Here is a 67,323-nt window from a genome sequence, read left to right on the forward strand (position 1 = left end):
CTAACTATAGTTTCGCATTTCCCTGCAATAACAGTGCCAAGTTTTGATCCGGCAACAACACCAAGTTTTTGGTGCCGTTGCCGGGGATTGTTTGAGTTTGGACAACTGACGGTTCATCTTGTTGCTTAGCTTAGGTATTTTTCTTCAGAGTTCTTAAGAATGAATTCTAGTGTTTCAAGGTGATGTTTTCATCATCACCAAAGCTGATTGATTCTCATCAATTTAGCTCTTGAATGTAATGTCCTGCTGAAGCTTGGCTATCCATGTCTAATTTCTTTAGACTGAAGCTTTAGACTAACATTGCATGATTCCTGGAATTCTCATTAAGAATTTCGATATCCTTATTTTCTTTTTCACTCAATTTTCAAAAAAAAAAAACTCAAAAAAATTAAAAAATCTTAAAACCAAAAATATTTTTATGTTTCTTATTTGAGTCTAGTGTCTCATTTTAAGTTTGGTGTCAATTGCATGTTTCTTTTCTTCTTGCATTTTTCGAATTCACTCATGTGTCTTCATTAATCTTCAAGTTGTTCTTGATGATTTCCTTGCTCTAATCTTTAAATTCTCTTGTCTTGAGTGTTTTGTTGTTCCTCATATGCATTCTCAATTTGTTAGTGTCAGTAGTATACAAACTTTTAAGTTTGGTGTCTTGCATGCATTATGTATTTGATCTTAATTTTCCATGTTTAATTGCATTTAGATTGTTTTTCATCATTAAAAATCCAAAAAAAAAATTTCAAAATTGTGTTTTTCAAGTCAATAATACAGAGAATTAAAGATTCAGAACATTCAGCAGAGGAATCAAACAGAAAAAGCTGGGCGTTCAAAACGCCCAGTGAAGAAGGAAAACTGGCGTTTAAACGCCAGCCAAGGTACCTGGCTGGGCGTTTAACGCCCAAAACGGTAGCATTTTGGGCGTTAAACGCCAGAATGTATACCATTCTGGGCGTTTAACGCCAGGATGACACAAGAGGGAAGATTTTGTTTCTAATTCAAAATTTTTTTTCAAGTTTCCATAATTTTTCAAAATCAAATCTTTTTCAAATCATATCCTTTCAAAATCAATTTCTTTCCATTTTCAAAAATACTTGCTAACAATTAATGATTTGATTCAACATTTCAATTATGTTGCCTTTTCTGTTGAGAAAGGTTTAATGTCTGAATCATATCTTTTAAATTTCTTGTTAGCCAAGTCATTAATTTTCAAAATCAAATCTTTTTAAATTATTTTTCAAATCATATCTTCTCAATCATATCTTTTTAAAACTATGTCTTTTCAATCATATCTTTTTATCACATTTTTTTCAAAATTAATTTTTCAATCATATCTTTTTGATTTCTAATTTCAAAATCTTTTTCAATTTCACTTTATTTCTTTCCCAATCTTAGTTTTCGAAAATCAATTACTTTTTTTTTCAAAAATTCTTTTAATTAATTCATTTTAATTTTCGAAAATTTCTTTCCCTCTTCTCACATCCTTCTATTTATGGACTAACACTCCTCCTCAATGCACAATTCGAACTCCATCTCTCTTGATAAGTTCGAGTTCTTCTACCTCTCCTTCTATTCTCCTCAAGGAATCTCTATACTGTGACATAGAGGATTCCATATTTTCTTGTTCTCTTCTCTTTCATATGAGAAGGAGCAAAGACAAAAGCATTCTTGTTGAGGCTGACCCTGAACCTGAAAGGACCTTGAAGCGAAAGCTAAGAGAAGCTAAAGCACTACTCTCTGTAGAGGACCTAACAGAAATCTTCAAAGAAGAAGACATGACAGCCGAAAACAACAACAATGCCAACAATGCAAGGAAGGTGTTGGGTGACTTTACTGTACCTACTCCCGACTTCTATGGGAGAAGCATCTCTATCCCTGCCATTAGAGCAAACAACTTTGAGCTTAAGCCTCAATTAGTTTCTCTAATGCAACAGAATTGCAAGTTCCATGGACTTCCATTGGAAGATCCTCATCAGTTTTTAGCTGAGTTCTTGCAAATCTGTGACACTATCAAGACTAATGGGGTTGACCCTGAGGTCTACAGACTTATGCTATTCCCTTTTGCTGTAAGAGACAGAGCTAGAATATGGTTGGACTTACAACCTAAAGACAGCTTGAACTCTTGGGAAAAGCTAGTCAATGTCTTCTTGGCAAAGTTCTTTCCACCTCAAAAATTGAGTAAGCTTAGAGTGGAAGTCCAAACCTTCAGACAGAAGGAAGGAGAATCCCTCTATGAAGCTTGGGAAAGATACAAACAATTAATCAGAAAGTGTCCCTCTGACATGCTTTCTGAATGGAGCATCATAGGTATTTTCTATGATGGTCTGTCTGAACTGTCCAAGATGTCTTTGGATAGCTCTGCTGGAGGATCTCCTCATCTGAAGAAGATGCCTGCAGAAGCTCAAGAGCTCATTGAAATGGTTGCAAATAACCAATTCATGTACACTTCTGAAAGGAATCCTGTGAACAATGGGACAAATCAGAAGAAAGGAGTTCTTGAGATTGATACTCTGAATGCCATATTGGCTCAGAACAAAAAATTGACTCAGCAAGTCAATTTGATTTCTCAAAGTCTGTCCAGAATGCAAAATGCACCAGGCAGTACTAAGGATGCTTCATCTGAAGAAGAAGCTTATGATCCTGAGAACCCTTCAATGGAAGAGGTGAATTACATGGGAGAACCCTATGGAAACACCTATAATCCTTCATGGAGAAATCATCCAAATCTCTCATGGAAGGATCAACAGAGACCTCAACAAGGTTTCAACAACAATAATGGTGGAAGAAACAGGTTTGGCAATGGCAAGCCTTTTTCATCATCTTCTCAGCAACAGACAGAGAATTCTAAGCAGAGCCACTCTAACTTAGCAACCATGGTCTTGATCTAATCAAAACCACTCAGAGTTTCATGACTGAAACAAGGTCCTCCATTAGAAACTTGGAGGCACAAGTGGGCCAGCTGAGTAAGAAAGTTACTGAACTCCCTCCTAGTACTCTTCCAAGCAATACAAAAGAGAATCCAAAAGGAGAGTGCAAGGCCATCAACATGGCCAAATTTGGAGAGGAGAAAGAGGCAGTGAGCGCTGACGTTAGGATTTTTGCCAGTAAAGAATGTCATAAAGATAGTCGCGTTGTAGATATAGTCTCTAAACCGACAAAAATCCCTTCGTACAAACGTTTTGGTTGTCACAAGTAACAAACCCCTTTAAAATTGATAACCGAGTATTTAAACCTCGGGTCGTCTTCTCAAGGAATTACAGGGAAGTATGTTCTTATTATTGGTTATGAAAAAAGTGCGTTTGGAGTTTTTGGATCAAGGTAAAAGGTTAGTTGGGCAGTATGTTGCACAAAAAATAATAAGAAAAATAAATAAATGACTATAAAATAAACTCTTGGCAAGGTATGGGAACTGGAGATCCTATCCTAGTTATCCTTATCAATTATGAAGAGAATTGGATTCTTCTCCCACCTTGTTAACCTCTAGCTATGAAGGTAAGTTAAATGGGTGAATTAATTCGAATCCTCAAGTCCTAGTCTTTCCTTGGGAAAGGCTAGAGTTATTGGAATATGAATTAATGAAATGAAGAAATCCAATTTTCAATCAATAATGAGTTTGATAACTCTAGAGTTACCAATTATTTAACCAAGACCAAAAGGAAAGAAAATTGTAGCTGCTGGAATAAAAATGCTTTTAGATGGGAAGCAATAATCATGTAAATAAAAGAAAGCAATATTAAATTGAAATACCTCAAATAATATTAATTCAAAGAAAATCGTAACATGAAGAGTTCATAAATTTAATTAGAAAAATAAATAAAAATAAAGAACCTAGGATTGAAAGTCACTCCTAAAACTAAGAGAAGTCCTAAATCCTAATCCTAAGAGAGAGGAGAGAACCTCTCTCACTAAAAACTACATCTAAAACATGAAAAGTGAATTATGAAAAAGCCCTCTTATGAATGGATGCATTCCTCCACTTTATAGCCTCTAATCTGTGCCTTCTGGACTTGGATTTGGGCCAAAAAGGGCCTCAGAACTCGTTATGAGTGTTTTCTGCAATTTCTGGTGCGTGGCCTCTGTCACGCGTCCACGTGGGTCACGCAGTCACGTCATTCGAAGCTTTTTCTTGCCACACGGTCGCGTCAGTCATGCGGCCGCGTTGCTGCTGATTCGTGCTTGGCACGCGATCGCGTCGTCCATGCGATCGCGTGGATACTAGTTTCCTTAAAGCTCTGTTTTGCTTTCTCCTTTCCTTTTAATATGTTTCCTTTTTCATTCTTTAAGTCATTCTGCCTTAGAAAATCTGAAACTACTCAACACACTAATCACGGCATCGAATGGAAATAAGAGAGGATTAATAATAAGCAAATATAAGTCCAAAGAAACATGTTTTCAATCAAAGCACATAATTAGGAAGGCAAATGTAAAACATGCAAATAGTATGAATAAGTGGGTAAAGAGTTGATAAAATCCACTCAATTGAGCACAAGATAAACCATAAAATAGTGGTTTATCAACCTCCCCACACTTAAACATTAGCATGTCCTCATGCTAAGCTCAAGAGAAACTATAAAGATGAAGAGGGATGGTAGAAAGTATGAAATGCAATCCTATCTATATGAATGCAACTAAATGTGAAATGCTTCTACCTACTTGGTTAAAAATAAATAAGTTCTCCAAGACAAACATAAATAAAATTCTATTAATTCAAATTATACAATAAAAGACAAGTAAACTTGTAAGAAGATAGCTCATGAAAGCAAGGAACATAGAATCAAGCATTGAACCCTTACTGGTAGTGTATATCACTCTAATTCTCAAGTGTCTAGGGTCAATCACTCTATTCTTCTCTAGTCATGCTTTCTAAACTTTGTTCTTCATCTAACCAATCAACAATATTTAATATACCAATGCAAACATCATGAGGTCTTTTCAGGGTTGTAATGGGGCTGAGGTAAAGGTAAGGATATATGTATATGGCTAAGTGAGCTTTATAAATTGAATCTTTAATTAACCTAAACTCTCACCTAATATACATATACTCTATATACTTTTAAATTCATGCCTAGCTGCCCATAATTCCCACTTTTGTATAATTTCCATACTCATGTATCAACTTTTTCTTTTTAATTTATTACATGTGCATTGATTTTTTTCATTAACTTAACATTGGGGTAATTTTGTCCCCTTTATTTATTTATTTATTTATATATATTTTATTTATTTATTTATTTATTTTATTATTTTTTATTATTTTTTTCTTTTTCTCTTTTTTTTGTAGAGAAATAAACATAACTTATCAATGCACATGGATTTTCTATTATTTTTCTATTTTGGTTTTTCATGAGTAGGTTTCCAAATTCCTAATATTCAAATAAATTAGAAACATGTTACATTCCCTTATCAACCCATGTTCCCAAAATTTCCCCACACTTATTTGCTACACAATCTCTATCTTAAGCTAACCAAAGATTCAATTGGGATAATTAATTTTTTTTCCGCTTAAGGCTAGTGATGTGGTTATAGAACAGAAGGGGATTGAAAGCTCAAGGGGCTAACAAAGGTGATTTAAAAGGTAGGCTTATTTGGGGTAAGTGAGTTGATAATCAAATATGGCCTCAATCATACGCAAGCATGTAAATATACTAAACAAAGGACATATAGACTGGAACAAAATACAGATTACAGTCATGGAGAAGGAAACACACAGGAATAAAATATTTATGGTTAAATAATATAACCATGTAAATAAGCTCAAAGTCTCACAGGTTGTGTGTTCTTTAGCTCAAAAATCATGTTCTAAATACAACTTCAAACAAATTTAACAAAAAAAAATTTTCAATTTAAATTAGTAAAATTTTTCAAAAAAATAGGATCTTAAGAAGAAACTTATTATTTTAACCAAGCAGTAACTAAATGCAAAAATCAAATAAACATGAAATTAAATATGCAAATGCAACAATTAACAAAGAAAATAAAATATTGGTGTTTGAGACAGGAAAGTACTAACCCATGGAGATCGGTATCGACCTCCCCACACTTAAAGATTGCACCGTCCTCGATGCATGCTGAGATGTACAGGTGGACGGGTTGCTCCAACTGATGCTTTTCTCATCAAGGAATGTGCGTAGGAACTTGTTTGTCTCTCCCATGTAAACGTCTTCCGGTCTCTTCCTGGTGGCCATCCTAAAAGAAAAAGGAAAGGAAAGTAACCCAAATCAAAGATAGAAAACAAATAAAACAGGGGTTGGTTAATGCCAAAAATAAGGATCTCAATTACATGGTAGCTACAACATGCAAGTGAGAAAATAATAGAAGGACATGGCAAATCAAGAGTGCAAAAAGTTACAACAATAGGGAAGAGAGTGTGGGTAAGGAGAGATAATATAAATTCATGTCAATGCAAAAGTAATATAGGTATAAAAGATTGGCATTGATTTAAATAATATTACTCAATCAGAATTAAACAAGTCATGAAGCACCAAGAAAATACCAGAAAAGATGTAACAGTTGAATAAGAATATTTGAACACCAATAATAACTTTTAGAAAAATAAAATATGCAATGAATGAAAGTATGCAAATAAATTAAATAAAATAAAATGAAAGTGAAAAAGAATGAGAAGTAGAAAAAGAAAGTGAGAAAGGAGAAAGAAGGAAGAAATTAGGATTAGAAGAGAAAAGATAAGAAAATTGGCACTAATCTGGATAGGTTGTGCGACGCTGGCGACGCGGTCGTGTGGGTGACGCGGTCGCGTGGTGCGCGATAAGGTTGGGCGACGCGGACGCGTGGGGCACGCGATCGCGTGACTCGATTTGTGCTAGTGACGCGAGTGCAGCCTCGCGGTCGCACAACTCTCTGTTCGAAACTTGGTATTGCCAAAATCCAGGGTGATGCGGTCGCGTGGTCGACGTGATCGCGCGGGTGGCCTTATTTCCAATATGACGCGGTCGCGTGGGAGGCTATTTTTCAAAATGACGCGGACGCGTCATCGACGCGTTCGCGTGGAGTCAATTTGTGCTGATAGCGCGCCTCCAGCCCTGCTCCTGCGTAACTCTCTGTTCAATTTATTATTATCTTATCTCCTTGCGAGGCGGACGCGTCGCTGATGCAGTCGCGTCGCGTGCTCGCTTTTTTTTTAATCTGAAAAGATGCAGAATGCAGTGTTAATATGAATGTGATGCAAAACTCCAGGTTCAATATAATAAAATAAAATAAAATAAAAACAAACAAAACGAAATAAAATTGAAAAAGAAACGATCATACCATGGTGGGTTGTCTCCCACCTAGCACTTTTAGTTAAAGTCCTTAAGTTGGACATTTGGTGAGCTCCTTGTTATGGTGGCTTGTGCTTGAACTCATCCAGGAATCTCCACCAATGTTTGTATCTCCAGTAACCTCCGGGGTCCCAAACTAGGCGCAGAAAGCCTTCAAGTAAGTTAAAGCAAGTTACAAGGCCCCAAGAGTGTTGATTGTTGGAATGAATTCCGGGGTCCCAAACCTTGCTTTTGTACCCGTCTTCAAGTTGATTATCATGATTCCATCCGGGTGGTTCAGTTTTAGAATTCTCACTGAAGTGTCCAAACAACTTCCTAGACCCATTCAGTTGAGCTCTATACCAACCTTTACGTTTAAGCTTAAAGCTTCCAACCATGATGAACCTTGCAGGACAATTCTTACCACTGACCATCTTCCTTTTACTCTTAATGCCACAAAGAGCTCTAAGTTGACCATTTGTCTCCAGTAGCCCATATTCAAGTGGGATTAGAAAGCTCTGGGATATGAATTTTACCCACTTGAATGTTGTGAAGGATGATGGCGACTTAGGGGGAGGTATCTTTAATGAAATTGCAAGCTCCACTCCCTTGTGCTCTTCTCTGATAATTACCACCTCTTTGCAAACTTCTTCAATTTCAACCTCTTCCTCTTGGTAGCTCTCTTTCAATTCAATCTCCTTTTCATTGCTTTCCAAGGACATGGGAGGTTGTGCTTCTTCTTCTTGAATCTCCATCTCTTGATCAACCTCTTCCAAGTCATCAACTATGATATGCTTTGGAGGTTGTACACCCTCTTCAGCATCAATTTCAACCGTCTTGGAAGGAGGCTCTATGTCTTGTCTTTCCCATGGAGGTTCTGCGTCTCCTAAGTCTTCAACCAGCTCTTCTTCTTGAACAATGATAGCTTCTTCTACTTGTTCTAGTATGAATTCATGCTCTGTCTTGTCCACTGGAGTTTCTGGTATCTCCTTTATGCTATGCTCTTCACTAGACTGTCCACATGGGGCTGTGGCTGATCCTTGTGTATTTAAGCGTCTAGAAGCCCATTGAATTAATACTTGCCCTAGTTGTTGAGTGGTTGCCTGAAATCGATCCATTGTTTCCTTGAGACGATCCTTTGCCTCTTGATGCACTCAGTTTTCATAAGTAGGATCATAATGCTCTTGGATTGATGGATATGGAGATGGTGAATATTGAAGTGGTGGTTCTTGTGAGTAATTGGGCTGGAATTGGGGTTATTCTATATATGGTTCATATGGCTCATAAGGTGGTTGGTATGGTGGTTGAGGGTTAGGGTCATATGGGGGTGAATGCTGGAAAGGGGCTTGTGAGTATGGTGGGTTGAGGTTGTGTTGAAAGGATGATCTCTGAGCATAGGGTGGGGCTTGTTGGTAGCTACAAGGTGGTCCACCATATCTATCAGCTTGGGATGCATTGTAGCCTGGTCTTTGTCCATGATATCTAGGATAGTGTTGTTGCCTAAAGGGTTGATTAGATCCTCTTGGCTCCATCTATCCTTGATTGGTCTGACCTTGATGCATATTCCTGCTGTGGTTTCTATTTCCTTCAACAAAGTTAGAACCAAACTCAAAGCGAGAGGGGTGAGAATTCATAGTAGTTAGAAAAAATAAAAACAAAAATTAATAAAAAGAAAATATTTTGAAAAAGATATAATTTTTGAAAAAAAAGATATGAAAATATTTTTGAAAAAGATATGATTTTTGAAAAAGATAAGATAAGATAAAAAAATTTAAAATAGAAATCTGAAATTTTTTTTTTGAAAAATATTTACAATAACCAATAATAAGGCACACATTTGCAATTCCCCGGCAACGGCGCCATTTTGACGTCGGGATTTTTGCCAGTAAAGAATGTCATAAAAACAGTCGCGTTGTAGATATAGTCTCTAAACCGACAAAAATCCCTTCGTACAAACGTTTTGGTTGTCACAAGTAACAAACCCCTTTAAAATTGATAACCGAGTATTTAGACCTCGGGTCGTCTTCTCAAGGAATTGCAGGGAAGTATGTTCTTATTATTGGTTATGAAAAAAGTGCGTTTGGGGTTTTTAGATCAAGGTAAAAGGTTAAAGGTTAGTTGGGCAGTATGTTGCAAAAAAAATAATAAGAAAAATAAATAAATGACTATAAAATAAACTCTTGGCAAGGTATGGGAACTGGAGATCCTATCCTAGTTATCCTTATCAATTATGAAGAGAATTGGATTCTTCTCCCACCTTGTTAACCTCTAGCTATGAAGGTAAGTTAAATGGGTGAATTAATTCGAATCCTCAAGTCCTAGTCTTTCCTTGGGAAAGGCTAGAGTTATTGGAATATGAATTAATGAAATGAAGAAATCCAATTTTCAATCAATAATGAGTTTGATAACTCTAGAGTTACCAATTATTTAACCAAGACCAAAAGGAAAGAAAATTGTAGCTGCTGGAATAAAAATGCTTTTAGATGGGAAGCAATAATCATGTAAATAAAAGAAAGCAATATTAAACTGAAATACCTCAAATAATATTAATTCAAAGAAAATCGTAACATGAAGAGTTCATAAATTTAATTAGAAAAATAAATAAAAATAAAGAACCTGGGATTGAGAGTCACTCCTAAAACTAAGAGAAGTCCTAAATCCTAATCCTAAGAGAGAGGAGAGAACCTCTCTCACTAAAAACTACATCTAAAACATGAAAAGTGAATTATGAAAAAGCCCTCTTATGAATGGATGCATTCCTCCACTTTATAGCCTCTAATCTGTGCCTTCTGGACTTGGATTTGGGCCAAAAAGGGCCTCAGAACTCGTTATGAGCGTTTTCTGTAATTTCTGGTGCGTGGCCTCTATCACGCGTCCACGTGGGTCACGCGGTCGCGTCATTCGGAGCTTTTCCTTGCGACACGGTCACGTCAGTCATGCGGCCGCGTTGCTGCTGATTCGTGCTTGGCACGCGATCGCGTCGTCCATGCGATCGCGTGGATACCAGTTTCCTTAAAGCTCCATTTTGCTTTCTCTTTTCCTTTTAGTATGTTTCCTTTTTCATCCTTTAAGTCATTCTGCCTTAGAAAGTCTGAAACTACTCAACACACTAATCACGGCATTGAATGGAAATAAGAGAGGATTAATAATAAGCAAATATAAGTCCAAAGAAACATGTTTTCAATCAAAGCACATAATTAGGAAGGCAAATGTAAAACATGCAAATAGTATGAATAAGTGGGTAAAGAGTTGATAAAATCCACTCAATTGAGCACAAGATAAACCATAAAATAGTGGTTTATCAAGCGCCACTGAGGAAGACCTCAATGGACGTTCACTGGCCTCCAATGATTTCCCTAATGAGGAACCGTGGGAATCTGAGGCTCACACTGAGACCATAGAGATTCCATTGGAGTTACTTCTGCCATTCATGAACTCTAATGAGTTTTCTTCCTCAGAAGAGCACAAAGATGTCACTGAAGAGCAAGTTGCTGAGTACCTTGGAGCAATCATGAAGCTAAATGACAAGTTATTTGGTAATGAGATATGGAAGGATGAACCCCCTTTGCTCACCAAAGAACTGGATGACTTGACTAGGCAGAGATTACCTCAAAAGAGACAGGACCCTGGGAAGTTCTCAATACCTTGTACTATAGGCACCATGACCTTTGAGAAGGCTCTGTGTGACCTAAGGTCAAGCATAAACCTCATGCCTCTCTCTATAATGGAGAAGCTAGGGATCTTTGAGGTACAAGCTGCAAGAATCTCACTAGAGATGGCAGACAATTCAAGAAAACAAGCTTATGGACTTGTAGAGGATGTTCTGGTAAAAGTTGAAGACCATTACATTCCTGCTGATTTCATAGTCCTAGAGACTGGGAAGTGCATGGATGAATCCATCATCCTTGGCAGACCCTTCCTAGCCACAACAAAGGCTGTGATTGATGTTGACAGAGGAGAATTGATCATTCAAGTGAATGAAGAATCCTTTGTGTTTAAGGCTCAAGGATATCCCTCTGTAACCTTGGAGAGAAAACATGAAGAGCTTCTCTCAAAACAGAGTCAAACAGAGCCCCCACAGTCAAACTCTAAGTTTGGTGTTCGGAGGCCACAACCAACTTCTAAGTTTGGTGTTGAACCCCCACATTCAAACTCAAAATTTGGTGTTGGGAGGTTCCAACAATGCTCTGAACATCTGTGAGGCTCCATGAGAGCCCACTGTCAAGCTACTAACATTAAAGAAGCGCTTGTTGGGAGGCAACCCAATGTTATATTTATCTATTTTCCTTTGTTATTTTATATTTTCTATAGGTTGATGATCATGTGAAGTCACAAAATCAATTGAAAAAGCAAAAACAGAATGAAAAACAGAAAGAAAAATAGCACACCCTAGAGGAAAAACTTGCTGGCGTTTAAACGTCAGTAAGGGTAGCAAATGGGCGTTAAACGCCCAGTCTGGCACCATTCTAGGCGTTTAACGCCAGAAAGGGGCACCAGACTGGCGTTTAACGCTAGAAAGGGGCAAGAAGCTGGCGTTAAACGCCAGAAATGGGCACTAGCCCGGCGTTTAACGCCAGGATTGGCAGAAGGAGCATTTTTGCTCGCCACTTGGTGCAGGGATGAATTATCCTTGACACCTCAGGATCTGTGGACCCCACAGGATCCCCACCTACCCCACCACACTCTCTCTTCTTCACCCATTCACCAATCACCTCAACACCTCTTCCCCAAAAACCCCTCACCTATCAAATCCCACCATTCTCTTCACCACTCACATCCATCCTTCATAAAACCCCACCTACCTCACCATTCAAATTCAAACCACTTTCCCTCCCAAACCAACCCATAATGGTTGAACCTTACCCCTCTCTCCACCCCTATATAAACCCATCTTCCTTCCTTCATTTTCACACAACCTACACACTACTTCTCCCCCTTGGCCGAAAAACAAAAGCCACCTCCATCTCCTCTATTTCTTCTTCTTCTTCTACTCTCTTCTTTCTTCCTTTGCTCGAGGACGAGCAAACCTTCTATGTTTGGTGTGGTAAAAGCATTGCTTTTTGTTTTTCCATAACCATTTATGGCATCTAAGGCCGGAGAAACCTCTAGAAAGAGAAAAGGGAAGGCAAAAGCTTCCACCTCCGAGTCATGTGAGATGGAGAGATTCATCTCAAGGGTGCATCAAGACCACTTCTATGAAGTTGTGGCCAAGAAGAAGGTGATCCCCAAGGTCCCTTTCAAACTCAAAAAGGGTCAACTTTGATCAAAGGTTGGACCAAGTCCTCATAGACATTTGTAAAGAGGGCGCTCAATTGAAGAGAGATTCAAGAGGGAAGCCGGTTCAACTGAGAAGGCATGACCTCAAGCCCGTGGCTAGGGGATGGTTGGAGTTTATCCAACACTCAATCATTCCCAGTAGCAACCGGTCCGAAGTTACTATAGACCAGGCTATCATGATTCATAGCATCAAGATTGGAGATGAAGTAGAAGTTCATGAGGTTATAGCCCAGGAACTTTATAAGGTGGCGGACAAGTCCTCTACCTTGGTAAGGTTAGCCTTCCCTCATCTCATTTGTCACCTCTGTTATTCAGTTGGAATTAACATAGAGGGAGACATCCTCATTGATGAGGACAAGCCCATCACTAAGAAGAGGATGGAGCAAACAAGAGATCCCACTCATCATGAAATCCCTGAGATGCCTCAAGGGATGCACTTTCCTCCACAAAACTACTGGGATCAAATCAACACCTCCCTAGGAGAATTGAGTTCCAACATGGGACAACTAAGGGTGGAACACCAAGAACGTTCCATCCTCCTCCATGAAATTAGAGAAGATCAAAGAATCATGAGAGAGGAGCAACAAAGGCAAGGAAGAGACATTGAGGAGCTCAAGCACTCCATAAGATCTTCAAGAGGAAGAACAAGCCGCCATCACTAAGGTGGACCCGTTCTTTAATTTCCTTGTTCTTTATTTTTCTGTTTTTCGAATTTTCATGCTTATGTTTATCTATGTTTATGTCTTATAATCATTAGTGTCTTAGTGTCTATGCCTTAAAGTTATGAATGTCCTATGAATCCATCACCTTTCTTAAATGAAAAATGTTCTTAATTGAAAAAGAGAAGAATTGCATGAATTTTGAATTTTATAACAGATTAATTATTTTGATGTGGTGGCAATACTTTGACTTCTGAATGTATGCTTGAACAGTGTATATGTCTTTTGAAGTTGTTGTTCATGAATGTTGGCTCTTGAAAGAATGATGAAAAAGGAGACATGTTACTGAGGATCTGAAAAATCATAAAAATGATTCTTGAAGCAAGAAAAAGCAGTGAATACAAAAAAATGAAAAAAAAGGGAAAAAGAAAAAGAAAAAAATATAATAAAGTCGTGATCCAAGGCAAAAAGAGTGTGCTTAAGAACCCTGGACACCTCTAAGTGGGGACTCTAGCAAAGCTGAGTCACAATCTGAAAAGGTTCACCCAGTTATGTGTCTGTGGCATGTATGTATCCGGTGGTAATATTGGAAGACAGAGTGCTTTGGGCCACGGCCAAGACTCATAAATTAGCTGTGTTCAAGAATCATCATACTTAACTAGGAAAATCAATAACACTATCTGGATTCTGAGTTCCTATAGAAGCCAATCATTCTGAATTTCAAAGGATAGAGTGAGATGCCAAAACTGTTCAGAGGCAAAAAGCTAAAAGCCCCGCTCATCTAATTAATACTGATCTTCATAGATGTTTTTGGAATTCATTGTATATTCTCTTCTTTTTATCTTATTTGATTTTCAGTTGCTTGGGGACAAGCAACAATTTAAGTTTGATGTTGTGATGAGCGGATAATTTATAAACTTTTTGGCATTGTTTTTAGTATGTTTTAGTATGTTTTAGTTAGTTTTTATTATATTTTTATTAGTTTTTATTTAAAATTCACTTTTTTGGACTTTACTATGAGTTTGTGTGTTTTTCTGTGATTTCAGGTATTTTCTGGCTGAAATTGAGGGACCTGAGCAAAAATCTGATTCAGAGGCTGAAAAGGACTGCAGATACTGTTGGATTCTGACCTCCCTGCACTCGAAGTGGATTTTCTGGAGCTACAAAAACCTAATTGGCGCGCTCTTAATTGCGTTGGAAAGTAGACATTCTGGGCTTTCCAGCAATATATAATAGTCTATACTTTGCCTAAGATTTGATGGCCCAAACAGGCGTTCCAAGTCAGCTCAAGAATTCTGGCGTAAAACGCCGGAACTGGCACAAGAATGGGAGTTAAACGCCCAAACTGGCACAAAAGCTGGCGTTTAACTCCAAGAAAAGTCTCTACACATGAAAGCTTCAATGCTCAGCCCAAGCACACACCAAGTGGGCCCGAAAGTGGATTTTTATGTCATTTACTTATCTTTATAAACCCTAGGCTACTAGTTCTCTACAAATAGGACCTTTTGCTATTGTATTTGATATCTTTGGATCATTTTAGATCTTTTGATCATCTTTGGACGTCTAGTTCTTAGATTATGGGGGCTGGCCTCACGGCCATGCCTAGACCTTGTTCTTATGTATTTTCAATGGTGGAGTTTCTACACACCATAGATTATGGTGTGGAGCTCTGCTGTACCTCGAGTATTAATGCAATTACTATTGTTCTTCTATTCAATTCAGCTTATTCTTGTTCTAAGATATTCATTCGTAGCCAAGAACATGATGAATGTGATGATTATGTGATGCTCATCATCATTCTCACTTATGAACGCGTGCCTGACAACTACTTCCGTTCTACAAGCAAACAAGGCTTGAATGTTTATCTCTTGGATTCCTTAATCAGAATCTTTGTGGTATAAGCTAGAATTGATGGCAGCATTCAAGAGAATCCGGAAGGTCTAAACCTTGTCTGTGGTATTCTGAGTAGGATTCAAGGATTGAATGACTGTGACGAGCTTCAAACTCCTGAAGGCTGGGCGTTAGTGACAGACGCAAAAGAATCACTGGATTCTATTCCAACCTGATTGAAAACCGACAGATGATTAGTCGTGCTGTGACAGAGCGCGTTGAACATTTTCACTGAGAGGACGGGACTGTAGCCATTGACAACGGTGATGCCCAACATACAGCTTGCCATGGAAAGGAGTAAGAAGGATTGGATGAAGACAGTAGGAAAGCAGAGAGATGGAAGGGACAAAGCATCTCCATACGCTTATCTGAAATTCTCACAATTGAATTACATAAGTATCTCTATCCTTATTTTATGTTTTATTCATCTTTTAATCATTAATCCTCCATAACCATTTAAATCCGCCTGACTGAGATTTACAAGATGACCATAGCTTGTTTCATACCAACAATCTCCGTGGGATCGACCCTTACTTGTGTAAGGTTTATTACTTGGACGACCCAGTGCACTTGCTGGTTAGTTGTGCGAAGTTGTGATAAAGAGTTGAGATTGCAATTGAGCGAACCATGTTGATGGCACCATTGATGATCACAATTTCGTGCACCAATCTCCTTCTGTACACATGGAGAAGAAGCATGAAAAGCTTCTCTCAATACAGAGTCAAACAGAGCCCCCACATTCAAATTCTAAGTTTGGTGTTGGGAGGCCCCAACCACGCTCTGAGAATCTGTGAAGCTCCATGAGAGCTCACTGTCAAGCTATTGACATTAAAGAAGCTCTTATTGGGAGGCAACCCAATTTTTATTTATCTATGTTAAATTTCCATTGTTATTCTTTGTTTTTTTTAGGTTGATGATCATGTGGAGTCACAAAAACAACTGCAAAAATCAAAGCAAACTCAAAAACAGCATTAAAAATAGCACACCCTGAAGGAAGAGCTTACTGGAATTTAAACGCCAGTAAGGGTAGCAGAATAGGCGTTAAACTCCAAATCTGGGACCATTCTGGGCATTTAACGCCAGAAAAGGGCACCAGACTGGCGTTTAACGCTAGAAAAGGGCACCAAGATGGCGTTAAACGCCAGAAAGGGAAGAAAAGCTGGCGTTAAATGCCAGAAATGGGCAGCAATCTGGCGTTTAACGCCAGGATTGGCACTCAAAGGGGCATTTACACGCCAAAACAGTGCAGGGATGAGAAATCCTTAACACCTCAGGATCTGTGGACCCCACAAGATCCCCACCTACCTTAACTCACTCTCTCTTCTTTACACCTTCCCATAACACCCTTTCCCAAATACCCCTCACCAATCACCTCTATTTCTCTTCCCCATCACCTCTTCACCACTCTCATCCACCCACTCTTCCCAAAAAACCCCACCTACCTCAACATTCAAATTCACATCCCTTCTTCTCCCCCTTGGCGGAACCACTCAGACCTCTCCATCTCCTCCATTTTCTTCTTCTTCTCCTCCTTTCTTTCTTCTTTTGTTCGAGGACGAGCAACCTTTTAAGTTTAGTGTGGAAAAAGCATGCTTTTTATTTTTTCATAACCATTAATGGCACCTAAAGCCAGAGAAACTTCTAGGAAGAGGAAAAGGGAAGGCAGTTGCTTCCAACTCCAAGTCATGAGAGATGGAGAGATTCATCTCAAAAGCCCATCACTAGAAAGAGGATGGAGCAAACAAGAGAGCCCACTCATGGACCTCAACAAGAGCATGAGGAATTCTCTCATCAAGAAATCCCTGAGATGCCTCAAGGGATACATTTTCCTCCACACAACTATTGGGAGCAACTAAGGATAGGAGCACCAAAAGCACTCCATTATCCTCCATAAAATCAGAGAGGACCAAAGAGCCATGAGGGAAGAATGATGAGCGGATAATTTATACGCTTTTTGGCATTGTTTTTTAGGTAGTTTTTAGTAGGATATAGTTACTTTTAGGGATGTTTTCATTGGTTTTTATGCTAAATTCACATTTCTGGATTTTACTATGAGCTTGTGTATTTTTTTTGTGATTTCAGATATTTTCTGGCTGAAATTGAGGGACCTGAGCAAAACTCTGATAAAAGGCTGACAAAGGACTGCTGATGTTGTTGGATTCTGACCTCCCCACACTCGAAATGGATTTTCTAGAGCTACAGAACTCCAAATGGCGTTGGAAAGTAGACATCCAGAGCTTTCCAGCAATATATGATATTCCATACTTTTTTCGAGTTTAGACGACGCAAACTGGCGTTCAACGCCAGTTCCAAGCTGCATTCTGGAGTAAAACACCAAAAACACGTCACGAACCAGAGTTGAACGCCAAAAACACGTTACAACTTGGCGTTTGATGAGCGGATATTTTATACGCTTTTTGGGGGTAATTTCATGTAGATTTTAGCATGTTTTAATTAGTTTTTAGTAGAATATTATTAGTTTTTAGGCAAAAATCATATTTCTGGACTTTATTATGAGTTTATGTGTTTTTCTATGATTTCAGGTATTTTCTGGCTGAAATTGAGGGAGCTAAGCAAAAATCTGAGTTAGGCTGAAAAAGGACTGCTGATGCTATTGGATCCTGACCTCCCTGCACTCGGAATGGATTTTTGGGAACTACAGGAGTCCAATTGACGCGCTCCTAATTGGGTTGGAAAGTAGACATCCAGGGCTTTCCAGAAATATATAATAGTTCATACTTTGCGCAAAGATAGACGACGTAAACTGGCGTTCAACGCCAGTTCCATGTTGCAGTCTGGCGTCCAGCGCCAGAAACAGGTTACAAGTTGGAGTTCAACGCCCAAAACACGTTACAACCTGGCGTTCAACTCCAGAAACAGCCCAAGCACGTGAGAGGCTTAAGTCTCAGCCCCAACACACACCTTGTGGGCCCCAGAAGTGGATTTCTGCACCAATTATCTTAGTTTACTCATATTCTGTAAACCTAGGTTACTAGTTTACTATTTAAACAACTTTTAGAGACTTATTTTGTACCTCATGACATTTTAGATCTGAATTATACACTTTTTGACTATTTAAACAACTTTCGATGAATTAATGCAATTACTTATATTTTTCCATTCACAAATGCGTGTTCCTATCTAAGATGTTCATTCGCGCTTAATTAGGGAGAAGGTGATGATCCGTGACACTCATCACCTTCCTCACTCCATGAACGTGTGTCTGACAACCACCTCCGTTCTACATCAGATTGAATGAGTATCTCTCAGATTCCTTAATCAGAATCTTCGTGGTATAAGCTAGACTGATGGCGGCATTCATGAGAATCCGGAAAGTCTAAACCTTGTCTGTGGTATTCCGAGTAGGATTCCGGGATTGAATGACTGTGACGAGCTTCAAACTCCTGAATGCTGGGCGTTAGTGACAGACGCAAAAGAATCATTGGATTCTATTCCAACCTGATTGAGAACCGACAGATGATTAGCCGTGCTGTGACAGAGCATTTGGACCATTTTCACTGAGAGAATGGGAAATATCCATTGACAACGGTGACACCCTACATAGAGCTTGCCATGGAAGGAACTTTGCAATTATGTTATTGAGTTGAATATTACATTGCAGGGATTCAGAGGACAAAGCATCTCCAAAACCCCAATATATTCTCCATTACTACATTACAAGTAATTAATTCACGCTCCTTTATTTTTCTAATAATTCAAACTGATAATTTTAATTGAAATCCTGACTAAGAATAATAAAATAAACATAGCTTGCTTCAAACCAATAATCTCCGTGGGATCGACCCTTACTCACGTGAGGTATTACTTGGACGACCCAGTGCACTTGCTGGTTAGTTTTGCGGATTGCAAAAGTGTGATTGCAATTTCGTGCACCAAGTTTTTGGCGCCGTTGCCGGGGATTGTTCGAGTTTGAACAACTAAAGGTTTATTTTATTTCTTAGATTAGGAAGATTTTGGCAATTAGGTCAGAGTCTTTTATTTTCTTTTCAAAAATATTATTTTTCCTTATTAATTTTTAATTTTTCGTGAGTCTAGTGTTTTGTTCTAAGTTTGATGTCAATTGCATATTTTATATTTTTCTTTAAAATTTTCGTATTAGTGTTCTTTGTTCTTTCTTGATCTTCACGTTGTTCTTGTTTATTTTTCTTGTTTGATCTTTAATTTTTCTTGTTCTATGTCTTTTCTTGTTTCATTTGTGTTCTTTTTAAAGCATTAATCTTCCAAAAGGAATATACCTATTTAGAACAAGTGTTACATTTACTCCCAATTGGCTAGAGTGTTGGTCTATGTTCTTGGCAATTGGGCATCTTCTTTTTTTAAAACCTTTCTTTCAAAAATATTTTTCTTGATTTAATCTTGTGCCAAACTTTAAGTTTGGTGTTTTCTTGTTAATCTTTTCATAATTTTCGAAAATTTTATTAAAGTCTTCTAAAAATTTTAAGTTTGGTGTTCTTTCTTTTGTTCTTGGTGTTCTTGTGAATCTTCAAGGTGTTCTTGAATCTTTCTTGTGTTTTGATCTTAAAATTTTTAAGTTTGGTGTTCCTTGGTATTTTCCCTCCAAAATTTTCGAAAATAAGGAGCATTAGATCTAAAAATTTTAAGTCTTGTGTCTTTTATGTGTTTTTCTCTTTCATCATAAAATTCAAAATTAAAAAAAAATATCTTTTCTAACTAATTTTAAGCTACTTTTTCAAAATTTTATAAATTTTAATTTTTAATTTTCTTTCTTTCTTTATTTTATTTTTATTTCGATTTTTGTTTTATTTTATTATTTTGAAAATTATTTTTATAATAAAATAGACAATATCAACATCCATACCATCTCCCTTGCTCCATCAAGGAACTAAGTGGAAATGAACAGTCCAGGAGGACTTTAGGGTCATATGCTAACCCCACTACTGCTTCATATGGGAGTAGTATCTGTATACCCTCCATTGGAGTTAGTAGCTTTGAGTTGAATCCTCAGCTCATTATCATGGTGCAGCAAAGCTGCCAGTATTCTGGTCTTCCACATGAAGAACCCACAGAGTTTCTGGCATAATTTTTATAAATTGCTGACACAGTACATGATAAGGAAGTAGATCAGGATATCTACAGATTATTACTGTTTCCATTTGCTATAAAAGATCAAGCTAAGAGGTGGTTAAATAACCAACCTAAGAACAGCATAAGGACATGGAAACAACTGTCAGAAAAATTCTTGAATCACTATTTTCCTCCAAAACGGATGACACAGCTAAGGCTAAGCATCCAAGGCTTCAAACAAGGAGACAATGAATCTCTTTATGATGCCTGGGAGAGATACAGAGAGATGCTAAGAAAATGCCCCTCTGAAATGTTTTCAGAGTGGGTGCAATTAGACATCTTCTACTATAGGCTTACAGAAAGAGCTCAGATTTCTCTGGACCACTCAGCTGGTGGATCTATACATATGAGAAAAATAATTGAAGAAGCTCAAGAGCTTATTGATACAGTTGCCAGAAATTAGCATCTGTACCTAAGCAGTGAATCTTCCATGAAAGAAGAAGCTAAAACGGTAACTGCTGAACTCAGTCCTGTAGATCAGGCTAATGAATTCAATCAGCAACTGGATTTTCTAACTCAGCAGTTAGCCGAATTCAAGGAAATACTACAAGAAATAAGAATGGCTAACAGGAATATAGAAGTACAGTTAAGGCAAACAGAAAAGCAACTGTCAAAACAAATAACGGAAGAATGCCAAGCAGTTTAATTAAGAAGTGGAAAACATTAAATACCTCACTTCAAAGCAGCAGGAAGCCAAGAAATGAACAAATGGCTACTCAAAATCCCTCTGAGGACAATCAGAGCCCAGAGAGGAATAATGCTGGCGCTGAACGCCCAAACCATGCTCATTCCTGGCGTTCAACGCCAGAAACAAGCAAGGACTTGGCGTTGAACGCCCAAAGGGAGCACAATTCTGGCGTTCAGACGCCAGAAACAGGCAAGGAGCTAGCGTCTAACGCCACTCCGGCTTCAACCCCTGGCATTCAATTGCCAGTGGGGGATCAGACATATACAAGTGCTGATAACAACCCTTCTAAAAAGGCTTCCCAATCCACATCTGTAGGCAATAAACCTGCAGCAACTAAGGTTGAGGAATACAAAGCCAAAATGCCTTATCCTCAAAAACTCCGCCAAGCGGAACAGGATAAGCAATTTGCCCGCTTTGCAGACTACCTCAGGACTCTTGAAATAAAGATTCCGTTTGCAGAGGCACTTGAGCAAATACCCTCTTATGCTAAGTTCATGAAAGAGATCTTAAGTCATAAGAAGGATTGGAGGGAAACTGAAAAAGTTTACCTCACTGAAGAATGCAGTGCAGTTATCCTGGAAAGCTTACCTAAGAAGCTTAAGGATCCCGGAAGCTTTATGATACCATGCACATTAGAGGGTACTTGTACCAAGCAAGCTCTATGTGATCTTGGGGCAAGTATCAACTTAATACCTGCATCTATTATCACAAAGCTTGGTTTGACTGAAGAAGTCAAACCAACCCGGATATGTCTTCAACTTGCTGATGGCTCCATTAAATACCCATCAGGCGTGATTGAAGACATGATTGTCAAGGTTGGGCCATTTGCCTTTCCTACTGACTTTGTGGTGCTGGAAATGGAGGAGCACAAGAGTGCAGCTCTCATTCTAGGAAGACCTTTCCTAGCAACTGGCCGAACCCTCATTGACGTCCAAAAAGGGGAAGTAACCCTGAGAGTCAATGAGGAAGAGTTCAAGTTGAATGTTGTCAAAGCCATGCAACATCCAGACACCCGAAATGACTGCATGAGTGTTGATATTATTGACTCTCTGGTAAGAGAGGTCAATATGACTGAAAGTCTCGAATCAAAGCTAGAGGACATCTTTAAAGATGTTCAGGCTGATCTGGAGGAATCAGAGAGAATAATAGAACCTCTGAAAATCCCTCAGGAAGAGGAGAAACCTCCTAAACCCGAGCTCAAACCATTACCACCATCCCTGAAATATGCATTTCTGGGAGAAGGTGATACCTTTCCTGTAATCATAAGCTCTACCTTAGAGCCACAGGAAGAGGAAGCACTAATTCAAGTGCTAAAGACACACAAGACAGCTCTTGGGTGGTCCATCAGTGATCTTAAGGGCATTAGCCCAGCCAGATGCATGCACAAGATCCTATTGGAGGGTGACGCTAAGCCAGTGGTCCAACCACAAAGGCGGCTGAATCCATCCATGAAGGAAGTGGTGCAGAAGGAGGTCACTAAATTACTAGAGGCTAGGATTATTTATCCTATTTCTGATAGCCCCTGGGTAAGCCCTGTCCAAGTCGTCCCTAAGAAGGGAGGCATGACAGTGGCTCATAATGAAAAAAATGAACTAGTTCCAACAAGAACAGTTACAGGGTGGCGTATGTGTATTGATTATAGAAGGCTCAATACAGCCACCAGAAAGGATCATTTTCCTTTACCATTCATAGACCAGATGCTAGAAAGACTAGCAGGTCATGAATACTACTGCTTCCTGGATGGATATTCAGGTTATAATCAAATTGCAGTAGATCCCCAAGATCAAGAAAAAACGGCATTCACATGTCCATCTGGAGTATTTCCATACAGAAGGATGCCATTTGGTCTATGGAATGCACCTGCAACCTTTCAAAGGTGCATGCTCTCTATTTTCTCTGATATGGTGGAAAAATTTCTGGAAGTCTTCATGGATGACTTTTCAGTATTTGGAGACTCATTCAGCTCCTGTCTTGACCATCTAGCACTTGTCCTAAAGAGGTGCCAAGAGACTAACCTAGTTTTAAACTGGGAAAAATGTCACTTTTTGGTGACTGAAGGAATTGTCCTTGGGCACAAAATCTCGAACAAGGGAATAGAGGTGGATCAAGCTAAGGTAGAGGTAATTGAAAAATTACCACCACTAGCCAATGTTAAGGCAATCAGAAGCTTTTTGGGGCATGCAGGATTCTATAGGAGGTTTATAAAGGATTTTTCAAAAATCGCCAAACCTCTAAGTAATCTGCTAGCTGCTGACACACCATTTATCTTTGATAAGGAGTGTCTGCAGGCGTTTGAGACTCTGAAAGCTAAGCTGGTCACAGCACCAGTCATCTCTGCACCAGACTGGACATTACCATTTGAATTAATGTGTGATGCCAGTGACCATGCCATTGGTGCAGTGTTGGGACAGAGACATGACAAGCTTCTGCACGTCATTTACTATGCTCGTCGTGTTTTAAATGACGCACAGAAGAATTACACAACCACAGAAAAAGAGCTGCTTGCAGTGGTTTACGCCATTGACAAGTTTAGATCCTATTTAGTAGGATCAAAAGTGATTGTGTATACTGATCATGCTGCTCTTAAATATCTACTCACAAAGCAAGATTCAAAACCCAGACTTATCAGATGGGTGTTGCTTCTGCAAGAGTTTGATATAGAAATAAGAGACAGAAAAGGGACAAAAAACCAAGTAGCAGATCACCTGTCCCGAATAGAACCAGTAGAAGGGTCGTCCCTCCCTCTTACTGAGATCTCTAAAACCTTTCTGGATGAGCAACTCTTTGCCATCCAGGAAGTGCCATGGTTTGCAGACATTGCAAACTACAAGGCAGTGAGGTTCATACCCAAAGAGTACAGTAGGTAACAATCAAAGAAATTGATCACAGATGCAAAGTACTATCTTTGGGATGAACCATATCTCTTCAAGAGATGTGCAGACGGAGTAATCCGTAGATGTGTGCCTAAAGAAGAAGCGCAGAGGATCCTATGGCACTGCGATGGATCATAGTATGGAGGACATTTAGGAAGTGAGCGAACAGCCACAAGAGTCCTCCAATGTGGGTTCTACTGGCCTACTCTCTATAAAGATTCTCGAGTGTTTATACTTAATTGTGACAGTTGCCAAAGATCTGGCAATCTGCCTCACAGTTATGCCATGCCTCAACAAGGGATCTTGGAGATTGAGTTGTTTGATGTATGGGGTATTGACTTCATAGGGCCTTTTCCACCATCATACTCAAACACTTACATTCTGGTGGCAGTGGATTATGTATCCAAATGGGTGGAAGCTATTGCTACACCCACTAATGACACTAAGACAGTGTTAAAATTCTTCCAGAAACACATCTTCAGCAGATTTGGCACCCCTAGAGTACTAATCAGTGATGGGGGCACTCATTTCTGCAATAAACAGCTCTACTCTGCTTTGGTTCGTTATGGAGTTAGCCACAGGGTGGCCACTCCATATCACCCACAGACAAATGGGCAGGCTGAAGTCTCAAATAGAAAACTCAAAAGAATCCTGGAACGGACTGTAATTAACCGTAGAAGGGATTGGGCAAGAAGCTTGGATGATGCTCTGTGGGCATACAGAACAGCATTCAAGACCCCTATAGGGACCTCTCCATACCAGCTTGTGTATGGAAAGGCATGTCACTTGCCAGTGGAACTGGAACATAAAGCCTACTGGGCAACCAGATTCCTGAACCTTGATGCCAAGTTAGCTGGAGAAAAAAGATTGCTCCAGTTAAATGAGCTAGAGGAATTTAGACTCAATGCTTTCGAGAATGCAAAAATATACAAAGAGAAAGCAAAAAGATGGCATGATAAGAAATTGTCATCCAGAGTCTTTGAGCCAGGGCAGAAAGTTCTGCTATTTAATTCTAGGCTCAAATTATTCCCCGGGAAACTAAAATCCTGGTGGAGAGGTCCATATGTGATTACAAGTGTATCACCATATGGATACGTAGAGCTTCAGGATAATAACTCTAACAAAAAGTTCATTGTTAATGGACAGAGAGTTAAACATTATCTTGAAAGTAATTTTGAGCAAGAATGCTCAAAACTGAGACTTGATTAGAGCTCAGTAATAGTCCAGCTAAGGACAATAAAGAAGCGCTTGCTGGCAGCCAACCCAGCCATTTACAAAATTTAATTTTATTTGTTTTTGTTAAATTTTTACAGGTATATGTCAAAGTGTTTTCAAAAGGTAGAATAGCAATTGCTTGAATTCACAGAGTTACAAGGGAAGTTAGAAGCTCACTGGCATAAAAAAGCTAATAAGAAACGTTTTGGGCGTTGAACGCCCAAAAGAAGCATCCACTGGGCGTTCAACGCCAGTAAGGATAGTCATCTGGGCGTTGAACGCCAGAAAGGAGCATCTTCTGGGCATTGAACGCCAGAAAGAAGCTCCTTCTGGGCGTTTAACGCCAGAATTACAGCATCCTGGGCGTTTCGAAAAACGCCCAGTGACAAAGGACTTCCTGGCGTTCAACGCCAGAAAGAAGCAACAGCTGGGTGTTGAACGCCTAGGAGAAGCAGCAATTGGGCGTTAAACGCCCAAAACATGCAGCATTTGGGCGTTTAACGCCAGGATAGTGGGGAGGAGGTAAAATTCGTTTTTCTTTACAAATTTTCTAAATTTTTATGTTTCAATTCATGATTTCTTGCATAAACGTGTTTCAAAATGTCATCCTTTAATTTCAAAAAAAAAATTTTCTAAAAACTCTAGTTTCTAAAATCCCTTTCTCAAAAATAAGATATCTTCATACATAAACATAAACCTTTTTCCAATCCAATCCAACTCTTTTTCCATTTTTCAAAACTTAATTATCTTTAAAATCTTTTTCAAATTAAAAAAATTCAGATTTATTTTTAAATATCATTCATATCTTTTAAAATTATATCTTTTTCTTATCATATTTATCTTTTATAAATCATATCTTTTATCTTATATCTTTTTCTTATTTTCGAAAACCCACCCCCTCCCTTTATATCCACTTCGGCGCCCCTCTCATCATTCCTCATTCCATACTTGCTCTCCTCCTATCCCTCTCCTTTCTTTTCTTTTGCTTGAGCACAAGCAAACCTCTAAGTTTGGTGTGTTTATCCGTAATCACTAAGATCATGGACCCTAAAGGAAAACAACCCACCCCAAGAGGCAAGAAAGAGAGTATTCCAAAACCACTTTGGAATCAAGGGAAGTTCTTGACTAAAGAACATTTAGACCATTACTACAAAATAATGGGTCTAAGATCAGTGATCCCGGAAGTCAAGTTCGATCTGAAAGAAGATGAATATCCGGAGATCCAAGAACAAATTCGAAACAGGAACTGGGAAATCCTAGCTAATTCTGAAACAAAAGTGGGAAGGAATATGGTTCAGGAGTTCTATGCTAATCTGTGGCAGACAGACAGGCAAAGAATGATTGGAGCTGCCCTCTATGACCATCGGACCTTAGTCAGAGGAAAGATTGTTCAAATCCATCTTGACAAAATTAGGGAGATCTTTAAGCTTCCTCAACTGAAAGATGACCCAGACTCCTTTAATAGGAGAATGATGAGGGTAAAGAAAGGCCTGGACAAGATTCTAGAGGATATATGCATCTCTGGAGGCAGGTGGACCACCAGCACCACTGGCATCCCAAATCAACTCAAGAGAGAAGATCTCAAACCAGTTGCCAGAGGCTGGCTGGACTTCATTGGGCGTTCTATATTGCCCACCAGCAACCGTTCTGAAGTTACTGTCAAAAGAGCAGTGATGATTCACTGCATCATGTTGGGAAGTGAAGTAGAAGTTCATCAACTAATCTCTTGTGAACTCTACAAAATAGCAAACAAGAACTCCAAAGATGCCAAGTTGGCCTATCCAAGCTTAATTTCTATGCTCTGCAAAGATGCTGGAGTGAGGATGGGGATAACTGAGTACATCTCAGTTGAGAGGCCAATTACTAAATTATCAATGGAAAGACAACAATTGCAAGATGATCCAATCAAGAGGAGAGCACAAGAATTCCTCCCAGAACTTCCTCAATTCGAATATTGGGAACATCTTGAGGCATCTGTTTCCAAGTTGCAAGAAGCTATGAACCAAATAAAGGAAGAACAGAACAATCAAAGTAGCATGCTTTGCAAATTGCTTAGGGAACAAGAAGAGCAAGGGCGTGACTTAAGGGAGCTGAAGCACCAGAAATTAATCCTTGAAGGACCAAGCACCCCACAAATCAGAGGAACATCCACTTCCCAAAATACAGGTTGTTGAGTTCTAATTTTAGCTTTAACTCTATGATAGTGTTATTATAGGAATTTACCTTAGAAGTTATACAGTAGTAGTAGTAGTAATTAGCATATCTATTCTGGTTTTATTTCCAATTAAGTTATAATTTATTTTTCTCATCATCATCAGACATGAATAAAATAGTAGATTTTTAGAATAAAGAAGTAATTTATATTTTTCGAGTTCTTAATAATAAAAATTATAATTAATTATATGTAGTGGCAATACTTTTTGTTCTCTGAATGAATGCTTGAACAGTGCATATTTTATCCTGAATTTTACGAATGTTGGCTCCTGAAAGAATGAGGATCACGAAAAATATTATTGATGATCTGAAAAATCATGAATTTGATTCTTGAAGCAAAAAAAAAAACAGTGAAAAAAAAATTTACAAGAAATCATTGGATCAAGAAAAAGAAAAAGACAATAGCCCTTAAAACCAAAAGGCAAGGGAGAAAAGGATCCAAGGCTTTGAGCATCAGTGGATAGGAGGGCCCAAGGAAGTAATTCCAGGCCTAAGCGACTAAATCAAGCTGTCCCTAACCATGTGCTTGTGGCATGTAGGTCCAAGTGAAAAGCTTGAAACTGAGTGGTTAAAGTCGTGATCCAAAGCAAAAAGAGTGTGCTTAAGAGCTCTGGACACCTCTAACTGGGGACTTTAGCAAAGCTGAGTCACAATCTGAAAAGGTTCACCCAGTCATGTGTCTGTGGCATTTATGTATCCGGTGGTAATACTGAAAAACAAAGTGCTTAGGGCCACGACCAAGACTCATAAAGTAATTGTGTTCAAGAATCAACATACTACACTAGGAGAATCAATAATACTATCTGAATTCTGAGTTCCTATGGATGCCAATCATTCTGAATTTCAAAGGATAAAGGGAGATGCCAAAACTGTTCAGAAACAAAAAGCTACTAGCCCCACTCATCTAAATTAGAATCTGAGCTTCACTTGAAACTCGGAGATTTTATTACTCTTTAAATTCTTTTTATCCTATTTTTTTCATCTAGTTGCTTGGGGACAAGCAACAATTTTAAGTTTGCTGTTGTGATGAGCGGATATTTTATACGCTTTTTGGTGGTAATTTCATGTAGATTTTAGCATGTTTTAATTAGTTTTTAGTAGAATATTATTAGTTTTTAGGCAAAAATCATATTTCTGGACTTTACTATGAGTTTGTGTGTTTTTTTGTGATTTCAGGTATTTTCTGGCTGAAATTGAGGGAGCTGAGCAAAAATCTGAGTTAGGCTGAGAAAGGACTGCTGATGCTGTTGGATCCTGACCTCCCTGCACTCGGAATGAATTTTTTGGAGCTACAGGAGTCCAAATGACGCGCTCTCAATTTGGTTAGAAAGTAGACATCCAGGGCTTTCCAGCAATATATAATAGTTCATACTTTGCGCAAAGATAGATGACGTAAACTGGCGTTCAACGCCAGTTCCATGTTGCAGTCTGGCGTCCAGCGCCAGAAACAGGTTACACGTTGGAGTTCAACGCCCAAAACACGTTACAACCTGGCGTTCAACTCCAGAAACAGTCCAAGCACGTGAGAGGCTTAAGTCTCAGCCCCAGCACACACCAAGTGGGCTCCAGAAGTGGATTTCTGCACCAATTATCTTAGTTTACTCATATTCTGTAAACCTAGGTTACTAGTTTACTATTTAAACAACTTTTAGAGACTTATTTTGTACCTTATGACATTTTAGATCTGAATTATACACTCTTTGATGGCATGAGTCTCTAAACTCCATTGTTGGGGGTAAGGAGCTCTACAGCGTCTCGATGAATTAATGCAATTACTTATATTTTTCCATTCACATATGCGTGTTCCTATCTAAGATGTTCATTCGCGCTTAATTAGGGAGAAGGTGATGATCCGTGACACTCATCACCTTCCTCACTCCATGAACGTGTGTCTGACAACCACCTCCGTTCTACATCAGATTGAATGAGTATCTCTCAGATTCCTTAATCAGAATCTTCGTGGTATAAGCTAGATTGATGGCGGCATTCATGAGAATCCGGAAAGTCTAAACCTTGTCTGTGGTATTCCTAGTAGGATTCCGGAATTGAATGACTGTGACGAGCTTCAAACTCCTGAAGGCTGGGTGTTAGTGACAGACGCAAAAGAATCATTGGATTCTATTCCAACCTGATTGAGAACCGACAAATGATTAGCCGTGCTGTGACAGAGCATTTGGACCATTTTCACTGAGAGGATGGGAAGTAGCCATTGACAACGGTGACACCCTACATAGAGCTTGCCATGGAAGGAACTTTGCAATTATGTTATTGAGTTGAATATTACATTGCAGGGATTCAGAGGACAAAGCATCTCCAAAACCCCAATATATTCTCCATTACTGCATTACAAGTAATTAATTCACGCTCCTTTATTTTTCTAATAATTCAAACTGATAATTTTAATTGAAATCCTGACTAAGAATAATAAAATAAACATAGCTTGCTTCAAACCAATAATCTCCGTGGGATCGACCCTTACTCACGTAAGGTATTACTTGGACGACCCAGTGCACTTGCTGGTTAGTTGTGCGGATTGCAAAAGTGTGATTGCAATTTCGTGCTCCAACGTTCAACTCCAAAAGAAGCCTTTGCACGTGTAAAGCTCAAGCTCAGCCCAAGCACACACCAAGTGGGCCCCGGAAGTGGATTTCTACATCAATTACTTACTTCTGTAAACCCTAGTAGCTAGTCTAGTATAAATAGAACATTTTACTATTGTATTCAGTGTCTTTTGACCACATATCTGGTCCTTCTCCTTATTTTCGAATTCATATCACATTTTGGGGGCTGGCCATTCGGCCATGCCTGGACCTTCATCACTTATGTATTTTCAACGGTGGAGTTTCTACACACCATAGATTAAGGGTGTGGAGCTCTACTGTACCTCGAGTTTTAATGCAATTACTACTATTTTCTATTCAATTCAGTTTATTCCTATTCTAAGATATTTGTTGCACTTCACCATGATGAATGTGATGATCTGTGACACTCATCATCATTCTCACCTATGAACACGTGACTGACAACCACTTCCGTTCTACCTTAGACCGGGCGCATATCTCTTGGATTCCTTTATCAGAATCTTCGTGGTATATGCTAGATTGATGGCGGCATTCATGAGAATCTGGAAATTCTAAACCTTGTATGTGGTATTCCGAGTAGGATTCAGGGATTGAATGACTGTGACGAGCTTCAAACTCGCGATTGTTGGGCGTGATGACAAACGCAAAAGAATCAAGGGATTCTATTCCAACATGATCGAGAACCGACAGATGATTAGCCATGTCGTGACAGAGCATTTGGACCTTTTTCACTGAGAGGATGGGATGTAACCATTGACAACAGTGATGCCTTACATACAGCTTGCCATGGAAAGGAGTAAAAAGGATTGGATGAAGGCAGTAAGAAAGCAGAGATTCAAAAGGAGCATAGCATCTTCATACGCCTATCTGAAATTCCCACTAATGATTTACATAAGTATTTCTATCTTTATTTTCTGCTTTATTTATTATTCGAAAACTCCATAACATTTACTATCCCCCTGACTGAGATTTACAAGATGACTATAGCTTGCTTCATACCAACAATCTCTGTGGGATCGACCCTTACTCACGTAAGGTATTACTTGGACGACTCAGTGCACTTGCTGGTTAGTTGTGCGGAGTTGTGACTAAGTGTGATTCACATTTGAGAGCGCTACCAAGTTCATTGGTGCCATTGTTATTGATCACAATTTTGTGCACCAAGTTTTTGGTGCCGTTGCCGGGGATTGTTCGAGTATGGACAACTGATGGTTCATCTTGTTGCTCAGATTAGGTAATTTTCTTTTTCGTTTTATTTTCAAAAATTTTTCAAAAAATAATTTATCCCTATTTTCGAAAAAATTTTAATAAAAATAAATTATTCTATGGCTTCAAAACTTTTAAGAATGGATTCTAGAGTTTCATGAAGCATGTTGAATCCAAGCTGGCTGTAAAGCCATATCCAATTTCTTTTGAACTGAGGCTTCCTCTTCACATGCTTGAACTATGTATGCTAAAGCTTGGCTAGCTGTTAAGCCATGTCCAATTCCTGGATCGGAGCTTTAAGCTAAACATTGAAAGATTCCTGGAATTCTACTTAAAAATTTTGAATTTCTTATTTTCTTTTTCCTATATGTTTCTCGAAAAATACAAAGTAAAATCTAAAAAATATATATATATATAAAATCGAAAAAAATCAAAAATATTTTGTGTTTCTTGTTTGAGTACTGTGTCATGTTTTAAGTTTGGTGTCAATTGCATATTCATATTGTTCTTGCAATTTTCGAAAATTCATGCATTCATAGTGTTCTTCATGATCTTCAAGTTGTTCTAGGTAAGTCTTCTTGTTTGATCTTGATGTTTTCTTGCTTTGTGTCTTTTATTGTTTTTCATGTGCATCTTTGCATTCATATTGTCTAAGCATTAAAGATTTCTATGTTTGGTGTCTTGCATGTTGTCTTTGCATCAAAAAATTTTCAAAAATATGTTCCGGATGTTCATCATGATCTTCAAAGTGTTCTTGGTGTTCATCTTGACATTCATAGTGTTCTTGCATGCATCATGTGTTTTGATTCATAATTTTCATGTTGTGAGTCATTTTTGTTGTTTTTATCTCTCATCATTAAAAATTTTAAAATAAAAAATATCTTTTCCTTTTTTCTCTCAAAATTTCGAAAATTTGGGTTGACTTAGTCAAAAATTTTTAAAATTAGTTGTTTCTTGTAAGTCAAGTCAAATTTTCAAATTTTAAAAATCTTATCTTTTTAAAACCTTTTCAAAAATTAAATCTTTTTCATTTTTCTTATTAATTTTCGAAAATTCTTTAAAATATTTTTCAAAAATATTTTTCTTAATTTTATTTTTATTTTTGAAACTTAACTAATAATTAATATGATTGATTCAAAAATTTGAAGTTTGTTACTTTCTTGTTAAGAAAGGTTCAATCTTTAAATTCTAGAATCTTATCTTTTGGTTTCTTGTTAGTCAAGTAATCAATTTTAATTTTAAAAAAAAATTTCTTTTTAATCATATCTTTTATATCATATCTTTTTCAAAAATTTGATTTTAAAATATCTTTTCTAACCTCTTACCTTCTTATCTTTTCAAATTTGATTTTTAAATCTTTTTCAACTAACTAATTAACTTTTTGTTTGTTTCTTATCTTTTTCAAAACCACCTAACAACTTTTCTCTCTCTAATTTTCAAAAATACCTCCCTCTTTTTCAAAAATTCTTTTTAATTAATTAATTGTTTTAAATTTTAATTTTAATTTTATTTCTTAACTTAATTTTCGAAAATCATTGACTCCTTTTCAAAATTATTTTCGAAAACTTCTCTCTCATCTTATTCTATTTATTCATTCATTTACTAACACTTTTCTTCATCTCAAATCACTGCCCCTATCCTCACCCTTGTGTTTGGATTCTCCTTTCTTTATTCCCTTTCTTCTTCTACTAACAATAAGGAACCTCTTTACTGTAACATAGAGGATTCCTCTTCTTTTTCTGTTCTCTTCTCCTTCATATGAGAAGGAACAAGGAAAAAGGCATTCTTGTTGAAGCTGATCCAGAACCTGAAAGGACTCTGAAGAGGAAACTAAGAGAAGCTAAATTACAACAATCCAGAGACAACCTTGCTGAAATTTTCGAACAAGAAAAGGAGATGGCAGCCGAACCCAACAACAATACTGCAAGAAGGATGCTTGGTGATTATACTGCACCTACGTCCAAGTTTGATGGAAGAAGCATCTCAATTCCTGCCATTGGAGCAAACAATTTTGAGCTGAAACCTCAATTAGTTGCTCTGATGCAACAGAACTGCAAGTTTCATGGACTTCCATCAGAAGATCTCTACCAGTTCTTAACTGAGTTCTTGCAGATCTGTGAGACTGTTAAGACTAATGGAGTAGATCCTGAAGTCTATAGGCTCATGCTTTTCCCTTTTGCTGTAAGAGACAGAGCTAGAGCATGGTTAGACTCTCAACCTAAAGATAGCCTGGACTCCTGGGATAAGCTGGTCACGGCCTTCTTGGCTAAGTTCTTTCCTTCTCAAAAGCTGAGCAAGCTTAGAGTGGATATTCAGACCTTCAAACAAAAAGATGGTGAATCCCTCTATGAAGCTTGGGAAAGATACAAGCAGATGACCAAAAGATGTCCTTCTGACATGTTTTCAGAATGGACCATGATAGATATATTCTATTATGGTCTATCTGTGTTCTCTAAGATGTCACTGGACCATTCTACAGGTGGATCCATTCACCTAAAGAAAACGCCTGCAGAAGCTCAAGAACTTATTGACATGGTTGCAAATAACCAGTTCATGTTCACTTCTGAGAGGAATTTCGTGAATAATGGGATGCCTCAAAGGAATGGAGTTCTTGAAATTGATGCTCTGAATGCCATATTGGCTCAGAACAAAATGTTGACTCAGCAAGTTAACATGATTTCTCAAAGTCTGAATGGATGGCAAAATGCTTCCAACAGTACTAAAGAGGCATCTTCTGAAGAAGAAGCTTATGATCCTGAGAACCCTGCACTGGCAGAGGTAAATTACATGGGTGAACCTTATGGAAACACCTATAATTCATCATGGAGAAATCATCCAAATTTCTCATGAAAGGATCAATAAAAGCCTCAACAAGGCTTTAATAATGGTGGGAGAAATAGGCTCAGCAATATCAAGCCTTATCCATCATCTTCTCAGCAACAGATAGAGAATTCTGAACAGAGCACCTCTAACTTAGCAAACCTAGTCTCTGATCTGTCTAAGGCCACTTTAAGTTTCATGAGTGAAACAAGGTCCTCCATTAGAAATCTGGAGGCACAAGTGGGCCAGCTGAGTAAGAAAATCACTAAAACTCCTCCTAGTACTCTCCTAAGCAATACTGAAGAGAATCCAAAAAGAGAGTGCAAGGCCATTAATATAATCAATATGGCCAAACCTAGAGAGGAAGGAGAAGACGTGAATCCCAATGAGGAAGACCTCATGGGACGTCTCTTAAGTAAGAAGGAGATTCCTATTGAGGACCCAAGGGAATCTGAGGCTCATATAGAGACCATAGAGATCCCATTAAACCTCCTTCTGCCATTCATGAGCTCTGAAGACTATTCTTCCTCTGAAGAGGATGAAGATGTAACTGGAGAGCAAGTTGCTCAATATTTAGGAGCTATCATAAAGCTGAATGCCAAGTTATTTGGTAATGAGACTTGGGAAGGTGAACCTCCCTTGCTCATCAGTGAACTAGATACATGGGTTCAACAAACTTTACCTTAAAAGAGACAAGATCCTAGCAAATTCGTAATACCCTGCACCATAGGCACCATGATCTTTGAAAAAGCTTTGTGTGACCTGGGATCAGGCATAAATCTTATGCCGCTCTCTGTAATGGAGAAGCTGGGGATTATTGAGGTACAGCCTGCCATATTTTCATTGCAAATGGCAGACAAGTCGTAAGACAAGCTTATGGATTGGTAGAGGACGTGTTGGTAAAGGTTGAAGGCCTTTACATCCCTGCTGATTTCATAATCTTAGACACTAGGAAGGAGGAGGATGAATGCATCATCCTTGGAAGACCTTTCCTAGCCACAGCAGGAGCTGTAATAGATGATAAAAGAGGAGAATTAGTCCTTCAATTGAATGGGGACTACCTTGTGTTTAAGGCTCAAGGGTCTTCTTCTTTAACAATGGAGAGGAAGCATGAGAAGCTTCTCTCAATACAGAGTCAAACAAAGCCCCCACAATCAAACTCTAAGTTTGGTGTTGAGAGGCTACAGTCAAATTCTAAGTTTGGTGTTGAATCCCCACATCCAAACTCTAAGTTTGGTGTTGGGACTATACAACATTGACCTAATCACCTGTGAGGCTCCATAAGAGCCCACTGTCAAGCTATTGACATTAAAGAAGCGCTTATTGGGAGGCAACCCAATTTTTATTTATCTAATTTTATTTTATTTTTATTATTCTTTTATGTTTTATTAGGTTCATGATCATGTGAAGTCACGAAAAAAATACTAAAATTAAAAATAGAATCAAAAATAGCAGAAGAAAAATCACACCCTGGAGGAAGGACTTACTGGCGTTCAACACCAAAACAGAGCATGGATCTGGCGCTGAACGCCAGAAACATGCAGCAATCTGGCGTTTAAACACTAGGATTGCACACTTAGGAAAGCTGGCGTTCAACGCCAGAAACATGCTGCAGATGGGCGTTGAACGCCCAGAACAAGCTTAGAGCTGGCGTTCAACGCCAGAAACAAGCACCAATCTGGCATTAAATGCCAGGATTGCATGCAGAGGGCATTTTACACGCCTCATTGGTGCAGGGATGAAAATCCTTGACACCTCAGGATCTGTGGACCCCACAGGATCCCCACCTACCTCAACTCTCCTTCTCTCTTCTTCACCAATCACCTCAATCTCTCTTCCCCATCACCTCTTCACCACTCACATCCATCCATCTCTTCCCTACCCAATCCCTCCCATATGGCCGAAACATACACATCTCTCCCTCTCCTCCATATTTTCTTCTCCTTCCATTTTTTCTTCTTTGCTCAAGGGCGAGCAACATTCTAAGTTTGGTGTGGTAAAAGCATAGCTTTTTTGTTTTTCCATAACCATTGATGGCACCTAAGGCCAGAGAAACCTCAAAAAAAAAAAGAGAAAAGGGAAGACAAAAAATTTTTCCACCTCCAAGTCATGGAAGATGGAGAGATTTATCTCAAGGGTCCAAAGCTCAGTAGAAGAGCATTTGACTACACATCAAGAGAGCATGAGGAATTCTCTCATCAAGAAATCCCTGAGATACCTCAGGGGATATATTTTCCTCCACACAACTATTGGGAACAACTAAGGATAAGAGCACCAAAATCACTAGGGTTCAAGCAATGATGATTGGATTTTTTGACGGTTTAGAATTTCACAAATGAAATCTCATTGAAGTATAGTCTCTAAACCAACAATAATCCTTTCAGGCAAAAATTTGTTTGTCACAAGTACAAACCCCTAAAATCTATAAACCGAAGTATTTAAACCTCAGATAGTTCTCCCTAGGATTTACAATAAAGTGTCTTGTTATTGGTTTTGAGTTATTTTTGGGGTTTTGGTAAGAAACATGGAAGTTAAATGCTAAAAAGTAAACTAATGGCAAAAAAGGTCTTGGCAAGGGTTGGTGGTCAAGAATCTCTATCCTAATTACTAACCACAATATGAGAATTGGCAAGGATTAATCTCACTAAGTCATCCTCTAACTAGTAGTAAAGGAAAGTCAAATGAGCTATATCAATCCTAGTCCATAAGTCCTAACTCTCCACTAATTCAATTAGTGAGAAGTAGAGTCAATGGATCCCAATCATCAATTACTTGGACATTAGTAACTCAAGAGTTCCTAAGTTACCTTTCCAAGCCAAGAACATAAAATTCTACTCTAAAATCCAACCAAGCATTTCATCAAACACTTGGAATGCATAAAAGGAAAGCATAGTAAATCAACAACAAGAATAAAATCTAACAACAATCAAATGTAAAGAATTAACAACAACAATTAAAGGAAACAAGTTCTACATGAATTACCTCTTATTGAATTGAAAGAAAAAGGAAGAAACAAAAGTAGATCTACAACAAAACACAAGAACAACATAAAAGAGATTACACCAAAAGAATAGAAGAAGATGAATGTAGCAACAAAGAATTGAGAGATAGAAGTGGAAGAAAGCAAAGATTAAAATCTAGATCTAAGAATTAAACCTAATCCTAATCCTAATCCTAGAGAGAAGTGAGAGCTTCTCTCTCTAGAAACTACTTCTAAAACTAAACTATGACTAATGGTAACTAACTTCCAAAGTATGAGAGTATGTTCATTCCCCCTTCAATCCTTGGCTTAAATAGCATCAGAAATGAGTTGGATTGGGCCCACAAGGCTTCTAAAATCGCTGGCCACAGGTTGCATTAAGTGGGTCATGTGCCACCATCGGCGCGTCCGTGTACTGTGCATGTGCGCGCCCCTATGTGCAATGCAACTGATGAGCGGATAATTTGTACCCTTTTTGGCATTGTTTTTAGTATGTTTTTAGTATCTTTTAGTTAGTTTTTATTATATTTTTATTAGTTTTTAGTTAAAATTCACTTTTCTGGACTTTACTATGAGTTTGTGTGTTTTTCTGTGATTTCAGGTATTTTCTGGCTGAAATTGAGGGATCTGAGCAAAAATCTGATCCAGAGACTCAAAAGGACTGCAGATGCTGTTGGATTCTGACCTCCCTGCACTCGAAGTGGATTTTCTGGAGCTACAGAAGCTCAATTGGCGCGCTCTCAACGGCGTTGGAAAGTAGACATCCTGGGCTTTCCAGCAATATATGATAGTCCATACTTTGCCCAAGATTTGATGGCCCAAACCGGCGTTCAAAGTCACCTACAGAAATTCCAGCGTTAAACGCCGGAACTGGCACCTAAATGGGAGTTAAACGCCCAAACTGGCACCAAAGCTGGCGTTTAACTCAAAGAGGAGTCTCTACACGAAAATGCTTCATTTGCTCAGCCCAAGCACACACCAAGTGGGCCCGGAAGTGGATTTTTATGTCATTTACTCATCTTTGTACACCCTAGGCTACTAGTTTTCTATAAGTAGGACCTTTTGCTATTGTAATTTTATCTTTTGATCATGCGTTGATGATTAAACCCTCTTTGGGGGAGGCTGGCCATTCGGCCATGCCTAGACCTTGTTCTTATGTATTTTCAACGGTGGAGTTTCTACACACCATAGATTAAAGTGTGGAGCTCTGCTGTACCTCGAGTATTAATGCAATTACTATTGTTCTTCTATTCAATTCCGCTTGTTCTTTGTCCAAGATATCACTTGTTCTTCAACTTGATGAATGTGATGATCCATGACACTCATCATCATTCTCACTTATGAACAAGGTGACTGACAACCACTTTTGTTCTACAAGCAACCAAGGCTCTAGTGAATATCTCTTAGATTCCTAATACACGATGCATGGTTGATCGCCTGACAACCGAGTGCTCGCCTGACAAACGAGCCAGCCATTCCGTGAGATCAGAGTCTTCGTGGTATAGGCAAGAACTGATGGCGGCATTCAAGAGAATCCGGAAGGTCTAACCTTGTCTGTGGTATTCTGAGTAGGATTCAATGATTGAATGACTGTGACGTGCTTCAAACTCCTAGCAGGCGGGGCGTTAGTGACAGACGCAAAAGAATCAATGGATTCTATTCTGGCCTGACCGAGAACCGACAGCTGATTAGCCATATGCTGTGACAGAGCATAGGAACATTTTCACTGAGAGGATGGGAGGTAGCCACTGACAACGGTGAAACCCTACATAAGCTTGCCATGGAAAGGAGTAAGAAGGATTGGATGAAGACAGTAGGAAAGCAGAGAGACGGAAGGGAAGGCATCTTCATACGCTTATCTGAAGTTCCTACCAATGAATTACATAAGTACCTCTATCTTTATCTTTATGCTTTATTCGTACATCACTATACCCATTTGAGTCTGCCTGACTGAGATTTACAAGGTGACCATAGCTTGCTTCATACCAACAATCTCCGTGGGATCGACCCTTACTCGCGTAAGGTATTACTTGGACGACCCAGTGCACTTGCTGGTTAGTTGTGCGAAGTTGTAGTGATCACAATTTCGCGCACCAAGTTTTTGGCGCCGTTGCCGGGGATTGTTTTGTGTATGGACAACTGACGGTTCATCTTGTTGCTTGAGAGAGAGAGTGTTTTGATGATCTCTTGAAGTCTGGCTGGCTATAAAGCCATGTCTAATCTTATTGGACCGAGGTTTCAACCTATCATCACAAGAGCTTGTTGATTTCTATCAATCTTGCTATTGGAGCAATGATCTGCTAAGGCTTGGCTGGCCATTGGCCATGTCTAGTGTTTTGGACCGAAGCTTTCTTTGAAAGCTTGGCTGGCTGTGAAGCCATGTCTAATTCCTGGACCGGAGTCTTAGACTAACATTGCAATGATTCCTGGAATCCAAATTGAGAATTTTGAAACTTTTATTTTCTTTTCATATAATTTTCGAAAAAGCACAAAAAAAAATTACAAAATCATAAAAACCAAAAATATTTTATGTTTCTTGTTTGAGTCTAGTGTCTAATTTTAAGTTTGGTGTCTTGCATGTATTGTTTATTTGATCTTGGTTCTATTTTCAAGTCAATAGTACAGGGAACTGAAGATTCAGAACATGCAGCAGAGGAATTACACAGAAAAAGCTGGGCGTTCAAAACGCCCAGTGAAGAAGGACAGACTGGCATTTAAACGCCAGCCAGGGTACCTGGTTGGGCGTTTAACGCCCAAAAAGGTAGCATTTTGGGCGTTAAACGCCAGAATGGATACCATTCTGGGCGTTTAACGCCAGGATGGCACAAGGGGGAGGATTTTGTTTTCAAATCAATTTTTTTTTCAAGTTTTCAAAGTTTTTCAAAATCAAATCTTTTTCAAATCATATCTTTTCAATCAAATGTTTTCAAAATCAATTTCTTTCCTTTTTCAAAGATACTTGCTAACAATTAATGATTTGATTGAACATTTCAAGTATGTTGCCTTTTCTGTTGAGAAAGGTTTAATGTTTGAATCATATCTTTTCTTGATAGCCAAGTTATTAATTTTTAAAATCAAATCTTTTTAAAATTGTTTTCAAATCATATCTTCTCAATCACATTTTTTTTAACCAATCATATCTTCTTAACCTCATCTTTTTCAAAATAGTTTTCAATCAAATCTTTTTGACTTCTAATTTCAAAATCCTTTTCAAAAATCACTTGATTCTTCTTCCACTTTGAGTTTTCGAAAATTATCAATCAATTTTTCAAAATGATTTTAAAAACTTTTTAATTGATTTTCGAAAATTCTCTTCCCCTCTTCCCACATCCTTTTATTTATGGAGTACCACTCCTTCTCAATGCACAATTCGAACTCTATATGATCAAGTTCGAATTCTTCTACCTTCTTTCTTCTATTTTTCTGTTCTTCTGACACCTCAAGGAATCTCTATACTGTGACATAGAGGATTCCACATTTTCTTGTTCTCTTCTCTTTCATATGAGCAGGAGCAGAGACAAAGGCATTCTTGTTGAAGCTGACCCTGAACCTGAGAGGACCTTGAAGCGAAAGCTAAGAGAAGCTAAGGCACAATTCTCTATAGAGGACCTAACCGAATTCTTCAAAGAAGAAGAAGACATCGCAGCCGAAAACAACAACAATGCAAACAATGCAAGGAAGGTGCTGGGTGACTTTACTGCACCTACTCCCGACTTTTATGGGAGAAGCATCTCTATCCCTGTCATTGGAGCAAACAACTTTGAGCTTAAGCCTCAATTAGTTTCTCTAATGCAACAGAATTGCAAGTTTCATGGACTTCCATTGGAAGATCCTCATCAGTTTTTAGCTGAATTCTTGCAAATCTGTGACACTGTCAAGACTAATGGGGTAGACCCTGAGGTCTACAGACTTATGCTATTCCCTTTTGCTGTAAGAGACAGAGCTAGGACATGGTTGGACTCACAACCTAAAGAAAGCCTGGACTCATGGGAAAAGCTAGTCAATGCCTTCTTGGCAAAGTTCTTTCCACCTCAAAAATTGAGTAAGCTTAGAGTGGAAGTCCAAACCTTCAGACAAAAGGATGGAGAATCCCTCTATGAAGCTTGGGAAAGATACAAACAATTGATCAGAAAATGTCCTTCTGACATGCTTTCTGAATGGAGCATCATAGGTATTTTCTATGATGGTCTCTCTGAACTATCCAAGATGTCTTTGGATAGCTGATGAGCGGATAATTTGTATATTTTTTGGCATTGTTTTTATCATTTTTTTGATATGATATAGTTAGTTTTTAGTATATTTTTATTAGTTTTTAATTAAAATTCATTTTTCTGGACTTTACTATGAGTTTGTGTGTTTTTCTGTGATTTCAGGTATTTTCTGGCTGAAATTGAGGGACCTGAGCAAAAATCTGATCCAGAGACCAAAAAGGACTGCAGATGCTGTTGGATTCTGACCTCCCTGCATTCGAAGCGGATTTTCTGGAGCTACAGAAGCCCAATTGGCGCGCTCTCAACGGCGTTGGAAAGTAGACATCCTGGGCTTTCCAGCAATATATAATAGTCCATACTTTGCCCAAGATTTGATGGCCCAAACCGGCGTTCAAAGTCACCTCAAGAAATTCCAGCGTTAAACGCCGGAACTGGCACCTAATAGGGAGTTAAACGCCCAAACTGGCACTAAAGCTGGCGTTTAACTCCAAGGGGAGTCTCTACACGAAATTGCTTCATTGCTCAGCCCAAGCACACACCAAGTGGGCCCGGAAGAGGATTTTTATGTCATTTACTCATTTCTGTACACCCTAGGCTACTAGTTTTCTATAAGTAGGACCTTTGACTATTGTAAAAAAATCTTTTTGATCACTTTTAGATCTCTAGATCATCTTTGGACATTTTAGTTCTTAGATCATTGGGAGGCTGGCCATTCGGCCATGCCTAGACCTTATGCTTATGTATTTTCAACGGTGGAGTTTCTACACACCATAGATTAAGGTGTGGAGCTCTGCTGTACCTCGAGTATTAATGCAATTACTATTGTTCTTCCATTCAATTCCACTTGTTCTTTTACCAAGATATCACTTGTTCTTCAACATGATGAAGGTGATGATTGACGCCCATCACCATTCTCACTCATGAACAAGGTGACTGACAACCATTCTTGTTCTACACGCATTTGAGGCTTAGTGAATATCTCTTGGATTTCTGATTGCACGATGCATGGTTGATCGCCTGACAACCGAGTGCTCGCCTGACAAACGAGCCAGCCATTCCGTGAGATCAGAGTCTTCGTGGTATAGGCAAGAACTGATGGCAGCATTCAAGAGAATCCGGAAGGTCTAACCTTGTCTGTGGTATTCTGAGTAGGATTCAATGATTGAATGACTGTGACGTGCTTCAAACCTGTAACCTACTGGGCGTTAGTGACAGACGCAAAAGAGTTATTCTATTCCGGTAGGGGAGGGAACCAAACCGGTGATTGCAGCACTGTGACAGAGTGTGTGCATTAGCTTTCACTGCGCGGATGGGAGGTAGCTGCTGACAACAGTGAAACCCTACACGAGCTTGCCATGGAAAGGAGTAAGAAGGGTTGGATGAAGACAGTAGGAAAGCAGAGAGACGGAAGGGAAGGCATCTTCATGCGCTTATCTGAAGTTCCTACCAATGAATTACATAAGTATCACTATCTTTATCTTTTATGTTATTTTCGTTCATCACCATATATATCTGAGTTTGCCTGACTAAGATTTACAAGATGACCATAGCTTGCTTCAATACTAACAATCTCCGTGGGATCGACCCTTACTCACGTAAGGTTTATTACTTGGACGACCCAGTGCACTTGCTGGTTAGTTGTGCAAAGTTGTGTAATGCCATGGTATTGAGCGCACCAAGTTTTTTGGAGCCATTACCAGGGATTATGAGAGTTGTGAAAAGTATAGTTCACAATTTCGCGCACCAAGTTTTTGGCGCTGTTGCCGGGGATTGTTCTAGTTTTGAGCAAGCCTTTGGTAACATCAGTGCCAAGATCCGGCAACAACATCAATTTTTTGGTGTTATTGCCCGGATTGTTCAGGCTGGACAACTGACGGTTCATCTTGTTGCTTAGATTAGGTATTTTTTTCGAAATTCTTGAAGATGAATTCTAGAGTTTCATGATGATTTGTTGAAATCTGGCTGGCTGAGAAGCCATGTCTAATCTGATTGGACCGAGGTTTCAACTTATCACCACAAGAGCTTGTTGATTTCGTATCAATCTTGCTTTTGGAGCAGTGATTTGCTAAGGCTTGGCTGACCTTTGGTCATGTCTAGTGTTTTGGACCGAAGCTTTCTTTGGAAGCTTGGCTGGCTGTGAAGCCATGTCTAATTCCTGGACCGGAGTCTTAGACTAGCATTGCACTGATTCCTGGAATTCTCATTAAGAATTTTGATACCTTCTTTTTCTATTTAATTTTCGAAAAACACAAAAAATTGCAAAATCATAAAACCCAAAAATATTTGATGTTTCTTGTTTGAGTGTAGAGTCTCATCTTAAGTTTGGTGTCAAATGCATGTTTTTGTTATATTTTTCGAATTCATGCATATAGTTCTTTGTTTTGATCTTTGAATTCTTTTGGCTTGAGTGTTTCTGTGTCTCATATGCATTTTCAGTTCATTAGTGTCAGTAGTATACAAACTGCTAAGTTTGGTGTCTTGCATGCATTGTTATTTGATTCTTGTTGCATTTTAATTATTAAAAATCCAAAAATATTTTTAATTTGTGTCTTTTCAAGTCAATGATACAAGGGATTGAAGATTCAGAACACACTGCAGAGGAATTATACAGAAAAAGCTGAGCATTCAAAAATGCCCAGTGAAGAAGGCAGACTGGCATTTAAACGCCAGCCAGGGTACCTGGTTGGGCGTTTAACGCCCAAAAAGGTAGCATTTTGGGCGTTAAACGCCAGAATGTATACCATTCTGGGCGTTTAACGCCAGGATGGTGCTAGGGGGAAGATTTTGTTTTCAAATCAATTTTTTCAAGTTTTTCAAAACCAAATCTTTTTCAAATCATATCTTTTCAATCAAATGTTTTCAAAATCAATTTCTTTCCTTTTTCAAAGATACTTCCTAACAATTAATGATTTGATTGAACATCTCAAATTTGTTACCTTTTCTGTTGAGAAAGGTTTTATGTTTGAATCATATCTTTTCTTGTTAGGCAAGTCATTAATTTTTTAAATCATATCTTTTCAAATTGTTTTCAAATCATATCTTTTAAAATTGTTTTCAAATCATATCTTCTCAATCACATCTTTTTAAAACCATAACTTTTCAATCAAATCTTTTTAAACACATCTTTTTCAAAATAGTTTCCAATCAAATCTTTTTAACTTCTAATCTCAAAATCTTTTTCAAAAAAACACTTGATTTCTTTTTCACTTTTAATTTTCGAAAATTATCAATCAAATTTTCAAAATGTTTTCAAAATCTTTTGATTGAATTTTCGAAAATTCTCTTCCCTCCTTCTCACATCCTTCTATTTATGGAGTACCACTCCTTCTAAATGCACGATTCGAACCTTATCCCATTAAAGTTCGAATTCTTCTTCTCCTTCTTCTTTCTATTTCTCTTTTCCTCTGACATTTCAAGGAATCTCTATACTGTGACATAGAGGATTCCACATTTTCTTTTTCTCTTCTCTTTCATATGAGCAGAGCAGAGACAAAGGCATTCTTGTTGAAGCTGATCCTGAACCCGAAAGGACCTTGAAGAGAAAGCTAAGAGAAGCCAAAGCACAACTCTCTTTAGAGACCTGACCGAATTCTTCAAGAAGAAGAACCCATGGCAGCCGAAAACAACAACAATGCCAACAATGCAAGGAAGGTGCTGGGTGACTTTACTGCACCTACTCCCGACTTCTATGGGAGAAGCATCTCTATCCCTGCCATTGGAGCAAACAACTTTGAGCTTAAGCCTCAATTAGTTTCTCTAATGCAACAGAATTGTAAGTTCCATGGACTTCCAATGGAAGATCCTCATCAGTTTTTAGCTGAATTCTTGCAAATCTGTGACACAGTCAAGACTAATGGGGTTAACCCTGAGGTCTATAGACTGATGCTATTCCCTTTTGCTGTAAGAGACAGAGCTAGAATATGGTTGGATTCTCAACCTAAAGAAAGCCTGGACTCTTGGGAAAAGCTAGTCAATGCCTTCTTGGCAAAGTTCTTTCCACCACAAAGATGGAGTAAGCTTAGAGTGGAAGTCCAAACCTTCAGACAGAAGGATGGAGAATCCCTCTATGAAGCTTGGAAAGATACAAACAATTAATCAGAAGATGTCCCTCAGACATGCTTTCTGAATGGAGCATCATAGGTATTTTCTATGATGGTCTCTCTGAACTATCCAAGATGTCTTTGGATAGCTCTGCTGGAGGATCTCTTCATCTGAAGAGACGCCTACAGAGCTCAGGAACTAATTGAAATGGTTGCAAATAACCAATTCATGTACACTTCTGAAAGAAATCCTGTGAACAATGGGACTAGTCAGAAGAAAGGAGTTCTTGAGATTGACACTCTGAATGCCATTCTGGCTCAGAACAAGATATTGACTCAACAAGTCAATTTGATTTCTCAAAGTCTGTCTGGAATACAAAATGCACCAAACAGTACTAAGGAGGCTTCATCTGAGGAAGAAGCTTATGATCCTGAGAACCCTTCCATGGAAGAGGTGAATTACCTAGGAGAACCCTATGGAAACACCTATAATTCTTCATGGAGAAATCACCCAAATCTCTCATGGAAGAATCAAGAGAGACCTCAACAAGGTTTCAATAACAATAATGGTGGAAGAAACAGGTTTAGCAATGGCAAGCCTTTTCCATCATCTTCTCAGCAACAGACAGAGAGTTCTAAGCAGAATACTTCTGACTTAGCAACAATGGTCTCTGATCTAATAAAGACCACTCAAAGTTTCATGAATGAAACAAGGTCCTCCATCAGAAATTTGGAAGGACAAGTGGGTCAGCTGAGCAAGAAAGTTACTGAACTCCCTCCTAGTACTCTCCCAAGTAATACAGAAGAAAATCCAAAGGAGAGTGCAAGGCCATCAACATGGCCGAATATGGAGAGGAAAGAGAGGAAGAAGACGCCACTGAGAAAGACCCCAGTGGGCGTGCACCACTCTCCTCTGAGTTCCTCAATGAGGAACCTTGGGAATCTGAGGCTCAAATTGAGACCATAGAGATTCCATTGGACTTACTTCTGCCATTCATGAGCTCTGATGAGTATTCTTCCTCTGAAGAGGATGAGTATGTCACTGAAGAGCAAGTTGCTAAATACCTTGGAGCAATCATGAAACTGAATGACAAGTTATTTGGAAATGAGACTTGGGAAGATGAACCTCCCTTGCTCACCAAAGAACTGGATGACTTGTCTAGGCAGAAACTGCCTCAAAAGAGGCAGGATCCTGGGAAGTTTTCTATACCTTGTACCATAGGCACCATGACCTTCAAGAAGGCCTTGTGTGACTTAGGGTCAAGTGTGAACCTCATGCCCCTCTCTGTAATGGAGAAATTAGGGATCTATGAGGTGCAAGCTGCAAGAATCTCATTAGAGATGGCAGACAATTCAAGAAAACAAGCTCATGGACTTGTAGAGAATGTTTTGGTGAAGATTGAAAACAATTACATCCCTACTGACTTCATAGTCCTAGAGACTGGGAAGTGCATGGATGAATCCATCATCCTTGGCAGACCCTTCCTAGCCACAGCAAAGGCTGTGATTGATGTTGATAGAGGAGAGTTGATCATTCAAGTGAATGAAGAATCCTTGGTGTTTAGGGCCCAAGGACATCTCTCTATCACCATGGAGAGGAAGCATGAAGAGCTCCTCTCAAAACAGAGCCAAACAGAGCCCCCACAGTCAAACTCTAAGTTTGGTGTTGGGAGGCTACAACTAAACTCTAAGTTTGGTGTTGAAACCCCACATTCAAACTCTAAGTTTGGTGTTGGGAGGTTTCAACACGGTTCTGAGCATTTCTGAGGCTCCATGAGAGCCCTTTGTCAAGCTAATGACATTAAAGAAGCGCTTGTTAGGAGGCAACCCAATGTTTTATAATTAATTATTTTTTTGTTATTTTATCTTTTTTGTAGGTTGATGATCATAAGAAGTCACAAAAACAATGAAAAAAGCAAAAACAGAATGAAAAACAGGAAGAAAAACAGCACACCCTGGAGGAGAAGAAACTGGCGTTCAAACGCCAGTAATGCTAGCTGTTGGGCGTTTAACGCCCAGTCTGGCACCATTCTGGGCGTTTAACGCCAGAAATGGGCACCAGACTGGCGTTAAACGCCAGTAAAGGGCAAGAACCTGGCGTTAAACGCCAGGAATAGGCACTAGCCCGGCGTTTAACGCCAGAAATGGCTCAAAACGTGATTTTGAGCAACATTTGGTGCAGGGATGACTTTTCCTTGACACTACAGGATCTGTGGACCCCACAGGACCCTACCATCACTCTCTCTCTTCTTCCCCCATTCACCAATCACCTCAACACCTCTTCCCCAAAAACCCTTCACCTATCAAATCCCATCTTTCTCTTCACCACTCACATCCATCCTTCATAAAACCCCACCAACCTCACCCTTCAAATTCAAACCACTTTGCCTCCCAAACCCACCCATAATGGCCAAACCTTTACCCCCCTCTCTCCTATAAATACCCTTCTTCAACTCTTCATTTTCACACAACCTAAACACCCTTTCTTCCCCCTTCTTGGCCGAATACACCACCATCTCCCTCCTCTTCATTTCTTCTTCTTCTACTCTCTTCTTTCTTCTTTTGCTCGAGGACGAGCAAACATTTTAAGTTTGGTGTGGTAAAAGCGTTGCTTTTTTCGTTTTTTCCATAACCATTTATGGCATCCAGGCCGGAGAAACCTCTAAAAAGAGGAAAGGGAAGGCAAAAGCTTCCACCTCCGAGTCATGGGAGATGGATAGATTCCTCTCAAGGGTGCATCAAGACCACTTCTATGAAGTTGTGGCCTTGAAGAAGGTGATCTCCGAGGTCCCCTTTTCACTCAAAAAGGGTGAATATCCGGAGATCCGCCATGAGATCCGAAGAAGAGGTTGGGAAGTTCTTACCAACCCCATTCAACAAATCGGAATCTTGATGGTTCAAGAGTTCTATGCCAATGCATGGATCACAAGAACCATGACCAAAGTGTGAACCCGAATCCAAAGAATTATCTCACTATGGTTCGGGGAAATACTTGGATTTTAGTCCGGAGAGTGTGAGGGTGGCATTCAACTTGCCTATGATGCAAGGAGATGAGCATCCTTACACTAGAAGGGTCAACTTTGATCAAAGGTTGGACCAAGTCCTCACAGTCATATGTGAAGAGGGCGCACAATGGAAGCAAGATTCAAGAGGAAAGCCGGTCCAATTGAGAAGGCATGACCTCAAGCCCGTGGCTAGAGGATGGTTAGAGTTCATACAACGCTCAATCATTCCCACTAGCAACCGGTCCGAAGTTACCATAGACCGGGCCATCATGATCCATAGTATCATGATTGGAGAAGAAATAGAGGTTCATGAGGTTATAGCCCAAGAACTCTATAAGGTGGCGGACAAGACCTCCACCTTGGCAAGGTTAGCCTTTCCTTATCTCATTTGTCACCTCTGTTATTCAGTTGGAGTTGACATAGAGGGAGACATTCCCATTGATGAGGACAAGCCCATCACCAAGAAAGGATGGAGTACACAAGAGATCTCACTCATCATGAGATCCCTGAGATTCCTCAAGGGATGAATTTTCCTCCACAAAACTATTGGGAGCAACTAAACACCTCCCTAGGAGAACTAAGTTCCAACATGGGACAACTGAGGGTGGAGCATCAAGAACACTCCATCATCCTTCATGAAATTAGAGAAGATCAAAGAATCATGAGGGAGGAGCAACAAAGACAAGGAAGAGACATTGAGGAGCTCAAGCACTCCATAGGATCTTCAAGAGCAAGAAAGAGCCGCCATCACTAAGGTGGACCCGTTCTTTGATTTCCTTGTTATTGTTCTTCTGTTTTTCGAATTTTAATGCTTATGTTTATCCATGTTTGTGTCTTGTGATCATTAGTGTCTTAGTGTCTATGCCTTAAAGTTATGAATGTCCTATGAATCCATCACCTTTTTTGAATAAAAATGTGCTTAATTGAAAAGGAAAGAATTGCATGAATTCTGAATTTTATAATAGTTTAATTATTTTGATGTGGTGGCAATATTTTTGTTCTCTGAATGTATGCTTAAACAGTGCATATGTCTTTTGAATTTGTGGTTCATGAATGTTGGCTCTTGAAAGAATGATGAAAAGGAGACATGTTACTGAGGATCTGAAAAATCAATAAAATGATTCTTGAAGCAAGAAAAAGCATTTCAAAAAAAAAAAAAACGAAAAAAAAAAGAGAAAGGAATAAGAGTTGTGATCCAAGGCAATAAGAGTGTGCTTAAGAACCCTGGACACCTCTAATTGGGGACGTTAGCAAAGCTGAGTCACAATCTGAAAAGGTTCACCCAATTATGTGTCTGTGGCATGTATGTATCCGGTGGTAATACTGGAAGACAGAGTGCTTTGGGCCACAGCCAAGACTCAATAAATAGCTATGTTCAAGAATCATCATACTTTACTAAGAGAATCATTAACACTATCTGGATTCTAAGTTCCTAAAGAAGCCAACCATTCTGGATTTCAAAGGATAGAGTGAGATGCCAAAACTGTTCGGAGGCAAAAAGTTAAAAGCCCCGCTCATCTGATTAATACTGATCTTCACAGATGTTTTTGGAATTCATTGCATATTCTCTTCTTTTTTATCTTATTTGATTTTCAGTTGCTTGGGACAAGCACAATTTAAGTTTGGTGTTGTGATGAGCGGATAATTTGTATACTTTTGGCATTGTTTTTAGCATGTTTTTGATATGATATAGTTAGTTTTTAGTATATTTTTATTAGTTTTTAATTAAAATTCACTTTTCTGGACTTTACTATGAGTTTGTGTGTTTTTCTGTGATTTCAGGTATTTTCTGGCTGAAATTGAGGGACCTGAGCAAAAATCTGATCCAGAGACCAAAAAGGACTGCAGATGCTGTTGGATTCTGACCTCCCTGCATTCGAAGCGGATTTTCTGGAGCTACAGAAGCCCAATTGGCGCGCTCTCAACGGCGTTGGAAAGTAGACATCCTGGGCTTTCCAGCAATATATAATAGTCTATACTTTGCCCAAGATTTGATGGCCCAAACCGGCGTTCAAAGTCACCTCAAGAAATTCCAGCGTTAAACGCCGGAACTGGCACCTAATTGGGAGTTAAACGCCCAAACTGGCACTAAAGCTGGCGTTTAACTCCAAGGGGAGTCTCTACACGAAATTGCTTCATTGCTCAGCCCAAGCACACACCAAGTGGGCCCGGAAGAGGATTTTTATGTCATTTACTCATTTCTGTACACCCTAGGCTACTAGTTTTCTATAAGTAGGACCTTTGACTATTGTAAAAAAATCTTTTTGATCACTTTTAGATCTCTAGATCATCTTTGGACATTTTAGTTCTTAGATCATTGGGAGGCTGGCCATTCGGCCATGCCTAGACCTTATGCTTATGTATTTTCAACGGTGGAGTTTCTACACACCATAGATTAAGGTGTGGAGCTCTGCTGTACCTCGAGTATTAATGCAATTACTATTGTTCTTCCATTCAATTCCACTTGTTCTTTTACCAAGATATCACTTGTTCTTCAACATGATGAAGGTGATGATTGACGCCCATCACCATTCTCACTCATGAACAAGGTGACTGACAACCATTCTTGTTCTACACGCATTTGAGGCTTAGTGAATATCTCTTGGATTTCTGATTGCACGATGCATGGTTGATCGCCTGACAACCGAGTGCTCGCCTGACAAACGAGCCAGCCATTCCGTGAGATCAGAGTCTTCGTGGTATAGGCAAGAACTGATGGCAGAATTCAAGAGAATCCAGAAGGTCTAACCTTGTCTGTGGTATTCTGAGTAGGATTCAATGATTGAATGACTGTGACGTGCTTCAAACCTGTAACCTACTGGGCGTTAGTGACAGACGCAAAAGAGTTATTCTATTCCGGTAGGGGAGGGAACCAAACCGGTGATTGGCAGCACTGTGACAGAGTGTGTGCATTAGCTTTCACTGCGCGGATGGGAGGTAGCTGCTGACAACAGTGAAACCCTACACGAGCTTGCCATGGAAAGGAGTAAGAAGGGTTGGATGAAGACAGTAGGAAAGCAGAGAGACGGAAGGGAAGGCATCTTCATGCGCTTATCTGAAGTTCCTACCAATGAATTACATAAGTATCACTATCTTTATCTTTTATGTTATTTTCGTTCATCACCATATATATCTGAGTTTGCCTGACTAAGATTTACAAGATGACCATAGCTTGCTTCAATACTAACAATCTCCATGGGATCGACCCTTACTCACGTAAGGTTTATTACTTGGACGACCCAGTGCACTTGCTGGTTAGTTGTGCGAAGTTGTGTAATGCCATGGTATTGAGCGCACCAAGTTTTTGGAGCCATTACCAGGGATTATGAGAGTTGTGAAAAAGTATAGTTCACAATTTCGCGCACCAATAGCTCTGCTGGAGGATCTCTTCATTTGAAGAAGACGCCTACAGAAGCTCAAGAGCTAATTGAAATGGTTGCAAATAACCAATTCATGTACACTTCTGAAAGGAATCCTGTGAACAATGGGACAAGTTAGAAGAAAGGAGTTCTTGAGATTGATACTCTGAATGCCATATTGGCTCAGAACAAAATATTGACTCAGCAAGTCAATTTGATTTCTCAAAGTCTGTCTGGAATGCAAAAAGCACCAAGCAGTACTAAGGATGCTTCATCTGAAGAAGAAGCCTATGATCCTGAGAACCCTTCAATGGAAGAGGTGAATTACCTAGGAGAACCCTATGGAAACACCTATAATTCTTCATGGAGAAATTACCCAAATTTCTCATGGAAGAATCAAGAGAAACCTCAACAAGGTTTCAACAACAATAATGGTGGAAGAAACAGGTTTAGCAATGGCAAGCCTTTTCCATCATCTTCTCAGCAACAGACAGAGAATTCTAAGCAGAACCCCTCTGACTTAGCAACTATGGTCTCTGATCTAATCAAAACCACTCAAAGTTTCATAACTGAAACAAGGTCCTCCATTAGGAATTTGGAGGCACAAGTGGGACAGCTGAGCAAGAAAGTTACTGAACTCCCTCCTAGTACTCTCCCAAGCAATACAGAAGAAAATCCAAAAGGAGAGTGCAAGGCCATCAACATGGCCGAATTTGGAGAGGAGGAAGAGGAAGTGGACGCCACTGAGGAAGACCTCAATGGGCGTGCACTAGCCTCCAATGAGTTCCCCAATGAGGAACCATGGGAATCTGAGGCTCAAACTGAGACCATAGAGATTCCACTGGACTTACTTCTGCCATTCATGAGCTCTGATGAGTATTCTTCCTCTGAAGAGGATGAGTATGTCACTGAAGAGCAAGTTGCTAAATACCTTGGAGCAATCATGAAGCTAAATGACAAGTTATTTGGAAATGAGACTTGGGAGAATGAACCTCCTTTGCTCACCAAAGAACTGGATGACTTGTCTAGGCAGAAATTACCTCAAAAGAGACAAGATCCTGGGAAGTTTTCAATACCTTGTACCATAGGCACCATGACCTTCAAGAAGGCTCTGTGTGACTTGGGGTCAAGTGTAAACCTCATGCCTCTCTCTGTAATGGAGAAGCTAGGGATCTTTGAGGTGCAAGCTGCAAGAATCTCATTAGAGATGGCAGACAACTCAAGAAAACAAGCTCATGGACTTGTAGAGGATGTTTTGGTGAAGATTGAAGACCATTACATCCCTGCTGATTTCGTAGTCCTAGAGACTGGGAAGTGCATGGATGAAACCATCATCCTTGGCAGACCCTTCCTGGCCACAGCAAAGGCTGTGATTGATGTTGATAGAGGAGAGTTGATCATTCAAGTGAATAAAGAATCCTTGGTGTTTAAGGCTCAAGGATATCCCTCTGTCATCATGGAGAGGAAGCATGAAGAGCTTCTCTCAAATCAGAGTCAAATAGAGCCCCCACAGTCAAACTCTAAGTTTGGTGTTGGGAGGCCACAACCAAACTCTAAGTTTGGTGTTGAACCCTCACATTCAAACTCTAAGTTTGGTGTTGGGAGGTTCCAACATTGCTCTGAGCATCTGTGAGGCTCCATGAGAGCCCTCTGTCAAGCTACTGACATTAAAGAAGCGCTTGTTGGGAGGCAACCCAATGATTATATTTTAACTATTTTTCTTTGTTATTTTATGTTTTTTTGTAGGTTGATGATCATAAGAAGTCACAAAATCAATTGAAAAAGCAAAAACAGAATGAAAAACAGGAAGAAAAACAGCACACCCTGGAGGAAGAACTTACTGGCGTTTAAACGCCAGTAAGAGTAGCAGTTGGGCGTTTAACGCCCAGTCTGGCACCATTCTGGGCGTTTAACGCCAGAAAGGGGCACCAGACTGGCGTTAAACGCCAGAAAAGGGCAAGAACCTGGCGTTAAATGCCAGGAATGGGCACCAGCCCGGCGTTTAACGCCAGAAATGGCTCAAAACGTGATTTTGAATGCCATTTGGTGCAGGGATGACTTTTCCTTGACACCACAGGATCTGTGGACCCCACAGGACCCCCACCACCACCCTCTCTCTTCTTCACCCATTCACCAATCACCTCAATACCTCTTCCCCAAAAAAACCCCTCACCTATCAAATCCCATCTTTCTCTTCACCACTCACATCCATCCTTCATAAAACCCCACCAACCTCACCCTTCAAATTCAAACCACTTTTCCTCCCAAACCCACCCATAATGGCCGAACCCCATCTCCCCCCTCTCCTATATAAACCCTTCTTCACCCCTTCATTTTCACACAACCTAAAACACCACTTCTCCCCCTCTTTGGCCGAATACATAAGCCACTCCCTTCTTCCTCATTTCTTCTTCTTCTACTCTCTTCTTTCTTCTTTTGCTCGAGGACGAGCAAATCTTTTAAGTTTGGTGTGGTAAAAGCATTGCTTTTTGTTTTTCCATAACCATTTATGGCATCCAAGGCCGGAGAAACCTCTAGAAAGAGGAAAGGGAAGGCAAAAGCTTCCACCTCCGAGTCATGGGAGATGGATAGATTCATCTCAAGGGTGCATCAAGACCACTTCTATGAAGTTGTGGCCTTGAAGAAGGTGATCCCCGAGGTCCCCTTTTCACTCAAAAAGGGTGAATATCCGGAGATCCGGCATGAGATCCGAAGAAGAGGTTGGGAAGTGCTTACCAACCCCATTCAACAAGTCGGAATCTTGATGGTTCAAGAGTTCTATGCCAATGCATGGATCACCAAGAACCATGATCAAAGTGTGAACCCGGATCCAAAGAATTATCTTACTATGGTTCGGGGGAAATACTTGGATTTTAGTCCGGAAAGTGTAAGGTTGGCATTCAATTTGCCCATGATGCAAGAAGATGAACATCCTTACACTAGAAGGGTCAACTTTGATCAAAGGTTGGAACAAGTCCTCACAGTCATATGTGAAGAGGGCGCACAATGGAAGAGAGATTCAAGAGGGAAGCCGGTTCAATTGAGAAGGCATGACCTCAAGCCCGTGGCTAGAGGATGGTTGGAGTTCATCCAACGCTAAATCATTCCCACTAGCAACCGGTCCGAAGTTACTCTAGACCGGGCCATCATGATTCATAGCATCATGATTGAAGAAGAAGTGGAAGTTCATGAGGTTATAGCCCAAGAACTCTATAAGGTGGCGGACAAGTCCTCTACCTTAGCAAGGTTAGCCTTTCCTCATCTCATTTGTCACCTCTGTTATTCAGTTAGAGTTGACATAGAGGGAGACATCCCCATTGATGAGGATAAGCCCATCACTAAGAAAAGGATGGAGCACACAAGAGACCCCACTCATCATGAGATCCCTGAGATGCCCCAAGGGATGCACTTTCCTCCACAAAACTATTGGGAGCAACTGAACACCTCCCTAGGGAAACTAAGTTCCAACATGGGACAACTAAGGGTGGAGCACCAAGAACATTCCATCCTCCTCCATGAAATTAGAGAAGATCAAAGAATCATGAGAGAGGAGCAACAAAGACAAGGAAGAGACATTGAGGAGCTCAAGCACTCCATAAGACCTTCAAGAGGAAGAACAAGCCGCCATCACTAAGGTGGACCCGTTCTTTAATCTCCTTGTTCTTTATTTTTCTTGTTTTTTTCGAAATTTTCATGCTTATGTTATTTATGTTTGTGTCTTATGATCATTAGTGTCTTAGTGTCTATGCCTTAAAGTTATGAATGTCCTATGAATCCATCACCTTTCTTAAAAATTGTTCTTAATTGAAAAAGAAAAAGAATTGCATGAATTCTGAATTTTATAGCAGTTTAATTATTTTGATGTGGTGGCATTACTTTTGTCTTCTGAATGTATGCTTAAACAGTGCATATGTCTTTTGAATTTGTGGTTCATGAATGTTGGCTCTTGAAAGAATGATGAAAAAGGAGACATGTTACTGAGGATCTGAAAAATCAAAAAAATGATTCTTGAAGCAAGAAAAAGCAGTGAATACAAAAAAAAAGAGAAAAAGAAAGAGAAAGAAAGAAATAAAGTTGTGATCCAAGGCAATAAGAGTGTTCTTAAGAACCCTGGACACCTCTAATTGGGGACTCTAGCAAAGCTGAGTCACAATCTGAAAAGGTTCACCCAATTATGTGTCTGTGGCATGTATGTATCCGGTGGTAATACTGGAAGACAGAGTGCTTTGGGCCACGGCCAAGACTCAAAAAGTAGCTGTGTTCAAGAATCATCATACTTAACTAGGAGAATCAATAACACTATCTGGATTCTGAGTTCCTAAAGAAGCCAATCATTCTGAATTTCAAAGGATAGAGTGAGATGCCAAAACTGTTCAGAGGCAAAAAGCTAAAAGCCCCGCTCATCTAATTAATACTGATCTTCATATTTGTTTTTGGAGTTCATTGCATATTCTCTTCTTTTTATCCTATTTAATCTTCAGATGCTTGGGGACAAGCAACAATTTAAGTTTGGTGTTGTGATGAGCGGATAATTTGTACCCTTTTTGGCATTGTTTTTAGTATGTTTTTAGTATCTTTTAGTTAGTTTTTATTATATTTTTATTAGTTTTTAGTTAAAATTCACTTTTCTGGACTTTACTATGAGTTTGTGTGTTTTTCTGTGATTTCAGGTATTTTCTGGCTGAAATTGAGGGATCTGAGCAAAAATCTGATCCAGAGACTCAAAAGGACTGCAGATGCTGTTGGATTCTGACCTCCCTGCACTCGAAGTGGATTTTCTGGAGCTACAGAAGCCCAATTGGCGCGCTCTCAACGGCTTTGGAAAGTAGACATTCTGGGCTTTCCAGCAATATATGATAGTCCATACTTTGCCCAAGATTTGATGGCCCAAACCGGCGTTCAAAGTCACCTATAGAAATTTCAGCGTTAAACGCCGGAACTGGCACCTAAATGGGAGTTAAACGCCCAAACTGGCACCAAAGCTGGCGTTTAACTCCAAGAGGAGTCTCTACACGAAAATGCTTCATTTGCTCAGCCCAAGCACACACCAAGTGGGCCCGGAAGTGGATTTTTATGTCATTTACTCATCTCTGTACACCCTAGGCTACTAGTTTTCTATAAGTAGGACCTTTTGCTATTGTATTTTTATCTTTTGATCATGCGTTGATGATTAAACCCTCTTTGGGGGAGGCTGGCCATTCGGCCATGCCTAGACCTTGTTCTTATGTATTTTCAACGGTGGAGTTTCTACACACCATAGATTAAGGTGTGGAGCTCTGCTGTACCTCGAGTATTAATACAATTACTATTGTTCTTCTATTCAATTCCCCTTGTTCTTTGTCCAAGATATCACTTGTTCTTCAACTTGATGAATGTGATGATCCGTGACACTCATCATCATTCTCACTTATGAACAAGGTGACTGACAACCACTTTTGTTCTACAAGCAACCAAGGCTCTAGTGAATATCTCTTGGATTCCTGATACACGATGCATGGTTGATCGCCTGACAACCGAGTGCTCGCCTGACAAACGAGGCAGCCATTCCGTGAGATCAGAGTCTTCGTGGTATAGGCAAGAACTGATGGCGGCATTCAAGAGAATCCGGAAGGTCTAACCTTGTCTGTGGTATTCTGAGTAGGATTCAATGATTGAATGACTGTGACGTGCTTCAAACTCCTAGCAGGCGGGGCGTTAGTGACAGACGCAAAAGAATCAATGGATTCTATTCTGGCCTGACCGAGAACCGACAGCTGATTAGCCATATGCTGTGACAGAGCATAGGAACATTTTCACTGAGAGGATGGGAGGTAGCCACTGACAACGGTGAAACCCTACATAAGCTTGCCATGGAAAGGAGTAAGAAGGATTGGATGAAGACAGTAGGAAAGCAGAGAGACGGAAGGGAAGGCATCTTCATACGCTTATCTGAAGTTCCTACCAATGAATTACATAAGTACCTCTATCTTTATCTTTATGCTTTATTCGTACATCACTATACCCATTTGAGTCTGCCTGACTGAGATTTACAAGGTGACCATAGCTTGCTTCATACCAACAATCTCCGTGGGATCGACCCTTACTCGCGTAAGGTATTACTTGGACGACCCAGTGCACTTACTGGTTAGTTGTGCGAAGTTGTAGTGATCACAATTTCGCGCACCAGCAACTATGGCAAATCTTATATCGTTTCGAAGCCCCGGATGTTAGCTTTCTAACCCAACTGAAACCGCATCATTTGGACCTCTGTAGCTCAAGTTATGGTCATTTAAGTGCGAAGAGGTCGGCTTGATAGCTTTCCGGTTCTTTCATTTCTTCATGAGTTCTCCAACTTTTCATGCTTTCTTTCTTCATTCCCTTGATCCAATCTTTGCCTCCTAAACCTTAAATCACTTAACAACATATCAAGGCATCTAATGGAATCAAGGTGAATTAAATTTATTTATTTTAAGACCTAAAAAGCATGTTTTCACTCTTAAGCACAATTAAAGGAGAATATACAAAACCATGCTATTTCATTGAATAAATGTGGGTAAAAGGTATTAAAATCCCCTAAAATCAATACAAGATAAACCCTAAATATGGGGTTTATCAACCTCCCCACACTTAAACCAAGCATGTCCTCATGCTTAAACCAAGAATGAAGTAAGGGTATGGCATTTATTCAATGGAAATTAAGTAAATGCAATCTACTTATATGCAACTATCTAAATGAATGCAATTGCTTGGTCAAAATAAATCAATTCCCAAGAAGCATATATGCACAAGGGCTAAAGACTAGCAAGTCTAATCCAAAATTGAATTGAGTTATTATATATTTTTACAAACTTGCATGAAAATTATGATCATAGGTAGAAACATGTAATTGAGCATCAAACCCTCACCGGATGTGTTTGAACTCTATTCGCTCAAGTGTTTAGGGTCGATTCTCTCAATTCTCTCCTAATCATGCTTTCTAAGATTTGTTTTTTTTCTTCTAACAATCAACAAATATTTCATGCATGCATACATATATCATGAGGTCTTTTCATAGGTTGTAATGGGGCTAGGGTCAAGGTAGGATGCATATTTGGTTAAGTGAGCTTGGAATTTGAATCTTTGATAAGCTTAAACTTCCCACCTAACCAATAACATCCTATACAATTAAGTTCTAACCTACCTACCCATTCTACTCACTTTTTCACATACTCATGCATCCCTTTTCTTGATTCGTAACACTTATGCATTGATTCCCTTTTATTGAGCTTCACTTTGGGGCGTTTTGTCCCCTTTTTATTTCTTTCTCTTTTTTTCTTTCTTTTTCTATTTTTTTTTCTTTTCCATATTATTTTTCTTTTCTTTTTCTTTTGTTTTTTTTTCAATTTTTTTTTATATACAAGAACCTTAATGCATAAGGTTTTACATTTGATCAATACATGAGTATGTACCCAATTCCCAATATTTTCAATAACAATACAAAACTATCCTTTTATTCACCCAATATCCCAAGATTCCCACACTTGAATGATACTCACACACACCAGCCTAAGCTAATCAAAGATCCAAATTAAAGACTTTTATTGTTTTCCGCTTTAAGGCTTGTAATGTGCTAAATTAAGAACAAAGTGGGTTAAGCGTAGGCTCAAATTGGCTAACAAAGGAATATAAAAGGTTGGCTATTTGGATAAGTAAGCTAATGAAATGATGATGGCCTCAATCATATAAATGCATGTATACACAAAATAATGGACATAAAGAATCAAACAAATCAAAGATTACAATCATAGAAAGAGAATTATGCACACAAGAAGGAAAATAAGTGGTTATAAGATGTAACCACACTATTAGGCTCAAGTCTCACTTGCTTGTGTTCTTAGCTCAAAAACATGATCCACAATATATATAATTCAAGCAAGTTCTATGAAAAAGTTTTCACTCAATCAATTGAAGTTCCCTATAGATAGAAATCTTGAATATTTTCATTATTTTGACTAAGCTTATTGTGTATATATATGCAAAAAATAAGAAAATGCAAGTAAAAATCCTAAAATCCTAGAATGAAATGCAAAAGTATTAGGATTAGAAATTTGTCACCCAAAATCGCCGACCGGTCGGACGACCTCCCCACACTTAAAAGTTTGCACCGTCCTCGGTGCACTCAAAGATGAGCAAGGGGGTACGGCGACTCTCCGGATTGCTACGTGTTCTTAGTCTTGCTTCCGTTATTGCTTGTGGTGCAGTCATCATGAAAGACAAAAATATAACACCATAAGATGAGACAATACAAAAGCAAGGAAGCATACATTGTTGGAATGAGGTAAATCACTAGAATGAGGTGAGTGAATTAATGTGACATTAATGACAAATATGTGTGTGAATTCTAAATTGTGCGGTTTAGAACGCACATTAGCATAAAAGTTATGTCACAAAAGAAGCATGCACTTCACTTATCCTAGTGTGCTTGAGATGCTTTAAGTAAGCTTGTAAGGTAAGACAAGCATTAGAGAAGCATGAAAGCATTCAAGTCAAACATATGGATGGATATAATCATGAAATACAATGCATTAAGGTAAATGCTCAACATCATCCATCAAGAGATTGCCTAATCAAAGAATACGGTTCAAATCACATGGTGGCCAAGTCATGCAATTTAAAAGAATTACAAGCTTGAAGGCAATTCTCATCACTTGGTATTTTTCAAAAGGTAAGCATGAAAAACTCAAAACCAAGTAGCAAAATACAACCTCAATCATAGAATCCAACAAAGATTGTAAACATAATGATGTTAAGAAAACATCCCTTTTTAATACTTAGCAGCAATTAATGGTAAACAAGAATATCAATCCAACACTTATGATGAAAAGAGAGAAAATAAAATGAAAACTAAACTAAAACTAACTAATCAACTAACGAACTAACTAATTAGCTAACTAACTAACTAATAACTAACTAAAATAAATGGTTATCAATGGTGTTTGGAAGTGTTGGATGAGGTGTAGAAGAAAGGAATAAGAAAGGAGAAGGAAAGAAATGGCAAGAGGAGAAGAAAAGAAGTGGCTAGAATAAAGGGCATCCACGCGTACGCGCGCATGGCGCGCGCGCATCGATGGCTTATTTCGAGAGTGGTGCGTGCGCGTCATGTGCGCATCTGCGCAAGTGGGGTTGTGCCAAAGGCACAACGTTGGCGCGGCGTAGGCATAACTCTCTGGAAAATGTATAGAATGTGGAACTTCTCAATCCACGCATACGCACGCATGGCGCGCGTGCGTGGATGGTCGAAAATGCTTGATGCACACGTACGCGTACAGTGCGCGTACGCGTGGATGGTGCTCTGTTTTTCAAAAATTTTTTTGCTATGTTTTTGCACCAGTCCAAGCATTCTAAACCTCCAAGCATCTACCAAAACACCCTAAAACCTTATTTAACATGATAAAATACTAATTAAACTCAACCAACTAATCTAAACATGAAATTAAACTAGTTCTACCAATATGTACAAAAGAGAAAATGAAAGGATTTTACCATGGTAGGGTGTCTGATGAGCGGATAATTTGTACGCTTTTTGGCATTGTTTTTAGTATGTTTTTGATATGATCTAGTTAGTTTTTAGTATATTTTTATTAGTTTTTAGTTAAAATTCACTTTTCTGGAATTTACTATGAGTTTGTGTGTTTTTCTGTGATTTCAGGTATTTTCTGGCTGAAATTGAGGGACCTGAGCAAAAATCTGATTCAGAGACTAAAAAGGACTGCAGATGCTGTTGGATTCTGACCTCCCTGCACTCGAAGTGGATTTTCTGGAGCTACAAAAGCCCAATTGGCGCGCTCTCAACGGCGTTGGAAAGTAGACATCCTGGGCTTTCCAGCAATATATAATAGTCCATACTTTGCCCAAGATTTGATGGCCCAAACCGGCGTTCAAAGTCACCTACAGAAATTCCAGCGTTAAACGCCGGAACTGGCACCTAATTGGGAGTTAAACGCCCAAACTGGCATAAAAGCTGGCGTTTAACTCCAAGAAGAGTCTCTACACGAAAATGCTTCATTGCTCAGCCCAAGCACACACCAAGTGGGCCCGGAAGTGGATTTTTATGTCATTTACTCATCTCTGTACACCCTAGGCTACTAGTTCTCTATATATAGGACCTTTTACTATTGTATTATCATCTTGGTTCTTCTGGTTCCCTCTCTGGGGCCGAAACCAATGATCACTTTTGTTCTTATGTATTTTCAACGGTGGAGTTTCTACACACCATAGATTAAGGTGTGGAGCTCTGCTGTACCTCGAGTATTAATGCAATTACTATTGTTCTTCCATTCAATTCCGCTTGTTCTTTGTCCAAGATATCACTTGTTCTTCAACATGATGAAGGTGATGATTGATGCCCATCACCATTCTCACTCATGAACAAGGTGACTGACAACCATTCTTGTTCTACAAGCATCTGAGGCTTAGTGAATATCTCTTGGATTCTTTAATCGGAGTCTTCGTGGTATAGGCAAGAACTGATGGCGGCATTCAAGAGAATCCGGAAGGTCTAACCTTGTCTGTGGTATTCTGAGTAGGATTCAATGATTGAATAACTGTGACGTGCTTCAAACCTGTAACCTACTGGGCGTTAGTGACAGACGCAAAAGAGGGATTCTATTCCGGTAGGGGAGGGAACCAAACCGGTGATTGGCAGTACTATGACAGAGTGCGTGCATTAGCTTTCACTGCGAGGATGGGAGGTAGCCATTGACAACGGTGAAACCCTACACGAGCTTGCCATGGAAAGGAGTAAGAAGGATTGGATGAAGGCAGTAGGAAAGCAGAGAGACGGAAGGGAAGGCATCTTCATACGCTTGTCTGAAGCTCTTACACCAATGATATACATAAGTATCTCTATCTTTACCTTTATGTTTATGCGTTTATCACCATATCTATTTGAGTCTGCCTGACTAAGATTTACAAGGTGACCATAGCTTGCTTCATACCAACAATCTCCGTGGGATCGACCCTTACTCACGTAAGGTATTACTTGGACGACCCAGTGCACTTGCTGGTTAGTTGTGCGAAGTTGTAGTGATCACAATTTCGTGCACCAAGTTTTTGGCGCCGTTGCCGGGGATTGTTCTTGTGTATGGACAACTGACGGTTCATCTTGTTGCTTAGATTAGGTATTTTTTCTTCAGAGTTCTTAAGAATGAATTCTAGTGTTTCAGGGTGATGTTCTTGTCATCACCAAAGCTGATTGATCCTCATCAATTTAGCTGTTGAATGCAATGTCCTGCTGAAGCTTGGCCGGCCATGTCTAATTCCTTTAGACTAAAGCTTTAGACTAACATTGCATGATTCCTAGAATTCTCATTAAGAATTTTGATACCTTTATTTTCCTTTTCACTTAATTTTCGAAAAAGCACAAAAAAATTACAAAATCATAAAATCCAAAAAATATTCTTGTTTAAGTCTAGTGTCTCATTTTAAGTTTGGTGTCAATTGCATGTTTCTGTTCTTCTTGCATTTTCGAATTTATGCATGTGTCTTCATTAATCTTCAAGTTGTTCTTGATGATTTCCTTGTTTTGATCTTTGAATTCTATTGACTTGAGTGTTTTTGTTGTTTCTCATGTGCATTCTCATCTTGTTAGTGTCAGTAGTATACAAACTGCTAAATTTGGTGTCTTGCATGCATTGTTTTTGATTTTAGTTGCATTTTGATTATTAAAAATCCAAAAATATTTTTTTATTTGTGTCTTTCAAGTCAATAATACAGAGAATTGAAGATTCAGAACATACTGCAGGAATCACACAGAAAAAGCTGGGCATTCAAAAATGCCCAGTGAAGAAGACAGACTGGCGTTTAAACGCCAGCCAGGGTGCCTGGTTGGGCGTTTAACGCCAAAAGGGTAGTAGTTTGGGCGTTAAACGCCAGAATGTGCACCATTCTGGGCGTTTAACGCCAGGATGGCACAAGGGGGAAGATTTTGTTTCAATCAATTTTTTTCAAGTTTCAAAGTTTTCAAAATCAAATGTTTTTCAAATCATATCTTTTCAATCAAATGTTTTCAAAATCAATTTCTTTCCTTTTTCAAAGATACTTACTAACAATTAATGATTTGATTGAACATTTTTTGCCTTTTCTGTTAAGGAAGGTTTTATGTTTGAATCATATCTTTTCTTGTTAGGCAAGTCATTAATTTTTAAAATCATATCTTTTCAAATTGTTTTCAAATCATATCTTTTAAAATTGTTTTCAAATCATATCTTTTCCATCACATCTTTTTAAAACCAATCATATCTTCTTAACCACATCTTTTTCAAAATAGTTTTCAATCAAATCTTTTTAATTTCTAATTTCAAAATCTTTTTCAAAAATCACTGTACTTCTTTCCCACTTTTGTTTTCGAAAATCAATTAAGTGTTTTTCAAAATGTTTTCAAAATCTTTTACTTAATTTTCGAAAATTACTTCCCTTCTTCTCACATCCTTCTACTTTTGGACTAACACTATCCCTTAATGCAAAATTCGAACTCCATCTTCTTTGATACGTTCGAATTTTCTACCTCTGTCTTCCATTTTTCTTCCTCTGACACTTCAAGGAATCTCTATACTGTGACATAGAGGATTCCATATTTTCTTGTTCTCTTCTCTTTCATATGAGCAGGAACAAAGACAAAGGCATTCTTGTTGAAGCTGACCCTGAACCTGAAAGGACCTTGAAGAGAAAGCTAAGAGAAGCCAAAGCACAATTCTCTTTAGAGGACCTGACCGAATTCTTCAAAGAAGAAGACATGGCAACCGAAAACAACAACAATGCCAACAATGCAAGGAAGGTGCTGGGTGACTTTACTGCACCTACTCCCAACTTCTATGGGAGAAGCATCACTATCCCTGCCATTAGAGCAAACAACTTTGAGCTTAAGCCTCAATTAGTTTCTCTAATGCAACAGAATTGCAAGTTCCATGGACTTCCATGGAAGATCCTCATCAGTTTTTAGCTGAATTCTTGCAAATCTGTGACACTGTCAAGACTAATGGGGTAGACCCTGAAGTCTATAGACTTATGCTATTCCCTTTTGCTGTAAGAGACAGAGCTAGGACATGGTTGGACTCACACCTAAAGAAAGCCTGGACTTGGGAAAAGCTAGTCAATGCCTTCTTGGCAAAGTTCTTTCCACCACAAAGATGGAGTAAGCTTAGAGTGGAAGTCCAAACCTTTAGACAGAAGATGGAGAATCCCTCTATGAAGCTTGGGAAAGATACAAACAATAATCAGAAGATGTCCCTCAGACATGCTTTCTGAATGGAGCATCATAGGTATTTTCTATGATGGTCTCTCTGAACTATCCAAGATTGTCTTTGGATAGCTCTGCTGGAGGATCTCTTCATTTGAAGAAGACGCCTACAGAAGCTCAAGAGCTAATTGAAATGGTTGCAAATAACCAATTCATGTACACTTCTGAAAGGAATCCTGTGAACAATGGGACTAGTCAGAAGAAAGGAGTTCTTGAGATTGACACTCTGAACGCCATTTTGGCTCAGAATAAAATATTGACTCAACAAGTCAATTTGATTTCTCAAAGTCTGTCTGGAATGCAAAATGCACCAAGCAGTACTAAGGATGCTTCATCTGAGGAAGAAGCCTATGATCCTGAGAACCCTTCAATAGAAAAGGTGAATTACCTAGGAGAACCCTATGGAAACACCTATAATTTCTTCATGGAGAAATCACCCAAATTTCTCATGGAAGAATCAAGAGAGACCTCAACAAGGTTTCAATAATAATAATGAAAGAAATAGGTTTAGCAATGGCAAGCCTTTTCCATCATCTTCTCAGCAACAGACAGAGAGTTCTAAGCAGAATACTTCTGACTTAGCAACCATGGTCTCTGATCTAATCATAACCACTCAAAGTTTCATGACTGAAACAAGGTCCTCCATTAGGAATTTGGAGGCACAAGTGGGACAGCTGAGCAAGAAAATTACTGAACTCCCTCCAAGCACTCTTCCAAGCAATACAGAAGAAAATCCAAAAGGAGAGCGCAAAGCCATAACCATGGCCGAATTTGGAGAGGAAGGAGAGGAAGTGAACGCCACTGAGGAAGACCTCAATGGGCGTGCACCAATCTCCTCTAAGTTCCCCAATGAGGAACCATGGGAATCTGAGGCTCAAAATGAGATCATAGAGATTCCATTGGACTTACTTCTGCCTTTCATGAGCTCTGATGAGTATTCTTCCTCTGAAGAGGATGAGTATGTCACTGAAGAGCAAGTTGCTAAATACCTTGGAGCAATCATGAAGCTAAATGACAAGTTATTTGGAAATGAGACTTGGGAAGATGAACCTCCCTTGCTCACCAAAGAACTGGATGACTTGTCTAGGCAGAAATTACCTCAAAAGAGACAAGATCCTGGGAAGTGCATGGATGAATCCATCATCCTTGGCAGACCCTTCCTAGCCACAGCAAAGGCTGTGATTGATGTTGATAGAGGGAGTTGATCATTCAAAGTGAATGAAGAATCCTTGGTGTTTAAGGCTCAAGGATATCCCTCTGTCATCATGGAGAGGAAGCATGAAGAGCTCTCTCAAAACAGAGCCAGCAGAGCCCCCACAGTCAAACTCTAAGTTTGGTGTTGGGAGGCCACAACCAAACTCTAAGTTTGGTGTTGAACCCCACATTCAAACTCTAAGTTTGGTGTTGGGAGGTTCCAACACGGTTCTGAGTTTCTGAGGCTCCATGAGAGTCCTCTGTCAAGCTAATGACATTAGAAGAGCGCTTGTTGGAGGCAAACCCAATGTTATAGTTAACTATTTTCCTTGTTATTTTATCTTTTTGTAGGTTGATGATCATAAGAAGTCACAAAACAATGAAAAAAGCAAAAACAGAATGAAAAACAGGAAGAAAACAGCACACCCTGGAGGAGGGGAGAAGATGGCGTTCAAACGCCAGTAATGCTAGCTGTTGGGCGTTTAACGCCCAGTCTGGCCCATTCTGGGCATTTAACGCAGTACCAACTGGCGTTAAACGCCAGAAATGGCACCAGCCCGGCGTTTAACGCCAGAATTGGCTCAAAACGTGGATTTTGATGCTATTTGGTGCAGGGATGACTTTTCCTTGACACCTAAGGATCTATGGACCCTACAGGATCCTTACCAACCCCACCACCCTCTCCTCTTCTTCACCCATTCACCAATCACCTCAATACCTCTTCACCACTCACATCCATCTCCTCCATTTTCTTCTTCTACTATCTTCTTTCTTCTTTTGCTCGAGGACGAGCAAACCTTTTAAGTTTGGTGTGGTAAAAGCATTGCTTTTTGTTTTTCCATAACCATTTATGGCATCCAAAGCCGATTCAACTGAGAAGGCATGACCTCAAGCCCATCACTAAGAAGAAGATGGAGCAAACAAGAGACCCCTCTCATCAAGAAATCCCTGAGATACCTCAAGGGATGCACTTTCCTCCACAAGACTACAGGGAGCAAATTAACACCTCCCTAGGAAAATTAAGTTCCAACATGGGACAACTAAGGGTGGAGCACCAAGAACATGCCATCCCCCTCCATGAAATTAGAGAAAGGAGCAACAAAGACAAGGAAGAGACATTGAGGAGCTCAAGCACTCCATAGGATCCTCAAGAGGAAGGAAGAGCCGCCATCACTAAGGTGGACCCGTTCCTTGATTTCCTTGTTCTTTATTCTTCTGTTTTTCGAAAATTAAGTGCTTTATGTTTATCCATGTTTGTGTCTTATGATCATTAGTGTCTTAGTGTCTATGCCTTAAAGCTATGAATATGAATCCATCACCTTTTTTAAATGAAACGTTTTTACACAAAAGAACAAGAAGTACAGGATTTCAAATTCATCTTTAAAACTAGCTTAATTAGTTTGATGTGGTGACAATACTTTTTGTTTTCTGAATGTATGCTTGAACAGTGCATATGTCTTTTGAATTTGTGGTTCATGAATGTTAAAATTGTTGGCTCT

The 67,323-nt window shown here is 39.2% G+C and overlaps 2 non-coding genes across 2 annotated transcripts; both read right to left on the reverse strand.

The window, feature by feature from the left end:
* Positions 1-33,255: 33,255 nt before the first annotated feature.
* Positions 33,256-33,359, reverse strand: LOC130954571 (small nucleolar RNA R71). Its single transcript, XR_009076356.1, has one exon. It is a non-coding gene; the product is annotated as a small nucleolar RNA R71 (small nucleolar RNA).
* A 7,445-nt stretch (positions 33,360-40,804) lies between these two features.
* Positions 40,805-40,912, reverse strand: LOC130947883 (small nucleolar RNA R71). The gene has a single exon (XR_009072850.1). It is a non-coding gene; the product is annotated as a small nucleolar RNA R71 (small nucleolar RNA).
* Positions 40,913-67,323: the final 26,411 nt, after the last annotated feature.

Source organism: Arachis stenosperma, chromosome 1, assembly GCF_014773155.1.
Source record: "Arachis stenosperma cultivar V10309 chromosome 1, arast.V10309.gnm1.PFL2, whole genome shotgun sequence".
Lineage (NCBI taxonomy): Eukaryota > Viridiplantae > Streptophyta > Magnoliopsida > Fabales > Fabaceae > Arachis > Arachis stenosperma.